At 47.4% G+C, this 71,933-nt stretch overlaps 1 protein-coding gene across 1 annotated transcript; it reads right to left on the reverse strand.

The window, feature by feature from the left end:
* Positions 1 to 13,725: 13,725 nt before the first annotated feature.
* Positions 13,726 to 15,789, reverse strand: LOC308504485 (alpha- and gamma-adaptin-binding protein p34). Its single transcript, XM_081065210.1, has one exon. It carries the CDS (start codon positions 15,782 to 15,784, stop codon positions 14,837 to 14,839), a length of 948 nt encoding a protein of 315 aa, XP_080921336.1. The 5' UTR covers positions 15,785 to 15,789; the 3' UTR covers positions 13,726 to 14,836.
* Between the last annotated feature and the right edge of the window lie 56,144 nt (positions 15,790 to 71,933).

Here is a 71,933-nt window from a genome sequence, read left to right on the forward strand (position 1 = left end):
GACGTTCTCAGACTGTGTGAAGGACGCCGTCAAGGCCACTGTAGGGTGACTCTGGTGACTGAATAATGCATGAAACCAGCAGTGGCCAAGGGGAAGACTCCTTAAGTGGGTGGTGGGTTGAGGACAGGGTCTGGTCTCCATCTGTGGGGACCTGACTTTTCCATTCATGGGGTCTCAGATTGATGGCTCAGTCCATAAGGATGAGGTGACTTTAGTAGGATTCCTGAAATGTTTCTTAGCTGGGCTAGAAGCAGGTATAAATTGACAAGTTAGACAAAGGTGCTTAACAGTTACCAAGGATGCTATGTCCCATTCGTCTCATCTGGGCCTCACAATACCTCTAGGAAGTAGAGGCGTCAGGCATTGTTATCTATCAGCCACTGACCAGGAAACTAAGACCCAAAGAAAGCATGATTTGCCCAAAGAAGATCAACCTTCTGGGGTGACTTAAAAAAAAAACAACTCCTAGATTAACTGCACTCACAAGATTTTCTGTTCTTAAGGCAAATAGGACGATCAGAATGATTTCTCTAGAAAGAGTGTGGTATCCTGGTTATCAAAGCTGTGTTTTAACCAGAATAAAGTAGGGAGATTTAAAAAAAACAAAAAACAAAGAATGCTGGGCTCCACTTCCACAGATTCTGATTTAGTCAGCCTGGGGCCGACTCTAGAATCTGTATTGCTAGAAATCTGCTGTTTCTGATGAGCAGCAAGATGTGGGGACCACTGGTAGGTTGAGGGAAGCAGGGTGTATGGGTCAGGCCCCCACGTTCTAGTCTTGGCTTCATCACTGGTTCCTTGGTGGCCTTGGACCTCACTTTCCCTGTCCATACAATAAAGGGATTGGCTTAGAATAGATGATCTCACTCAAAAGTCTCTTCCGGTCCTTACATTTTACATGTCCTTTTAAATATTGCCCACAAAGGGTGGTGCTTTGCAGAGTTCTGGCACCTGGGAGCTCTGGGATAAAGAAAAACTTGATAAAAGTGTTGGAGTAGGTGTTGTTGGTTGCATTCCTGACATTTGTTCTTTCTCCCTCTTGTCTAACAAACTTCCTGCCTAAATACATCCCTTCCTCCTCTTTTACAACACCCTAATTGCAATAAATTATTGGATATAATTATATATTGTCTATTTTGCCAGAGAGACTGTAAGCTCCCTGAGAGCAAGGATATGTCATGTTCACTTCTTTATCTCCAGTGCCTAGCACAGTGGCTAGCACATAGTAGGTGCTCAATACATATTTTTTGAGTGAATGAATGCCTCACGCATGGTGGACTATAGAGGCATTTCTGCAATGGACACCTTGTGTTTAGTTCCCCAGTACTAATCCCCCACATTTATTCACATAGCCCTTCTCCCTGAGATAGCCGCGTGCTTGCAGGGATATGGACTCACGTTGATTATATAAGCCAATCAGAATAACTCCATCCCTCAGTCGTGGTGATTGATCATGGGCATGTGACCCATTCCTGGCCTATGAAGGGAGGTTTGCTAAGAGCTTCTGGGAAAGGAGGGTACTCGCCGTATTTGGAGAGCTTCTGGAAGTGACCCTCATTTTGCCAATGAATATAAACAAGGCAGCAGACGGCCCTGATTCTTTTGGCAGCCATCTTGCAACCAGCCTTGGGATGAAGCTCACTACTGACTGCAGAGCAGACTAACGGTGGATTAATCAGGGTAATTATCCTTAGCTGTTTAACAAACAAACCTCCACATCTGAATGCCTTAACACAACAGAAGTGTATTTCTTGATCATGTAAACTCCTATAGGAGCCTGGAAAAGGTCTTTCATGTGGTGCTAAGGGCTGAATTGTGTCCCTCCCAAATTCACACGTTGGCCCTCCCCCCCCCCAATACCTCAGAATGTGACTGTATGTGGAGTAGGGCCTTTAAAGGGATGATTAAGTTAAAATGAGGCCGGGCCCTATCCGATCTGACTGGCAGCCTAAGAGGAGATTTGGACGCATAGAGACACAGGGCTGTGAGTGCACAGGTGAAAACCCATGTGAGCACACAGGGAGAAGGTGGCTATCTGCAAGACAGGAGGGAGGCCTCAGGAGAAACCAAACTTGCTGACACCTTGATGTTGGACTTACAGCTTCCAGACTGTGAGAAAATAAATTTCTGTCGTTTAAGCCCCTTACTTTGTGGTATCTTGTTATGTCAGCCCTTGCAAACTAATACATATGGTAATTCAAGGAATCATGTTCTTCCAGGTAGTTTTGCCATACTCTTGGACGTTGGGGTCCTCCAGATCTGGTTGGCAGATGAGGGAAGACATAATGGAGGATTGTGAGTGGCAGGTTTCTGTGCGCCTTGTTGGGAGGTGGTACACACCTGCATCCATATTCTGTTGGCTAGAGGTGAGTCATATGGCTACACCCAACTACAAGGGAGGCTGGGAAATGTGCTCTAGCTGTGTGTTCTGGAAAAATAGAAAATAGGTGAGTGAGCATCCAGCCTTCACTACATACAGAAAGGTCTTGGATATGTGATGGCAAGGATAATCCACTGAATCAACCAATCCAGGAACCAGCCCTGTCTCTGACTTCATTATGGGTACCAACCCATTTCCTTACTGGTTAGGCCAGTTTGTGCCAGTCTTCCTGTTCATTACAGTTGAAAACATCCCAACTGCTACATGTGCCAGTCTTTTCTGTATTTCTGCTCCCTGCTGACCAGAATTGGATTTATGGCCACACTGTAGGACTGGGGAGTGGAAGGGTAGGAGTAGGGGTAGACATAGGGCTTTCCCTTGGAGTGAAAAGCAGAAATTAGTGTTCAAGGTAAAGTGGTCCTGGGCCTTTCTTTCCCAATGGTGGTGTGGGACAGAATGTGGTATCCTAAAAGATGATTCTTAAATTTGATATAAAGCCAAGTACAGTGGCAATTACTGACAAATTAAATTTTTATTTTCTATACTTATATCTCTCTTCCCAGTTCCCAGTATCTAGCATATCATGATTAATTAACAAATATTTGTAGAATGAATAAGAACCAGATGAGTGAAGGCTATCCTTGACTACCTCCAACCTCATCTATCACTCCCCTTTACGTATCCTCTACTCCAGCAAAATGGGTAGGTGTGTCCTGCTGACCAGCGTCTTTTCCTTTGTCTACATTCTCTTCTCTGTCTGGAGAACCTTACCTCTGGGTCCTTCTGGTCAAATCTTGCCTGTCCTCTGCACCCCAGCTCAAGGGCTTTTTCATGACCAATGCCAGAGTCTCTCTATTGAGCCCCATCTCTCCTTCCTCAGGATGCTGAGAAGCCTTGCCCTTCTCTTACACCACTTCCCAAATTCTGCTGGATCTTTGCAGTTCTTTGTGCTGTTTGCACATGTATCTGTTTCCTTCAGTGGAATGAAAGCTCCCTGAAGGCAAGCACAGCCTGATTTATGTACATGCGATAGAGATTAGGACATTGTTCTATGCAGAGAAGGGCTCAGTGACTGCTTCTGGGACTTGAACGCATTAAGGACATTCAAAAGGTTGTACAATCATCACCTCTGTCTAATTCCAGAACTTTTCATCATCCCACACAGAAACTATACATTAAATAATAACTCCCCATCCTTCCCTCCTGCCAGCCCCTGGCAGCCACCATTCTACTTTCCGTCTCTGTGAATTTACCTATTCTAAGTACCTCATACAAAAGGAATTATACAGTATTTGTCCTTTTGTATCTAGCTTATTTTACTTAGCATAATGTCGTCAAGGTTCATCCATGTGTCAGAGTTTCCTTCCTTTTTAAGGCTGAGTAATATTCCATTGTATGTGTACACCACATTTTGTTTATCCATTCGTCCATGAATGGACACTTGGGTTGCGTCTATATTTTGGCTACTGTGAATAAAGCTGCTATAAACATTGGTGCACAAGTATCTGTTGGAACCCCTGCTTTCAATTCTTTTGGGTATCTACCTAGGAGTGGAATTGCTGGATCATGTGATAATTTTGTGTTTCACTGGAAGAACCGCCATACTGTTTTCCATAGTGCTGCACTATTTTATATTCCCACCATCCTTTCCTATTTTTAATCTGGAATTCATCCTCTGCCACAGCTCTCTAGCATCTCCTATTTATCTGCCCTCCCCAAACATCCACCCTGTGTACAAAGCGGATGTGCTTGTCTCACTTATTAGAGAGAAAAAAAAAGTTGCATTAATAGTTAAAAGTATGGTATTACTGCTGTGTCTGGCAGTAGGTGATTGATGGCCTCCATTACACCCCATTAGATATTTTATTCTTGTTAAATGAAGAGCAGCCAACTTTGTCAAGTATTTTTAGTTCCCTCTGGTCTTATTGGTCCGAGCTATTCTTCAGGACGGCCTGTAAATGGCCACATATGGCTGAGTGTCTGCAGGACGGATGGCCGTGCAGCTGGCGTTCATTGGCCACCAATTTACCTCGGCCCCCTTCATTGTGAGCCTGACAGCACCGGGGAGCCTTGTAGGTCTAACCAAATATATCTATTTTCTAATTGTCTATTTATCACCTTCTGGGGATTTGTGGGCCTCCTATCTGAAGGCAAAGGGGGGATGGCCTTGAACAATGATCCTTGTCAAGGCTCTCGCTCTCTCTAAATTAGGGCCTAGTTGCTAAATAACTAATTTAGTCCTGCTATCAAGCTGAAAAAGTGGGTATTCAGCGCAAAGTGCCAGCTGGGGAATTGATTATGTCTTCTCTCAGCGAGTGTGATAAACCTGCCGCCAAGCCACTGTGGAAGGCTGGGGACGGCTCCCCGGGGGCAGTGGCATTTCATCACGGAGAATTGGCAGAGGTGCCAGGTCCACTCCCCACGTGGCAGCTGAAGTCTGGGGCACCGGGCCTGCCCCACCATGGCGCCCACAGGGAGTCTGTCCTTTGTGGCACCCTCCTGATCTGTGACTTCTGCTTGGAACCGTGGGGATGTTTGCATCTGTCAGAGACAGGATCAAGTTGAGAATTGCGGAGAGGAGAGGAAGGTCAGTCTGACAGCCCCGATTTCCAATTAGAGTGAGATTATTGAAGGAAGCCAAGGCCTGTGGTGGGGGAGGTGGGAAGGAATAAATAAATGGGAATTGGAGGTTCTAAGGAAAATGTATTAATAACAACTACCAGATTTTGAGCAGAGAAGAGGGCCGGGTAGCTGAAAATAGAGTTATGGTTTACTGTTTAAGAAATCTAACAACAACAAAAACCACAACAGCAATCAATTATTCAGCCCCCCACACCCCAAGCCAGGCACTGTGTCAAGGGTCTTCAGATCCGTGATCTCCTTGAATATTCTCAACATCCAGGGAGATCAGGGTTCCCACCCCGATTGGTACTTGGAGAAAAAGAATTTCAGACATGTTACCTAATCAACTTGTCAAAGGCTGAGCTCTGCCCATAAATATCTCCCCCACCCAAATTTTTTACAGTGCCTGGAATGCCTCCATGATTCCTTTATTCAACTGGTCTTTATTGAATACTCTTCTGAGTACGGGGGGCTGGAGTGGGGACTCAGTCAGACCAGGCCCTGCCTTCATGGAGCTAATCTTCTGGTGGGGGCCATAGACCACGCCAGTGGTTCTCAACCCAGCAAGACCTAAGGGCCGCTTCGTAACTCAGATCTTTTGAGTGGCTCCTTTCTCATTCTGAAATTAAAGTTACACATAATACATTCTACTTGTTCACATAATTTAAACAATGATATAGCATTTTCACTGTCATATAATGGAGAAATAAAAGGAAAGCAATTTTAATAAAATGCTACCTATTTCAATATTCAAATGTTTGGTCATAAGTACACCAGAAAGTATCATGAAACATTCAGATGCTTATGCTTACTTATAATGAGTGTTTGAATGTAAGAAAGAAATAATGCTGATCACATTTTCTCTTTATCTTTGATAATTTGAAAGAAGGGCTAAAAAGAGATATCGGTAAATATACTTAGAATTACTTTGAATGCAACAGCTACAATGCAGACTTACATAAGAGTAGGGACAGTGAAGGAATGGTGTTACCACAGATGATGTCATTTTCTGAAAGGAGAAAACTTCAAATTGCAGAAAGTAAAATAATTGCTCGGTTTCCACAGGCTGACACATTCCTGGAAAAGTCAGTGTAACTTACACCAAGCATACTCTCCTTTGTGCTTGTGTGTAAGATGGAATTTGAGTCTAGATTTAGATAATTATAAATGGTTTTTGACCCACACGGATATCTGGTTATAATTCAGATGTTATAAGGATGTGAGACAACCCAGACCTTGCCTCCCAATCACAGAATGTTGGTTCTGCCCCACTGACAATCCCTGAACTACAAAAACGACAAGTCAATAAACAAGAAAATAATAAGTAGTGACAACTACGATGAACAAAATAAAACTGGGTGATGGGCTAGGGGATGTGTGAGGAGCTACTTTGGGTTGGGAGATGAGGGTTTCTGGTTTGGGTTAAGTGGTACCTCTAAGCCCAGATGCTCCTGGGAGGAAGAGGCAGAAGGGGCACAGCATCCTTTGGAGGGATTCACTACTCCATGGGTGGGGGGGAAGGAGGGTCAGGAAGTTGGCCAGCCTGGAGACTCAAAAGGCCAAGGTTGGGAGCTGCTCTACCAGTTGCTGAGTGACCTTGGGCCAGTCACTTTTTTCTTCGTGAGCCTCAGTTTTGTTAACTATGAAATGGAAAGAATGAGGATCACATTGCCTTCCTTCCAAGTTAATGAGAGGATCCAAAGGGATGGGAGCAAGTGCTTTATATACCATAAAATTATAACAGGCCTTGTTTATAATGGGAGAAATTAGAAACAAACAAAAGCCTCCAGAAAGGGGTTGGTTTAGAAAAAGAATGGTACAATCACTGAGTAGAAGTTTATGTAATCATTAAAATGATGGGAAATAATAGTTAATGGTATAGAAAGATGTTCACAGGGCATTAAGTGAGAAAAGTAAGTTACAAAATAATATGGAGGCTATGATCCTATGTTTGCAATTAAAAGAGGAAAAGCAAGCTAACAAACAAAACCTAACCAACAAACAAAAAAGAATTGGGGGGTGGCCGGATGGCTCAGTTGGTTGGAGTGTGAGCTCGAGCTCTCAACAACAGGGTTGCTGGTTCAATTCCCGCCTGGGATGGTGGGCTACACCCCTTGCAACTAAAGATTGAAAATGGCAACAGGATTTGGAGCTGGGCTGCGCCCTCCACAGCTGGATTGGGGTATGGCGATTTGGAGCTGATGGGCCCTAGAGAGGCACACTGTCCCCCAATATTCCCCAATAAAATTTTTTTGAAAAAAGGAAGGTTGTATACCAAAATAATAACTGATGTTATCCCTGGGAATTAGAGTTGATTGTCATTTTCTTTTTGCCACCCTGTATAATGAACAGTATCATTTTTGTAATAAGAGAAACAAGCCACAAACATGACTTTGAAGATGCTTCTCACACACCAAGACCCCTGCTAGAATTACTGGTACCATGTCTGGGTGGGTGGCCAGTGTTCTGTCTTCTTTCTTGCATTTTACATGTGCAAAGAGAAACTGTGGCCACTTGCTGTCCAGGGAAAGCTCTGTCGTCCCAAGGAGAAGCTGGTTCTCTTTTTTATATCATGTTCTGTGCCCTTAGAGCTTGAGATGGGTGGGTCCAGGTTCTTTCAGGCAGAGCTTACGATGTACTGGGTTCTGGGCTAGGTACCATTATTTTAATCCTCATGACAGCCCTAGGAAGTAGACATTATTACCCCCATTTTATAGGTAAGAAAAGTAAGGCTCAGGAAGATTAAGGGACTCACTGCTGGACATATGTCTTCTAAGTGGAAGAACAAAAATTTAAACCTTCGATGTCTAACTCCAAAGCTAGTGCTGAGATTCTGGGCATAAGTTTGTAACCACTTGGGAGATTAATTATTGGCCAGGTTTTCATGTCTCTATAAATGAAGCTGAAAAATGCCTAGAGTTTCAGTTTCCTCATGGATAAACATCCACCTGTCAGCCTGGCTGGGAGACAGCAGGGTAGAGAGGAGAAAGTGCTGTTTGTACCGAGGCAGCATGTGGGAAACACGGCTTCCTTTCCCTGCCTTTGGTCTGGGTCAGAATTACAACCCTGCCATTGGCCTCTCTCTGCTCGAACTGAAACCCATCATGCTGGTGGGTCAGTCTCAAGGGAGATTCCAATGAAGGACCTGCGGGCAGTCCTTGTGATGCCCCAGCCTGCACAAGGAGGGTCTTGAATTTAGCCAGACTCCAACACCCAACTGTTCATCTACCAGCCATTCACCCATTCTCTCTCAGAAAAGAGAGATTTACCTTCTATTCAAGTCTGTACTCTCCTGTTATAAGGCTCACTCTCCATCACTTAATTTTGACCCACAAAACGCTACTTGGGGATGACATATTGGCCCCCAATAACTTTAATCAATATTATGCTTCAAATGCTTATAAAGGTCACTTACTGGAGCAAAAATGGAGACAAAGACACCAAGCACAGATTTAGTCATTTTTCCTTCTAAGTGCAAGTGTTGGATGTTGTAAACAAGCCTGTTAAAGATCCCTTTAAAAAACAACACACTAAGTGGTTACTTTGAAGAGCTCATGAATAGAGAATGGGTACTTGGGGCTAGGAGTGTAATTTCCAGTGACAGCATCACCCCCGGATGCAGTGTCGTGTATCTTAAATGACTTAGATGGAAGTGAAGATGACGCACTCTGGAAAGCTGTGTTAGATGACTCGAGAAGTGGCTCTAGTGGTGACAAAGATACCATGTCAAACACGTGTGTGAAGAGAATGAATATAATTGTTTCATGAATTAAATGTGAGCGTGGAAAGAAAGCAATGTTTCTCAATATACTTGGGATTCATATAACATTACATTAATGTTAATTGAAAATTCATACATTAATTCAATTAACACGCAATACGTTAATTTCAACTAACATTAATTTATAATTACTACATTCGTATAGTGATATGTTTTATATAACTTACTTTAAATATATATGACACTAAACTTTCAAATTTATTGAATAGGGAGTCCTTTGACTTTCTCATCTATATTCCTAAATGTTTATACATGCAAGTTGGTCAAAAGCTTTATTTTGGAACTTTCTATTGGGAAAGGCAGATCTCTCTCTATTTCGGGTTGTCACCTGGGTAGACATATTGACTGACTGTAGGCCTACTATGTGCCAGGCACGGTTCAGGCACACAGTGAGCAGCCTTGATGGAGGAGACACCAGAGTCCCAAATGACTACCTGAGTGCCGATGATCAGTGTGGGAAGAGGTCTAACTGACCCTTCTCCTTTCTGACAGCCAGATTGCTGGGCCCAAAGGGACGTGGGCACTTGCCCAAGAAAGGACACCTAGAGGAAAATGCAAGTTCTGTGGCAAGGAGAGGAATGACAAGAGACAGCAAGGCAAACCCCGTCTGGTAGCCAAAGCCACCCTTCCCTATAGCACTGTCCCCACCCCTGAGCCTGAGCTCAGCCTAAAGAGAAGTAAAGAACACTCCCCATGGGGGACACTCTACTGTAGAGAGGATGCATTTACTTGCGGGGGCAGGATGGTGGCTCAGATGGAGTTGACTTCAGTAGGGTAAACCATGTTTGCTCAATGCTTCCTAAAATAATTTTGAAACTCTATGTCCCTTCTTGAACATTTTAAAGTTGACATCTAGAGTATCTTAAACAACATAAAATAATTAGAAAGGATGTCATGTCTGGTGTATTATAAATATGGAAGTTGTAAGATAAAACTCTCACATCACTGTTTTAAATGTGCCCAATAAAATACAAATATCATAGCAATTTGATACCTGACACCATCCTTTAAAACATACATGAATGAGCTCTTATTTAACAGTAGGAAATTGTATTTCCAATCCACTTCCCCCACAGAATTTTATTCTAATGTAATGTATTTTTATGCTTGAAAGTCTTTTATTGATTTTCCTATCATACTTCTCTGCAACAAAAAGATGTATATAAATTGAATTTTTTTATTTCCTGTGACCACAAGCCTCTAAGAATTAAAAAAAAAATTCTTCTGGATTGAATGATCATTTCAACTATTAGTAATACAAACTTGATGATATAACATTAATGTATTGCAAATGTTGATAAGCAATTATTAAGTAGTAATTTATTAGAAATGTTTCTTTCAATGTGATGGATGGGGCCAGGACCACCTTGGACAGTCGTGTAGTCTGTGCACTACCGTGTGTCCCCCCAAATAAGACCTAACCGGAAAATAAGCCCTAGCACGACTTTTTAGGAGGACATCCCCTGAACATAAGCCCTCATGTGTCTTTTGGAGCAAAAAGCAATATAAGACGCGATCTTATTTTCGGGGAAACACAGTACAAAACTCCAGGGAGAGCCATTCACATGGACTCTGGGGCAATGACCACTGCTGGAATTACGTAGTGGACAGCAGGTACAACTGTATGTGGTGGCCCTGGATTTGAGGAGTGGTGGTTATAGTGCCTTGATTCAAGGTGATGTTGAGAATGCCATTTGTTGAACTGTCCCTTTATTTGATGCCCCAGAAGTTTGACTCCACAGGACAATGTACCATACTGAGATTCAGAGTGAAAAGATACCCGAGTCTGTTTGTATAATACAGTACAAGGGAGATTATAGAAGGGAAGATGGGAATGCAAAACGCACGATGCTTCCGGCACGGGCAGATCAGTTTTAGGAAAGAATTCACATGGAAGCTGAGAACCAGGAAATAGATTCCCTTGAAGTTCTCTGTGCTTGGTATCCCCTGGAAAGTCTTTCCAGGGCAGCTCCACTGCCCAGCTGACCGTGCCCACAGAGCTGTTCGTGGAACTGACCAGCTTGGAGGCTTCTGCTGTTAGCCAGCTCCTCTGTCATTTGGGATTGGCAGATCCTCTCAGCCAGGACCCCCAAATCCACAGAGCCCACAAAAAGCCCATCCCTGAGAGTGGGCCTGGGAGATGCTTCATACCAGCCTAAGGAAGAGCAAAATAATAGCACCTACTTGTTTAGAACTGAGTAAGTTCCAGGCAAATTCTCAGCATTTTACTAATCTCATTTCATCTTTCCTCAAACCTAACGAAGTAGATACAATTATTCTCATTCTACAGATGAGAAAACAGAGGCTTACGTATATTAAATAACTTGCTCAAAGTCACTCAAATGCATGTGCAGAAGGGAGCTTTCAAACCTAGTTCGGGTCAGCCAATCTCTAACGCCTGACCCCTTTTCTATCCCAACATGTCTCTTTAAAACATGAAAGGAGAATGGAACTATTGTACTTATGGGTCTACTGTGAGCCTGGTGCTTTGCACTTGGTCACATTTAAATCTCACTACCATCCTGCAAGGTAAATACTATTATCTTCTTGTTATGGATGAGAAAATGAAGCCCAAAGGAGTAAGCAGTAGAGTTGCAGTTGGACCCTGAGTCCATCCATCACCAAAGAATAGCCCTCCTTCCCCTCCATTAGGCAACTCTCTGAGCCTTGATGCTAGTTCTCCAACCACTACCAAGGCCATGAACACAGAGTCCATTACCCTTTACTATATATGTCCTTTGGTATAAACTATCTTGGAATTACCTACAAAAAATATGGGCTATAAAAACAATAAAACCACTGTTGGAAAATTCGACGTGTGAGTCCATTTGGCCCAGCCTCACATTTTCCACAATTATTTTATTTAGTTTAATTCCAAGAATGCTTCTGAGCCCTGGCCAGGTGCCAGGTGCCAGACAGGTGCTACTAAAGGCATAGGGGATGAAGGCAAAGGTGGCTCCTGACCTCAGTTGCTGCCACATGACAGGAGGTCTTATCTAAATTCCAGAGAGACGGTGGTCAACATGGAGTCCTAGGAACAGGAGGAGGGAGTTGATTCTGATAGGAGGACCAGGAAGGCTTTGTGAACATGGCAGAATGAACTTGGATGTTATTGCTGTTGAGTTACTTCTGTTTAAATAGCCAGTTTAATCTGAAGGATTTAGAGAGCTGTGGCCTTATGGTCTTAGTTTGAAGTGCTTGAGTCTGTCTCATCTGCTGATTGGGAGTTCCTAGGTCAAGTCTGTGCAGAGCTCCTCATAGCATTATTTTGTGAAAATAATTCCAGCTAAATACACACTGGCTTCTCATTGGAGTACAACAAAAATTAGTTTTTCACCAGGCCACTCTCCTCTTTTCCCTCACAAGTAGGATTGATCAGGGCTCTGAAGATCTCAGGAATCTCCTGGGTATTTCTAAACTTGCCCTCCACAAAATTATTAGCCAGACGCCTACAGGACTGTTCCTGAGACAGCCCCAGGATAGTGCCTCCCTGGTGCCCCCCTGTGGTGAGAAGTGGAGCTTCCTCCCGGTTCATTCTTGCCCCTTTTCCCTGAACCACACCCAGACAAGTGAATGGGTGGGGGCCGGGGGACCCACAAAGAACGCCACTCCCCTGCAGAGTGAGCACCACCTGTTATGGGGGCAATGTTCTGTAGAGGGACCCTCATGGGTATGACCTCGCGTAGGACAGCCCTGATCCTCAAGAGTTATCTTGAGAACCAGGCTGGGAAAGAGAGTCAGTACTTTCCCAGGCAGCACTCAGTGTCTGAGTATATTTTCTCTGCAATCCTGGGCCATTTGGCTTCTCTGAGGAAAGATAACAAGTTTTGGGACCACACTCCGTTCCTAATTTCTTTTGGTCAAGCCTCTAACTCTATCGTGATGTTTTGTTTTCCTTTTATTGCCATTAATTTTTTTTTCTTTTTGAGTAATTTTAGTTATAAGGAAATGAGTTGTGGTCAATGCCTATAACATTAGTGTCATTTATCTAGTTCCTACCACGTACCAGGTGTTTTCTTGAGATGTCACATTTCATTCTGCAAAGTAGGCAACGTTGCCCCTGTTTTACTGATGAGGAGACTGAAGCTCAGAAAGGTGGAGTAACTTGCAAGGTCACAGCCCAGGTCTCCCTGACTCTAGAAAGTGTGTTATCTGCATGGAGACTCTTGAGCTAGCTCCTATAAGCCTGTCTTCTACCTGTCAGCACCCTCTAAAGTGTAGCATCTATTACTAAACACAGCTTAGGTAGATGGTAGCATGATTTCACTTAATCCACATGTAGGATTAATGTAGCAGAAAGACTGGTACCTACTTTGCTGTGTGACCTGGGGCAAGTCACTCACCCTCTCTGGACCTGAGGTTTCTCATCTGTAGAAAAAGAGCATGGAATGGATGATTTCTCAGGGACTTTGTACTTCCAAAGTCCTGTGCTTCAAATGCCACAGTAAATTTAGGGGCTTTCAGGAGCTGCAGCCCATCAGATATTCTCCCTAACTTGACCTTTTCTTAAATTCATTTCATTAATTCTCTTATTCATAAGAATGCATTTTCATTTCATGGTTCCTATGTTTAGTGCTTTCTCCTGATGATGCTTCTCTTCCCTGGTATAATTTTTTGTTCCATTAATTTCCAAGGACCATTTTGCCAGATCAGAGTGTTAAGAATCATTCACACCTCTTCCATTTGTCTAACCAACCGCTCATCCATTTCTCTCCAGAAATAATTGTATATGGTTCAATAAGTTTATTGTTCAAATCTGTTTACACTTTAGGCTGCATCTCATCAGGATTCACTGTAAGGGGTGGAAGCCAGTTTCCAATTAGCATTATTATTTCTGTTCCTCCAAGTTTTTCAAATATTCCTTTTCTTCACCTTTAGGAACTGCTTTTTTCAAATTTTTCAAATTTATTTATTTATTTATTTATTTTTTTTTTTTACAAAAACAGAAATGAGGATTTTTATTTGCTGCATTTCCCACTCTTCCTCTGGAAACTTTTCTTTTGGTGACCAGCTCCCCTGGGGCTGACCCACTCAGCCCTGGAAGTAATACAAGGTACTTAGGGATGCGTTACCTAACATTTCACATCCTTTCCCACCTCACCCACTATTTTGGCAGTGATCTCTGTTTGTCTTTCAGAGAGAAGGGGAGGAAACTTGCCTTGTTTTGAGGGTATAAAGAGTGACAACACAGCTCTCACATCTCAAGGAGCAAGGGAGAACTCTAAGGAAGAAGAGTTTCCTCACATTAATACCAAGGCAAATCTCAGTATATGATCACATATGGTTTCAATGGCCCATATAGGGAATTCCTGAATTTCTTTCTGTCTCTTACACACATGACAACAACTTAGTTAAGAGGTCTGTTTTATCCCTACCAGAGTAGGAAAGCTTTGCCTCATTTCTAATAGTCTAAAAATTCACACTGGCTTCTCAATACTATCTAGCATGAGCTCGGACTCTATATTTTAATTGAAATGCCCAAAAGCATCTTTTTTTAGCTAGAGACTAATGTGACGGTCACTGTCCTTGGTCCCACCTATATATACTACAGCACAAATTAAATCTGCAGATGCTTCCTTTCTTCCCTCCAAAAGCATCCAAGCTCAGACCGGCAACTTCCTTGGAAGCAGAAAATCCAAAACACCCAGGAAAGGTGGCACACGTTCCTGATCTGCAGTCATCATGTGCGAGCAGGGAATGCTACTTTAAAAAGGGTGACTAAGAGTGGCTTGGTGGTTTTCTTCTTAACTTCGGCAAATCACACTGACCTCTGAGCTTCTCTTTCCACTCCCATTCCTAGAACAAAAAGGGATACTGAAAAATTCTCACTCTTTACTATCATTATACTCCTCACCCCCTTACAGTATACTGAGGGAGAAAAACTGTCTCCTTAATCCTCTACTAAAAACCAGAATTAAGAGGATCCTATGCTATAAACAAGTCAGGAGGCCAACGTGATGATGGGAAGTTCAGCAAATGTAACTGGGTTGAGTAGGGAAGGATCTCAGGTAGAGTGTTAGCATCTTTGTTAGTCAAATTCTAGGGGGAATAATTTAGTGCTCTTCATCAGATGAAAGGCCTTCAATTTCATCTCTGTCTCCCCCAATTGCCATCCAGAATGCTTTGGCCACCTTTTCTGCATGCAACTTTCTTTGCTCGTGAGGAAGCGTCGCAGCCTTGTCTTTCATTTCCTTTAACTTGGAAAATAGTCTTTCAAAATTCTCCAAATCTCCTCCACCCGTAGTAAGACTGGCTAATTCTTGAATATCCAGATCTAACATGGGATCCACAATGCTATCAACCTGAGAGTCTGCTGTGTTGGACGCACCACCCCGCGGACCCAGCAGGGATTCAGTCCTATCTGCTGCTGGCAAATGGGGCTGCTCTGAGAGACAGGTCTCTGCCGACCCAATGCTATGGTTTGCTCCAGCCAATGAGCTGAGAAGGCTAAAGCCTTGGTTCCTGTCATTCTTCATCACTACATTGGACCAGACATTGGCATTCAAGGCTTGAACAATTCGCTTTACTCCTGTAGATTCTGGAAAGTCATCATCCTCTTCAGGTAACTCCTCTGGACTAAGTTCTACCAACTCAAAGCCATGTTTGATACACCATTCTTGAGCTTTTTGTCGGTTTACACCAGTTTCGGATACTCTATCACAGACCAGGATCATCACCTCAGGTAACCAGGCTTCTGCCAGTGCAAGCCATGAGGAGACACTGTCAAGACCAGATTTTTGTGTGCTGTCAAAGTAAACCACAAACGCTTGGACAGATTCTGCAATCTCTGCAGTGACAAGAAACTTGTTTGGCACCACACATAGATTGATATCCGCTGAATAGTATTTATTATCAATGGTCCAAGGATAAAATCTCACAGCATCACTAGCAGTCGCTTCCACAATAAGATCTTCTGTTCCAAGGATATGTTGGACCAGTCGATCTCCAGTGAAGGTGGAAGAGCAGCTGGTGATGAGAGCACAGGGGACTCCCGCAGCCATAACTGCGCTCCCTCAAATTTATTTTTTCTTCATATTGAAGATAAACTTTAAATGAAAAAAAACAACACTAATTCTTTTCAATATTTACTTGCCTGTTTTTCCTAACTCACGGGGGCTAGTGAATCACCTGGGCGCAATGCTGGCTGGGCTTGTTCTGTCTCCAGCACGACTCTGCCTTTATTTTGAGAAGTTCCCTTTAAGGGCTTATCGGATCTTTGTGACTCTACAGGCGGAAGACACAGTGGGCAGGGGGTTTTTGAGGAGGGAGAGAAGGGAGAGAAGAAAAAGAGAAGCAGAAACAGAAGTCTAGGAACAAGAACAGGAGAGAGAATTTACAAATGAAAACATTGCGGGTCTCAGAACCAGGTGCCAAACCAGACCCAGTTCTGCCTGACCCTGAACCCTCTCAAGGGTGGAAGTAGCACGGTGTATAAGAGCTTGGGGGTCTGGGGCCCACAGAGTGGCTTTCAATTCTGTTCTGCCAATTAGTGTCTGGGCAGTGTGAGTAACTTCTTTTACCTCTGTCTCAGTTCCTTAGCTATAAAAGTGGGTATAATGACAGCTCTTGCTTCATAAAGTCATGTGGGGATTGACCATGCAGCCACTTATTCAAGCATTTATTAGGTTCCTACAGTGTGTCAAGTTCTGTTCTGAGCACTGAGGATATAGTGGGGAGCAAAACCCAGACCCCATTCTTGTATTTATGGAGTGTGGTCAGGGTTGGATGACATGTATCACTATTCATTCTCATGTAAAATTTACCAGGACTACCAGATCATCCACGATACCCTGGAGGGAGTCCTGGGAGTCTACCAGGTGAGGAGAGGGGAGAGAGCATAGGCAGGGGCAGGTGTGGCTGCAACAGAGAGGGTGGAGCCCAATTCCTGGTGAAGCTGGTGGGAGAGAGCACCAAAGATGCCTGCTCCTTGTAAGTAAGGTAGCGCTCTGCTTTGCTCCAGGTAGCTGCTCCCCCGTATATGTACTTGAATTGTGACTGCAGGCGTCCTAGGGGCTGCAACCATCACCCTGAGTGGGAACCCAGCTGTTTAATGCCTCCTGTCCAACCGTGGGACAGCAGTGATAGGCCCAGGAGGAAGGAGCTGGGGTCAAGGGTCCCAGTGATTGGGGTGCTAGGATCCACCTGATTGGGAGCCCAGCTGCAGGAGCTTCTGAAGTGAGATGACACAAGGCAGGGGCCGTGAGATTTTCTGAAACTGTCTCCAGCTGTGGTTCATAATCTTCAGCAAGTATCAGAACTAGCGGGGTAGTTATTTCAGTCAAAGATGTCTGGGCTCCATCCATGCAGGTTGATTCATCAAGTTTGGGTGAGGGCCTAGAAATCGGCATGGTAGTAAGAGCCCCAAGTTGGGGTTCTCCCGAGAAGCACTGCCTGATGGCAATTCGGCCTTCTGAACAACGTTGGGCCTCGTCTGGATTCCAGCAACTTCAGTCGGGGGAACTGGGAAGCTTCTCACAGGAAAGGAGTCTTCCTGCTTGGGTCTGAATGTGCTAGTATTAGCAGCTCCCCAGAACCTAAAAGCATTGTGTTTCTTGTCAAATCCACGTAGCAGCATGAAACGGGATTTAAGGAGCCATAGCCTGGTACATCATTTCAATGAAGCTACGAGAACCCTGCCGAATGTGCCATCAGCTGTGGGAACAGCTCAGCGGGTCCAGTGAACATCTGGATCCAGTGCTCCTTGGTGGCAGACACTCAGGGAAGGTGGGACACGAAGATTGGGGTGTGCTGATTCAGAGAGGGACTCAGCCCTGGGAGTCCTGCCAGGCTTAGGGATCTGTTCAGGGGCAGGCCCTGGAAGAGGTGGAGGCCAGGTGGAGGGAGCAGAGAGGGGCAGGAGGAATGGAGGACTCAAACTTGGTGGCAGAGTGATCTCCTGTCCTGATTTGTCAGAGACTTTCCTACTTTTAGCCCTGAAAGTCCCATGTTCCAGGAGACCCCTCAACGAGGGCAAACAGGGAAGGCTGGTCACCAGACTTGTTAACAAGGGAATTGCATTCTCCTGGGAAGGCTGGATTTCTCAGTGGTTACTGCATAGACTCTACCCACCCGGAGCTGGATATCAATTCTGGTTCCACTATTACTGTGTGATCTTGGGAAAGTGTCTTAACTGCTCTAGGTTTTAGTTTTCTGATCTGTCAAATGGCAAGAATATTGCTTCCTTCCTGAGAGGATTTTGGAAAGGAGTAAGTGCAATGATGCACGTAGAACCTTAGCATAGAGCTTGGCACATTTATTCACTCATCGAATATGTTTTTGCCACTATTGTCATATTTCACCGTGTTTCACTGAATCTGAGACGCATCAATTGTATGATATGCACGATGATTGATCTATTACGGGAAAAAATGCTGCCCGTTAAACTTTGACCTGTGGTTAAGATGTGAAAACGTGAGAAAATGCTCACCTTAGAATCAGTGAACCAGGTAGCACGCTGGGAACTGCTGAGGCTACAGTGCTGAATCAGGCATTGCCCTCTCTACCTTTACTTAACTTACAGCCCAGGGCAAGCTTGTGGAGTGATAATTTTCTAAAAAACCCTGAAGTGTAAGTGTATCTCCTTGAAGAATATGTCAGGTATCCTGTGTTCAATATAAAAAAAAAAGTCGTGATGTGAGAGAAAGTTTCAGGTTGTGTGGTGCGCTGGAAGAAAACATTCTTGGGTTCCCATTGGGACACAACTGCTTGGTGACCCAGGGCGAGTGGTTGGTCGAACTCTCAACCTCATGTGTGAAAAGAGGGCTTGACTCAGCTCTGAGGCCCTCCTGGCTTTGCCCCTCAGGAACCCTGTAGGGTGGCAAAGTCCTCCTCCCCCAGTGCCAGGAAGCGCTTGCTACCAGTCAGAGGCCTGACAAGGCAATGCAGCCCTCACTCACTGCCTGACGGGAGGTCGCAGAGGGGGTTGGGGTGGGGTGGAGGAAGCTTCAGGGGTCCGAGAGCTCCACTGGGATTGGATGGGAACCCGTGAAAACATCCTCTCTTAACTTCTCCACCTCTCTGTTCTCTTCATTTTGGGTTCCTATATGAGGAAATTCCATTTGCTGAGCTCAAGACGTGATCCATAAACCATAACAGCACCTGCCCCCACTCCAATTGTGCTTGATTATCTTCCAGAGGAGCTTTCTGAAAGGTCAGGTGCGGGGTGTTTTGGCACTGTTGTCCGGGAGGGTGCCAATTTCTACCGAATGCCCAGCAGCGGCACTGAGTGGGGAAAACCCTAGGCTGAGAGGGTGGCCCCGGAGCTGTTCAGGGGCAGCTTTATGGATCTTGTTAATTGGCACCAATGCCGGCTAAGGGGGAAAGCACTCAGGGTGGGCTGAGGGGAGAGCCAACCTTCGGGTCTTTCCTGCTGGAGATCTGGGGTGCTTGTGGGAGCAGAGGGCCAGAATTAGACACCTGTCCCAGGGCCCTGGTTGAGGGTGGAAAGTCATTCCAGGTTGGGCTGGGATTGGAGAGCTGACCTGGTAAAGATGCAATACTTACTGTTTGTTTGTTTGTTTCCTGACTAGATGAGTAATATTTTTTTTCATGGTAGGAAATCTGGAAAAACACAAAGTAAAAATAAAAGAATAAATTTTAAAAAAATCATGGCAATCCCATAATCTAGTCAACTTCCTTAAAATTCTGGTGTATTTTCTTTCAGAATCTTTTTCTAAACCCAGGCCTAACCCTTCCATTTGAGAATCCCAGGGCAAGAGCTCCTGTGGCGTCCCACAGATCACTGCTTACGTATTTAACATCTAAATCATTTCTCTAAAATGGGTATCTTCTAAAATATTCAAAACCATGAAGATAAAAGGCAAAATTCAAATCACAATTAGAAAAATATTAAAAATTTAGAACAAAGTTATTCCAATAAAGTTGACATTTTAAATTTAATTTTAAACCCTTGATTAAATTAAATTTAATCTTTAAAATAATAAAACTTTATGCTATTTTAATGGCTAATGTACATCTATTAATAGTGATCAACTGCTATTGTGCTTCATGCATATTTTGTCTAGATCTTCACACATGCAAATTTAAGAGTAAAATGAATTATTTGCTATTGCAAGATATTCCTCAGCTGTTATGTGCAGCCGCTGCAAATATTTTGCTAATTAGTGAGTACCTCTGGAGCCAGGAATTAGAACACAAAGAAAAGCAAAGAAACGGACACTTGGCACTACTGGGAGATGGTATTTTGTTATGCAAGAAAAGACTGCATTTCATGCTATCTGAGAGGAAGTATTTGACAAATTAATTTTGTCTTTTCTCTTACTTAAACACGTCCATGGCTCAACTCTTCCCTGCCCTCTGAAGCAGTGTTTGTCTCTGGTGGCAGCAGCAGCACAGCCCACACGGTGTGGCATTGGGATTCAGTCCTGTTTTGTTTCATAGACAGAGGGCAAGAGACGGAGACACATTTCCTGGGGCTTGAATGATGTTATTTGCGAAGTGATGTTTAGGGTTATGCTATGCAGCACTGAGCACCAGATTCCAAGTAACAGAAGTGCCCATGTCTTCTGTAATAACTATGTGTATGTGTGGGTTGATGAAATGCGGACCACCCTAAATTGTGGGACCCAAGTATAAGGTCTAAGGAGAATATAAATGTTTATATGTATATATATATATATATATATATATATATATATATACACACACACACACACACACACACACACGCATATATTTTATAATTTAGGAACATATTATATGTATTATTTTTCCAGTTTTCAGTCATGAACATTTTCTTTATATTCTTCTAAAAACTTATTTTTAGTGATTGTACAATATACCGTAAATGAGATATGTCATCATGTATTAAACTAGCCCCCTACCATTGAAATTTTTGTTGTTTCCCATTTTTCTGTCTTATAAACAACACCACAGTGAACATCCTTATGCACATCTGAGGTCCATTTCCGGAAGTGGCATCACTAGGTGAAAGAGGACATATATTGTGTACATAGAATTAAGTCAGGGAGGGCCCCTTTAAGAGCCCCATGTTGAGCTGGTAAGCTCTTTTATGCTGGTTTGTTAAGGTTTGGTCCTAGGGAGAATGATGATGCAGGCAGCACTGGAATTGGTCCAGGGAGTAGAGTCTGGAGTTCTGGATCCCAGCTCTCTGGGTGAACCAGGACAAGCCTCTTCCTGCCTGGGCCTCAGTTCCTCCATCTGTACAAAGAGTTGAACTACATGGGGCGCCATCCATTGGACCACCCTGCCCCCTGCTGGCCAGTCTCGGTGGTGACTCCCGCCGGGAGAAACCAGACACTTGTTGAACTCACTGCAAACCAACTGCCCATTGGGAAACCAGCAAGCTAGGAGAGGTGGAGAGGTGGCTGCTGTGTCGTTTCCAGGAATTGCATTCTTTGAGCTATGCTTTCAAATGTCTCATTTGGTTCATTTGTTCAGCAAATGCTCCCTAGTTCCTTCTTTGTGCCAGGGCTGTGTGAGGGGGTTGGGAACTTGGTTTTTGCTCTTGATGAACGCACAGCTTAGAAAGGGCAGAACTTGCCACATACAGGACAGAAAGAGAGGTACAGAAAAAATGCTTCGGACATTTCATTATTTGGCTACTGCTGGGCTCTCAAGCCCCTGATATCCATTGGTTTGGATAAGGAGCCCCAATAGATGGTTTTACTGGGTTAACAGTACCCTTCAAAAACTCATGTCTGTCTGGAACCTGCAAATGTGATATAGGGTCTTCGCAGATGTAATCAGGTTAAGATGGGATCATGCTAATGGGCCCTAATCCCCGACTGGTGTCCTTATAAGAGAAATCAGAGACACAGAGAGACAGAGTGGAGAAGGCCCTGTGACAACAAAGGCAGAGATTGGAATGATACATCTTCAAGCCAAAAAACACCAAGGATTGCCAGGAGCCACCAGAAGCTAGAAGTGGCAAAGAAGAATTCTTCTATAGCCTTCAGAGAGAGCAGGGCCCTGCCTGCACCGTGATTTTGTACTTGTAACCTCCAAATCTTTCAGAGAACAAATTACTGTTGTTTTAAGCCACCCAGTTTGTAGTAATTGTTACAATAGCCCTAGAAAACTAATACAATAGTGACTGTCTGAGAATGAAAGTTGGCAAACAGAGGAGTACTAGGAATCTAATTGTGTGTGCGTGTGAGAGAGAGAAATGAGTGTGTGTGGTATGTGTGAGTAGGAGGAGCTGGAAGGCCCGAGTTGTAGCCTCAGTCCGGCTGCTGACTGGCTGGTTGTGTGACCCTGGGTGAATCTTATTCCCTCTCTGGGCATTGGCTTGTTGATCTGTATAGGAAGGATTGGATTAGACCAGTGGTTTTTGTAATTCATTCTGCTGCTGTTTTGTTTCCTAAAATTACATTCTTTGAGATTAAGCCAAAACTTTTTTCTTTCCTTTCCTTTTCTTTTCTTTTTGAGAATCAGAACTCTTTTTTTCTCAGACAAAAATAAACCTAGAGCCCTATATATAAAAGAGTATATACCATGTTTCCCTGAAAATAAGTCCTAATGTGATTTTTCAGGATGACATCCCCTGAACATAAGCCCTAATGTGTCTTTTGGAGCAAATTGCAATGTAAGACCCTGTCCTATTTTCAGGGAAACGTGGTATATGGCACATGCATATACATGCAATAGGGCCCTAAGGCTCGGTGGAGCACTTTTGAGGAGTCCTAACCCAGCTCCCAGGGCATGGACATGTGCTCGATCCTGCACTGGCCCCCTGGTGTTGAGAAGAGTATATTTGGTGTCAAATAATTGCTGCCAACAACCTAGAAGTGAGTCACTTTCTTCATTATTTAACAGGAAGATTTGTTCAGTCTTCTGGGTTTACAAGCATGGGGTCACAAAACTTTCCTGTGGGGTCAGAGAGGGTTAAAGGTATTAGTTTCTTGTGGATGCTATCACAAATTACCACAAACAAAATTTTATTCTCTTGCAGTTCTTGAAGCCAGAAGTCTGAAATCCGCTGGGCCAAAATGAAGGTGTTGGCAGGGCCACGCTCTGTTGGGAGGCTCTAAAGGAGAATCCATTCTTTGCTTCTTCCAGTTGTTGGTGGCTGCCAGGCTTCCTTAGCTTATGGCTGTATCATTCCATTCTCTGCCTCTGTGATCATATTGCCTTTTCTTCTGTCTGTGTCAAATCTCCCTTTGGCTTGCTGTTATAAGGACACTTGTGACTTAGGACCATGTAATCGCTAATCTCTCCGTCTCAAGATCCCTAAGTTAACCACATCTGCAGTCTATTTTGCTGTGTATGGTAAGATTTACAGTCTAATCCACGGGTAAGGACCTGACGTTTGGGAGAGCCATTATTCAGCCCACTACAGAAGTGATGTATCTACAATGAGTCAGTGGCAGAGATACATTCTGTCAGTTTCCTCCTCTATTTTTCCTTTTTTAAAAAATTTTAAGTGTGTTTTTCCAGGACCCATCAGCTCCAAGTCAAGTAGTTGTTTCAATCTAGTTCTGGAGGGTGCAGCTCACAGTGGCCCATGCGGGGATCAAACTGGCAACCTTGTTGTTAGGAGCACCATGCTCTAACCAACTGAGCTAACTGGCCACCCCCACTCCTGCATTATTCTCATTATACCTACCCTCCCTCTCTGCCCAGTAAAGAAGCTACAGAAGGAACTTGGAGCCCTGTTTGGGGTGAGGGGTGGAGGAGGAGGCACTGTCTGCCACGGCCCTCCCGTGGAAGGTAGAGCCATTTCCATGGAGAAGCACAGAGGAGACCCAGCCGGGCAGCCAGCTCTGAAGCCGGGTCTGGAGGCAGTCCTTTGTCAAAGGTTCATCTGACCAGGGAGGAAACTTGCATATGCTGAGCTAGTTCCTATGCAAGGAGCTTCCCCCTCTGATGTAATCCCCTCAACAACCCTCTGAGCCAGAGATTGTTAGGACCACTTTACAGATGAGAAAACTGAGGTTCTGAGAGGGCAGGTGACTTGTGCAAGGGGACACAGCTAGTGAATGGTACTGTGGGGACCCCAACTCACCACTGTCTGAAGGCTCCAGAATATCTATTTGGGTCTGGGTTTCTGCTGCCCTGTGCCAAGGAGCATGCTCTGAGCACTGGACTCAAGTCTGGGAGCACAGGCTCCCCTTATAAGTAGTTCTACGGGCAACTCATTCGAAATCTCAGAGCCTCTGTTTCCTCATTTGTAAAATAGGGCTGAGACCCCTTGACCTACCCCCTGGGAAAGACTTGCCCGGCACTCCCCACAGAGAAGAAGCTGTAGGTAAGGTTTTGCCAGACCAACAAGCTATGGGCAGCCTTCCAGGAAGAATAGTGGTGAGAACCAGGTCTGTACATGGGGCTTTGCAAGGCCTGGCACAGACAAGGGCAACTGACCCCTCCAGAAGGTGCCCAGCAGGCAGGGTGGTGCAGCAAAGCAATTTAGCTGTAGCTGATGGGCATTTAATTTAATTTATCAGGCATTCACTAGGGAGCAATTCTAGGACACGCTGACCAGGTGATGAATGCATGGTGGCCCCCATCAGTGACCTCACAGGTCAAAAGGAGAGATGGGTATGTAAATAACACAGGCTAAGGCAGTGCATAGTCAGGACCAGGAGAGAGACACAAACAGATGAATGTGGATACTGAGAAGGGAGTGATCACTACTGACTCAAGGAAAGGGACAGTGGAACCACAATCTTCTTTGTGGCCCAGTTTCCTTACTGTCTCCAGTTTGATCCTCACTCCCACCTCAGGGACACAGAGTAAGATTGGTTGCTTGTATACCATAAATAAATTTTGTTCTTTTGAAATTAAGAATGGAATGGCCACTGTCGAACGTGTAGGAGATGCAAATAAACAAAAATAAGAAAATAAAACTCACTCATGAGCCCATTGCCCAGTGACTCCCCATAGCCAAATATTTTGGTGTATTTCCTTCTAGTATTTTTTTCTCTTTATAGATTTTACTCTGCAACCTGTTGTGTAGTGCGTTTTTTAAAAAAATGAATAATTTTGTGAATGGTTTTGTACAACTGAATGTTAAATTGCATACCTAATATTTGTCAGATGACTATATCATCCTTTAACCAACCCCTAGAATGTAATTCTTAAAATTCTTACATCTTTATTCACACAGTCAATTATTTCGTCAGGATAATTCCTGGGTTTGGAGTTGCAATGTCAAAGGGTAAGCTCATTTGAACAGCCAAATTTGCCCTCCTCAAAGGTCATTCTGATTTATATTCTCAGCAACAGTGTTTGAAAGTGCCGGTATCTCCCCACGTTCATCAATGCTGGCTTTTATTACCTTTTAATCTTTTGTTAGTTTGATCATCAAAAAATGTCCTCTAGCTGGTTTAACCTGTATTTCTAAGGTGATCAGGGATTTTGAACATTTTTCCTGTGTTTACAGGCCATGGATATTGTGTATGTGTCTTTCCTGGTAAAATGTCGAGTTTGTGTTTTCCTGATGTATTTGTAAGATCACCTGAGGTACCAAGATGGGAGATAGTGGCCCCCGATTGATGAGACAGCTGAGGTTCAGTGAGGGTAAGTGACTTGTCCAAGGTTACTTGGGCAAATCAGTACTGGAACTGAGACTTCTGCTCTGGGCTTTGCAGTCACTCTCCAGTACTTTGTCTACAGCGTTACACTGATAAACGACCCTCTCCTATGGTTCTGGGGGTGGGGGGAATCAAGCCTGCCTTGTTGCAATTTAGTCTTGATTCTTAAAATAATCTATCCTGTAACATACAGTAGTGTTAGCAGAGAAAATATGTTCCGCCACTTACTGCGAAAGGAGCTGGAGATGTGCCGTGGGCTGTGACCCTTTAAGAGCGTGCCCTCCATTCTGATAAATCAGGTCCTGTGTGGGAGATTAGTGCTGACGTGTGTGGGGACAGGTAGCACGATTATTAACAGGACACCATGGCTGGGGACAGCTGGCTCAGAGTACACGAGTGCTCCTAGAGACCCCAAGTCAGGGCTGGACTCTTGAGAGTAGCGTGGACTGGGGGATTGTCTACCCACCCAGCCACACCCCCAGGGATGGCTCTGCAGCTGGATTTGTCTTGTGTCCCTTAGGGGCCTCTTATGCAGCCAAGATCGCACCACTTCTGGAGAGGTCTACCTTGGGAGGAAGGGACCCTGAGGGCTGGGGTGTCTCCAGGACTGTTTCCCAGAACATAGGCTGCCCCATCTCATTTTGCCAAGGCACTAAGTGAGCTCTCACTCAAAATCTAGGCACAACCTGGCGGATTAAGAGGAGAGAGAGAGACAGTATAGCAATGAGACACTTGGAATTCACTGAATGACAGCTCAAATGACAAAGCAAACCCGACACTTTATTTATTAATTAAATTATTCTTGGGGAATGTTGGGGAACAGTGTGTTTTTCCAGGGCCCATCAGTTCCAAGTCAAGTCGTTGTTTTTTTTTTTTCAATCTAGTTGTGGAGGGCGCAGCTCAGCTTCAAGTCAAATCGTTTTCAATCTAGTTATGGAGGGCTCAGTGCGTCGAATTGAACTGGCGACCTGGGTATTACGAGCACTGAGCTCTAACACTGAGCCAAACGGCCGCCCCAAACCCTACACTTTAATACATTGACCTCCGGGTGGTGTCCAAAGCAGACCAAGAGACACAACCGACAAGGGTAAGGAACAGATTCAGGAGCTGGCTGTTGGATGTCCTGGAAAGGGGCCTGGCTTGGCCTCAGATGATGGGGCAGAAATCCCGGCTGCTTCCCTCACTAAGGTGTGGCCCTGGATCAGTAACAGCACAGAAATGGGACTTATGGAGGACAATTAGCAGGGTTTTCACAGTAGAACAACTGGTGCTTTGTTTCAAAGATATTGGTGGTGTGGCCAAGCCTTGGGCATTCTGAACCTTTTCCAACATGTATCACCCTTCGAAAATCTTTACCTGAACTTAGGATCCCCTGAGAAACTCCCTTCCCTTGGGAGTTTCTTTTTAAATGACTCACAATTGCCTCTGTGGTTTTGACTTTTAAGAATGAGACTTGGCGTTGAGGATGGACCCAGGCCTGGCTGTGAAGGGAGGTTCTGATGGATTCTGTGGCGTCAGACCTCCCAAACCGTTGAAACGTGCAGACTGAATTTTAAAAATAATTATCCTTTTTAATGATGTAAAACATGTCATCCAGATTAAAAAATAAACACACTTTATTACTTTCCCAGTCCTTTCTTCCTCCCTCCCCGGGCCAGAAGGGGATGATTGCTTGACTATTTCCAGCGTATTTCACATATTTAATAACGCCCTTGGAGGTTCTTCCAGATCTGATGAAAATGTGGGCTTGAACTCTGCCCATAGACTGTTCACAGAAAGGAAAGCTGCTGGTGTCTGTGTGTGTTGGGGGTGGGGAAACATCCTATTTTGGAAGCAGCTGGGTCTTCAAGTCAAGAGGCCTGTACTTTTTATCTTGAGCCAACAAAGGAAATTATTTCTCTGCACCCCCCCCACCCCACCCCCCCATACACACACCATGCCTTTTGGGGGTGGGAAAAAGAAGAGAAAAAAGAAATCACCGCAGCTAAGCCAACGACAGCAGCTTCTGGAGAAGGCCTTCCCCGAGACCGCTTTCCACCAACTCTCTCGAGTTGCAGCCGATCCAAGAAAATAATTAAAGCTTTAAGTTCTTGACACGTCTTCTCTATGGATAGTACAGATCCAACAATTGCGGCCTCCTAACGTGTGCGGCGGGGCCCCCGCGGCTGCCAGCCCCGCGGCCGCACCTGGGTGCTGGGCCCCTCCCGGGGCTGCGCGCGTGTTCTCGGAAGAAGTCTGCCGCGGTCCCCGAGGAGAGATCATCAGGCAGAGCGGTCCCCGGAGCAGGATTTATTAGCAGACAGGATGGGGAAGTTGATTAGGCTCCGCGGCTGAGCGGACGTCCTGTCAGGCAGCCTCTTAATCCAATCACTTACCTGTCGGGGGGAGCCTCCCGCCGCCCACCCAACCCGAGGCTGCAGGCCTGGGCCCACCCGGCACAGTCCACGCTTGTGTCTGGGACCAGGCGACAAATGCACAGGTTTCTCCATCTCTCCTTGCCAGGTCAGCTCTCTGATTCCGTTTTGCTGCTGAGGTCACCCCCAGGTCGCTCTTCTGGACTCGTGATGGTGACCCTTCCCCCCCCCTCCCCCACAACCTTACCTTCTGTGGCTCCCTATTCCCCACTTAGGAAAATATCCGTTCTTGTCTCATTTGACCCTGAACCACCTGTCCACCTGCTGGTCCCTCGCCCCAGCCGCTGATCTATGCAAACCCAGCTGCTCTGCCCATGTCTCGGAACCGGTCCTGCCTGCCTGCTTTCTGTGCCCTTGCTCCAGTAATGGGGTCTGGCTAGAATGCTGTCCCTCTTTTCCACCCCAAATCCAACTTGTCCTTGGAGGTCTTGCTCACAAGCCCGTCTGCCCTGATTACCTCCCTCCTTCCTCCATGCCCAGTCAATCTCTCCCTCCCATGAAACCTTATCTGTGCCAGAGTAAGGCCTCTGGCCTCCAATCCTGCCTCCACCACTTTGTGGCTCTGTGACCTTGGCCAAATGACCTCACCTGAGCCTCCCCTGCTGTATAACAACAAGTTCCTCACAAGGTTGTCGTGGGGGAACAAATGAGAGGATGTTGGGCGTGATGCCTGAGCAGAGCTCAGTGCTCAGCATTTCTCTTGCCCTGGAACAGGTAGTGCTGGGTGGTAGTACCTCCTTTACTGTGTCAAATGCCATTAGGACGGGGCCAGGCATTTCCCATCACCCCCCACACATGCTGTCTCTGCCCCCTTCCAGCATCAAGTACATAGAATCTTTTACAGATGAGATGGCTAAGTGTTTGTTGAGTGAATGAAGGAACTGCTGCCATACTGCAATTCAAGTATGATGTGCCATCTCTCTGAGGGACCCCACGAGGCCCCATTTCTGGTTGATCTGATGATGGAAGAAGCAGGAGGGTGAAGGACAAGGCCCCCATCTGCTTTTGTGTGGCAGGCATTGAGATGTGTGTTCTCTCCAGCTCTTGTCAAGAGTTTAGGAAATCAGCCTCTATTGATCTGCTGGATCTTCAAAGCCATCAATCATCATTAAGAAACAGGACCTGAGCCCCTAGATGGGGCGGCTGGTACTGGGTAATTTAGAGGATTTCACACACACACACACACACACACACACACACACACACACACACACAATGGCCTAAAAGACGTCAGCTAAGACAAGCACTGAGCACTTAGCAGGCAGGGAGGGAAAGAACCCAGGGAACGTAGAGACCAAAGGTAAACTGACCAGGAACTACATCAAATCCCACGTCCTGGTGGGATCACAGGTTTCTGTGGTTGGTGGTAATTGGCTAATGAGCATTTTACTTTGGTCAGTGTGGATTCTGAGATCTCACCCAGGCCCTGCCGCCTGCCGCCTCCTACTGATGTCTGCCTCTTTTGGCTGTTCACAACCATCAGTCTTGCCTAGATCCACATCAAGGCCACTGCTGTCTGGTTTGGGCTCTCTCTCTTATTTCCCTTTCAAAAAACCAGAATAGCGTTTTCTGGGCCACAGTCATCAGATTAGATTCCCATGCCGTGGTGTTTTTCAAAGATTTCTAACCATGTCTGGGTAATCTTGGTGTGGTGGGACACACCATTTGCCTGGCTTCAGGGCATCTAGGGCTTGGTCAGGCCCTGCCACTGACTAGTCATGTGACCTTGGGGGGGCATTTAACCTCATTGAGCTTCAGTTTCTTCCTCCATCTTATGGGGATAATATTTGATTACTATCATGAGGAGAAATTTAAGGACAAAATGAGGCAATTGATAGGAACGTGCTTTTAAAAATACAGTACTTTACAAACTAAGGTAGAATTCCTATCATGAAATTGTTCCTAAATATTGATGTGGGGACAGAGCCAGGAGTGCAGTTTCCAGGCTCTCGGTCTCATGTGGAAAGGTGCTGGCTTGGGTAGTAAATGGCCATCAGCTGTGGCTAGTTGGCCGTCAGCTGTAACCACTTAGCCACTGGCCACTAATATAACTGCCGTGGCTAAACTAGCAAGCGCAGATTGCAGAGAGGCGCGGATTGCAGTTAGCAAGTGAGGTTGGTTGACAGAGAAGCGGACGGCGGGTTGCGGATCGTGTGGCTCCTGCTTCCTGTGTCTCCATCCCAGCCACCAGCGGGAATATAGTGGTTTGACTCACCTATTTATGGCTCCGTGGATGTGCCTTTTTGGTCTCACCATGTCCTGCATAACACCCTGCATGACACATGGAGCAGCGAGCAGGGTACGGTGCCGGCCAGAATTTTCAAGGGGTAATGGCCAGTTCATATGTATGAAAGCTCAGTTTCATAAGCAGGGTATGGTGCCAGCCAGACCTTTCCGAAGGATGGTGGAACAGTTTATACATATGAACACTCAGTCTCAGGAAGACCAGGAGGAGCAGCTGCTGGAGGGGTGGGTTGACGTGGACGGTTCTCCAACCAGCATAGGCCGGAGAAAGCGAAGGTCGTTGCAGCCATGTGGGCTGGGCAGTGCTTGCTGGGGCAGCCCAAGTGCGGGACTTGTAGTCCCAGCAGGAAACGCTTGCTGAGTCCTCGGTGGAGGATGTGGGTGAGGTCGAGGTCGTCCCGCACCCCCAGGTTGGGGAGGACTTGGAGCCCTCGCCCTGTGGAGAGGACACACATTGTGAGGCCAATGCACAGCCCTGGCAAATGACTGTGGACTATGGGGAATTGGCTTCCATCCCTGATTTGATGGACCGCTTGACTGTTTGCTTGGGAACGTACTACCATGTAGTGGAACCGCGGATGTTTGCTTCCTGTATCTTCATCAGCCACCATCGAGAATATGTAAGTTCCTTGGCTGTGAGCCATTATTGTTCCAGCATGGTGCCCTGAGAAACCCAGGTTGTGCCCAGGAAGACTGGCGGTACCCTGAGAAACCCTGGCTGTGCCCAGGAAGTCTGGCTGTTGCCCAGAAAGACTGGCTGAGCCTGAGGAGACTATTGGCACCCTAAGAAGCCCAGGAAGTTTGGCTGTGCCCAGAAGGACTGGTAGTGCCCTGAGAAACCCTGGCTGTGCCTAGAAAGACTGGCGGTACCCTGAGAAACCCTGGCTGTTCCCAGGAAGCTTGGCTGTGCCCAGAGAGAGTGGTGGTGCCCTGAGAGGCCCTGGCTGTGCCCGGGGAGACTGCTTGGTACCCTAAGAAGCCCAGGAAGTCTGGCTGTGCCTACAAAGACTGGTGGTACCCTGAGAGCCCTGGCTGTGCCCGGGGAGACTGGTGGTATCCTAAGAAGCCCAGGAAGTCTGGCTGTGACCAGAAGGACTGGTGGTGCCCTGAGAAACCCTGGCTGTGCCCAGGATATTGCATTCACCTCCAGGTTCCTCGCACAGGGCCCCTTGCGGAAGATACTTGTCGCGTAGATTGTGAGGCGAGACCCTGGAGGGTTGGAACGTGGGGACAGAGCCAGGAGTGCAGTTTCCAGGCTCTCGGCCTCACGTGGAAAGGTGCTGGCTCGGGTAGTAAATGGCCATCAGCTGTGATTGGATGGCCATCAGCTGTAACTAGTTGGCTGTCAGCTGTAACCAGTGAGCCATTGGCCACTAATATAACTGCTATGGCTAAACTAGCAAGCGCGGACTGCAGAGGGGCGCGGGTTGCAGTTAGCCAATGAGGTTGGTTGACAGAGAAGCAGACAGCAGGTTGCGGATTGTGTGGCTCCTGCTTCCTGTATCTCCAACCCGGCCACCAGCGGGAATATAGTGGTATGACTCCCCTAGCTATGGCTCCGTGGGTGTTCCCTTTTGGCCTTACCATGTCCTGCGTTCTTATGTGGGGAGCAGGACTAAAGACCCTGCATAACACCCTGCATGACAATTAATTACCTTCAATGCTGAGTGCTGGGGAAATCGAGGTGGCCGAGCCTCAGCCTTCCCTCAGAGGGATCAGAAGAGGGAGAGAGAAAGCTGTGGCAACACTGGCTAAGGCACCAGGCAGGAGGAAATCAGTGCTGGGAAAAGTCACAAATAATGTGGGAGGAGAGGGCAATGAAAGCTCCCCCTCCCCAGCCCTGGGACTGGCAAGGCTTCAAGGGGGAAGGAGACAGAGCAGAAGGTAGATTGTGTGGTGGAGAGGGGGAGATCAAATGGGAGAAACAGTGGGAACCAGATAGGTAGGGCCTCATGGCCGATGAGGGCAGCCCGCATGGAAGGGTTCTCAGTAGTGACGTGACAAGGTCAGGGGCATTCCAGAACTTTGGAGAGATGGCAGGCTGTGTGTGGAGCATGGCCTGGTGGGGAGGCAGGAGGCAGGGAGAAAGTTACTGCAGTGCTGAGGCACCTACCTTCTAAACCCCTGGGCTGAGGTGGAGGGTAAGAGGGAGCAGGGGAGGGGTGAGGTGATTGGGGAAGCCCCATGGTACAGAGCTGAGGAAACCCTGCTCTGTAATCCACATGGTTAGCAGTCTATTTGCAGAGAGGCCTCTCTGTCTATTCAGAGGCCGTAGATACTACCCTGATGTCACAGTGAATGTTCCCAAATGCCTGTGCACTTGGAAAGAGGACTTTTCCTAACACCAAGGTCTCAGTCGTTCCCCCCCCCCGCTCCCCCCCCCATCACAGCGCTGAGGTAGGGACTAACCACAGAAAGCACTTGTACCCTGAGAACCATCAGTAGAGCCTAGGGGTTGGGCTTAGAGTCAGATCTGGCTCAAGTTGTGGTTCCTCCACCTCCCAGCTGTGCAGCCCCAGATATGGGATGTAACTTTCATGTCCCCATTTTTAAAATGGGGTAATAATAAGAACTAACATTGTATTCAGTACTTATATGAATCAGGCACTGTGCGGTTCTCACGGAGGCTGGGAGGAGGGGAGGGGCCGCTTGGCCAAGTCCTCCTGCTCTGAGCCGCCCTCTGCCCAGCCTGCTGGCGCCTCCGTGGGACTCTAGAGCCCTTCTTGAGTAGGCAGGATGTGACACGGATGAAGAGAACGAATCTGCTCAGGTGAAAATCCCATTGTTGAGGGAAACCCCACAGATTTTAAAGCTAGGGTCACATGCGCAGTGTCGGTGGGGGGGCTTATGGGGCACACGGTCCCAATTCTTCTGCCTGTTGGGGTTGACCTCTCCAGAGAAGGCAAGGGGCTGCGACCCAGATCCGAGGAGAACAAACTGGGTTGCCGGAGTCACTGAACCACTGATTGAGACCAGGGGCCTGGCTCCTGAATGTGCTGAAAGAAAAGTCTGGGAGTGGCCCAGTGTGAACCTGGGACTATGGGCCTCCTTAGTTCCCTGTGCAGAGCCCACCTGAATGGCTACTGCTGCCCTATGCTGCTCCCCCCCCCCTCCCCGTACCTCTCCCCAGGGGCTCTGGGCAAGGGACAGGCAGAATCCCTGTTCCTGCTCACAGACTGGGTGATGGGAGAAGAGGAGCCAGTGTTGTGAAGGGGAGGGAGTGGGGAGAATGAGCAGCATTCTGGTCTCCCCAGTTGTGTGATGTTGGCTGGCTGTGCTCAGCAGCCCCTCGGGTGGGAGGAGGGAGAGAGCTGTTTGGCGTTTTGGAGGCAGGAACAATGTTTTAGTTACCTCTGTACAGAGTAGGTGCTCAGCAGAAGTGTTATCGAGTCCAAGAATAGCTGAGTAGGGGTTCTGCTGGTAGCAGAGAAGGAGAAGGTAGCAGACTGAAGAAACTTCATGAGTGAAGGCCTGGCGGTGGTCACAATGGGAGATGAGGCTGGAGAGCGCGTGTCAGACAACTCAGGGTTGGGCACACATACAGAGCCACCCCATTCAAATCCCTTCCCCATTTTGAACCCATTCTAGAGCCCCAGGAGCAGCATTCCAGAAGATATTCTGGCTACACTTGACTGCCTCTGGAGGGAGCTCATTCTTCCATTGGCATTCCTTTGTATTTTAGAGCATCTCTATGAGAAAAAGGAAGTTCTTAAACTAAGTGAGCGTTGATTCTCTTAGGTTAAACTAAGCATTGATTCTTTTAGGGGCTCCTGCTGCCCTTCCAGCTTCTTTGGTGCTGCATTGCCAAGGGCCTTAAGTGCCCTTGGAGGTTGGTCTTTATTCTGCTTGCAGAGGGAGCCCTGGGAGGCCTCTGGGTAGAGGGCTGTGAACAGGCAGAACCCCGCTAAGGAAGGTGGTTCCACTGCGGGGCTGGAGGCCTAGAGGCAGGGCAACCTGATGCCTGTCTCTCTGCACCTGTTTGCACCCACTGTGTTAATTAATGGACTTGAGGGCAGGTAACCAGTGATAACCATTTCTTTTCCCAGACAAACAGATCAGTGTCCATGGGTATAGACTGAGAGAAGGCCGTGGGAATAGACTGCAAAGGTTCTACCTTAGGGTAATTCCAAGTTTGGGTACCATGGAAGCCCGTGCCTCCTAAACCCCATTGGCACTCTGGAGTCTTTCTACAGAACCAAAGATCACAAGCGGATGCAGGGCTCTGGGGTCTTGGGTGAAGGGAGTCTCTAGTTCTCCTCTGGAGATGATGGAGAGAGGCAGCTGGAGGGCTGTGGCAGATGGCCATGGTGAGGACTGGTGCTCAGCGGGAGAGACGGTCAGCTCTCCACCCTGAGATCAGGGCTTCACCCACCCCAGGATCCCTTCTGACCTTTGCATTCTCCAAAAAAAGTCAAGGTGATGACAAGACACATCTATTGCATCTCAGCCATCATTGCAGTTGAAAGATGGGCCCGGAGCAGGTGGACTGCCTCAATTATGATGGATGAGGATGGTGACAGCTCTCGGGAGAGCTGCGGGGACCTGGCAAGTGCTTGCTCACTCAGCTATGACTCCTCTGGTAACAATTTGACAAGATCAGAGCACTTTATGGAAGTGGAAAGTTTGGGGACCTCGCAGTTTGCTTGGCCCGGAGACTCTGTCTGCTGAAGCCCTCTGCCAGCAACGCTGGGTGAGCAGCTCTCCTAGGAGGCCTGATGTGGGGAGACAGGAGCAGCCGTGGGAAGGGGTTCTGCCTCAGGGGGCCTCCTGGTGCCTAGGCCCCCTGCCTGGGACTTGCCTGCTTCAGTCTCCTCCAGCTGCTGACCTGGGGACATCAACATGGCTACAGCCACAAGCTCACAGGCCCATTGGGCATCTCCTCTGAGCTAAGCCCTGTGCTGGGCACTGGGAGACCATGGTAGACAGGAGATTCCCATCCTGCCTCATGGTACTTCATGTGTAGACTCTGAGTGAAGGGAGGGCCTGGGACCAGACAGTCCCCTCTGTTGCTGGCTGTGAAGTGCCTCTTTGAATTTGGGTTGGATCATCTCTTTGTGGGAATGGTAGCTGGGGCTAAGTGAGATAACCTAAGAGGAGCACCCAGCTTGTCACATGTGTTCCATCAATGCTGGTTTTCTGAACTCACTGTTTCTGTTGTCCTTTGGTACATTTCTTTATTCATTCAGCAAACTTGGTGATTACTTCCTGTAGTCAGACACTGGCTTGGCCCCTGGGAATTAGATGTGGTCCAGTAGGGGAGGGGCTCACAGCTTTATTCACTCCAGGAATGAGGATGCGGTTGGATCAGGCAGTCCCTTGGCCTCGTCACCCCTAGGTGGTTGCTGGGTGGAGACGTCCACCTTACAGAATGATGGCCCTGACTGCAGTGCTTCTGGACCCCGGCGCCTTCTAGGCACCTATGGGTTTCTCTGCATTAGTTCTGCTCTGAAGCCAGGATTCAGGGGGTTCCTCACTCCATGTTCTTAGAGCTGGAGGGAACCCCCAGTGTGGGCAGCTCAGCTCAGAGATGATTCAGTTTCTCCAATTCTTATTAAGTAACTGGGGGGGGAGGGCAGAGAGAGAAGAGAGAGAGAGAGAAAAGAGAGAGAGAGACCTGATTGCACTTGAATCCTTAGTCGTGCGTTATCCCTATCCTTCCTGTGGTTTCAGTATTTGAGTAAATGCCTGTAACATTTCCATTTTGGAGTAAGCTGGTTGGAGCCGGGTTTCTGTCACTTGGAACCAAAGGCCCTCAATGCATATAAATTATACTTAGCATAGTTTCTGGCTCACTAAACGGTAGCTTCAGAATGAACTCAAGTCAGGCTCTCTGTGTCTTAACAATGGTGCTGAATTTCCTTCTCCATTTCCCTCCGGCCACCTTGTCATGAGGACTTACATATCCTTCCTGCCACCCAGCCCAGACTCGAGGGCTGCCTGCATGAGGCACGAAGCTGGTGGGTGGCTTGAGGTCTGAGAGGCCTGCGCCTGCCTGGCGATGACAGCCGCAGAGCTGACCCATGGGAAACAGCACCATGGACAGCGGCAGCTCAGCATGCACACGCCTGCCACAGGACACAGACACAATCAAGCTGCCGACATCCTTCCCCATGTCGGGGCCTGATAATGAACAAGTAATTTATGTTTAGGAGTCAGTGGAGCCTGTCACAGGCCGGGGCTGAAATGTTACTACGAGGGATTCCTATGAAGGTCATTGCCCTGCTCTTGTCGCTGTTAAGGTTTGTCTGTAAATGGCGTCCTCTTGGAGGTATCCCCTTATTCTCCTGGCTTCTTTAGGGGGAGAAAAGTACACCTTTGGGAAGCTGGGTGGGGAGAGCACTAGGTTTCTTCTGAGCCATGTCCTTGCGGTGGTCCTGGAATCTTTGCCATGTCTGACCTCAGGTTGCTCATGGATGAGAAGGGGCGGACTGGTGTATGAATGGCTGTGCGGAATCTGTGAGTGGGGAGGGCAGGAACTGGACATCCCTCTGGGACAGAAAACAAAACAAAACTCCAAAGACCTTCTGTTCTGTGAGAATTAATTTGAATCAAATGCCAGATATGATAGGAAAGTGTTCTGGAGACAAAGTAACAGAGTACCTCTTTTAAGTGCCTGAAAAGAGGAGAAGAGATAAAAGAGAAGGCGCTGGGCTAGTGAGTAGGTGAATGCCTCAAACCTTTCCTATGGGCCTTAGTTTCCCTACCTCTTAGGGGACCACAGAGCGTTCACCATTCTGGGATGTAAACAGAGCATGTTTTAACAGTTGCATTTCATGGATGAGGAAACTGAGGCTCAGAGGTATGTCATGCAGTTTCTGTGTTCCAGAGTTGGGGCTTTGGATAACCCAGTACTGCATCCATTGCCCAGCTTTTCCTGCTGTTCATAGAAATGACAAGATAAACAATTTTCTGGGGTCCTCCCCTGCAGAGACCCAGAAGCCCCCTCTCTGTTCCTCCATCATTTCAGAGCAAAGGTTCCTTGGGAAGTTGTCAGGCTGACTTCTGCTCCAAGGGGAGAAAGCACCCCTGGAGAAAGGGTCTGTTTCCCCAAGGAGGTTTGGCTGCTTGTGTGTGCGTTGCAGCAGCTCAGCTGCTGCAGGTTCCATGGAGGGTCTGCAAGTGGGATCATCCCCCTTTTCCTGCACTACCAGGTCCCTTGTCAATGGCCTCTTTGCAGCTCCATGTCCCCTTTCCACATTGGTTGCTGGGGTGTCTGGCCTGAAACATGATTCATACACCTTGAGCTAAGTGCTGCATTTTTCTTTTCCTCCCAGGAGAGGATCATATTTAAACTTACTTGAGGGTCCTATGAGGGCAATGAACAATAAAGAATGGAGTGGGAACCTTGCTACTAAAAAGAGAACTTGCCAACCCAAGCCAATGACTTCTGCTTGCTGCTTACCTCACAGCTGTGAGCTAAGCCTGCTCTGGGCATGGGCACCCCGGGTGGCCATATCAAAGTGCAGTGGGCAGTGTCCATTGGGTAGAGGAATGCTGACAGCTTGGCTGGCCCCTGTGGCCTGGGCTTCTAGACAATATCCCTAAGGCCAGATTTTCCTCTCAGGTCCCATTGGCAGAACTCTGGGAGGCAGGTAGGACCTGGATTATCATGCCCATTTCACAGATTAGGAGATGTGACTCAGAGGGAGAGTGGAGGGGACCAGAAGCTGGGCTGCAGGGCCCTCGTGCAGGCCTTTCCTGCTGTGTCTCTGCCCAAACTGCCCCGATCAGCAGGTGCAGAAGGTGCTGCCCAGATGCACAGGGCTCGGGGGTACCCCACCAGGTCCTCCCTGAGCAGGGCTGGGGGAGGAGTGTCTCTCTAATCAGCACTCTCTTGTCTGCAAGAACATCTCTCTCACAAAGTGTATTGGGTGGTATTTTTATGGGAAGATCTGTAAAATATTTACGTGTTTATTTTAAAGTACTGGGAGAATAAAGCTGGAAGTAGGGGTGGAGGTGATCCCAGCCCTGCTTCTGCTGGCAATCCTTTCCCTGCCTGTTTTCCCTGACCAGGCCCTTCTCTCTTCCTCACTAACAACCTACACCCTCCAGAGGCAGGCAGACCAGGTCCAACTCTCAGCCCCCCACATTCTAGCTGTGTGACCTGGGGGAAGGTATCTAACTTCGCTGAGGCTCCATCCCTTTATCTATAAAAAGGGGATAATAATTAGGGTGACTGTTGAGGTCATCCAGACTGGGACACTAAGTCAGGACAGCAGGCATTAAACCAGGACTGTCCTGGCAAACCAGGATGTGCAGGTACTTAGTGGTAAGAGGAGTATCTATTCTGGGTTGTCGTAAGGATGAGATGGTAAAATGCACAGAGTAACTAGCACAGAGCTTAGAGTCCAAGTTCTCAATATAAAACAGATTTACTCTTATTACAGTGCATTCTCGTCATCTCAGGACACTTTGTGACCTTCTCTTGAGACCAAGGGGGAATCAAATGGTCTGAGCTAAGATTCCTTACCTTCAGCACATGTATAATTCTACACAATGTTGGTGTTTGACTTCTCTTCTAAGGCTGGGCCTCGGACATGACCCTGATGGCTCTGAAGTGTTTCTGCCTGGAGGCCTCTGATCATGATAGAACTACATTCTATGTGGTCACACGAGGTCACCGACCAAGACCTTGGAGGGCAAACATCTCTGAACTGGGGATGAAGATCACATCTGTAGGTTGATTCCTCTGGCTTCTCCTGCTAATACTTCCCATTGCTTATTATAGGGTGTAGGTTGTTAGGGTGAGGGGTAAGTGCTGGGAAAGATGGCACTGCTCAGACAGAGGTTAAGCCTACACAGCCCTTCTGGAAAGATCACTCCTGGAAGGTGGCCTTGAGGGTGACCACACCTACTCCTGGGGGCTGGGATTGGACAGTCAGACTGGTCTGTGCTGATGTCATATCCTGGAGAATTCCAGAGAAGCTACTGAGGAGTCTTGGCAATTCTGAAAAAGCCACAGAAAAACATCACATCAATTAGGAATCCTGCTTTCCCTTGGGTATGGTTAACCACAGTTACCATTTAGGCCAGGTCTTCCAGTTTGGTGTGAGTGTGTGTGTGTGTGTGCTCCAGGGGAAGGAATTTCATGCCCCCAGATGTAAATGTGTTGTATCTGTAAGCAAACGTTTCTTCTATCTTGTGCCCCTGATCTGCCTGGTACAGAAAAATCAATCTAGTGATATCTTACTGACATCATTATTATTCAGGGACTTCTCAGTGACTTCAGGTTTTAGAGCTCTGGCACACTCAGAATTGCTCCACTGTCGGGCTTGACTCTGTGGCTTGACTCTAAGTGGTGGGGAAGGTGCTACTACTCTGCCTTCATCGCCCTGGTCCAGATGCCACTGTCGTCTCTGGCCAGAGTGTGTGGGCCCTTTGAGGCTGGAAACCAGCTGAGCATGGCTGCACCTGGCCGCAGGGGCCATCCTGGCTGTGAAACTCTGACTGGCCATCGCCTTCTCTTCTAGCCTACCTCAGGGCCCCAATGGGGAGCCATGAGAATTTTCTGAATGACCTACCATCCAGTCTGGGGCTGCAGGAAACTATGGAGGGGGTGGGCAGCACTGGCCCTCTCGTGGCTAGACCTACCATTTCACCTATTCTGTTGTCTAGCAGCCATCTTCTCGACAGCACTGGACATAGGCATTGTGACTTTCTGCTCTGGGGTCTCTGCACTTATCTGGAGGCGTCTAGCATCTTCTCCCCTCCCGTGGGATTTGGCCCAAAGTGGGTAGGTGCCAGAGTTCAGGTCTGTCCCACACCACCAACTGGTCTAGAGCTTCATGTGCAGACTCTGTTTGCCATCCAGACCCGAGTGCCTTTTCTCTAGTCTAAGTGCGCACCGCAGCGGGTAACTGGTGGAGCGTGCCTTCCTCCTAACTTGTCTATCCCACACCTGGGCTGTGGCGCCTGAACTTAAAACCGAAGAAGGTGAGAATTTTATTCTTGGTCCTATGCTGACACCCACCCTCTGGGGTAATGATGGGAGTGCAATGTGGTGTGCCCTGCCCTCGTGGGGGGTGATGGTCGTGGGGTAAAAGGGATGCAGGGGTGACAACAAGGGCAAATTAATCAGTATCTCAAATTCATGTCCTATCACAGAGATTTAAAAAATAGAGCGCTATCGCATATACGGTTTTATTAACTTTTTAAATACATCATGAATGTTTACTACTAAAAGAATTATATGTTTACCACTAAAAGAATTATATATTCTTTTATACTATTATTGTAATGATTATACCGCATTATATACAAGTTTCCTCATCAAACCCTTTCCCTATTGTTGGATGTTCAGGTTGTTTTTATTTTTTGCTCTCAGAAAAGAATGCTGGGATGAGTTTCCTTGGACAGAATCCTCATGCGGATCTCTATTTCCTCAGAATACACAAGGCTGTTTAACATTTGAGGATATTTCCCGCCTCTAGATAGTATGCTCTTGTGCACATCCCCCCCCCGCACACACATACATGTGCAGAAACACACACATCTGCCGAAACACACGGAGCCACATACGGACTTAAGAGTGTTTCTGTTACAGACCTTGGCACAGAGCAGCTGCTCCAATGAAAGTATTCATTGTCCTAAGAGAGTGGCAGACCCCAGGAAGTGGAAGGGCAGAGGAAAGAGGAATCAATTGGCTGGGAAGCTTGGCATGTTTTGGAGAAGGTGGCCCGGGAATTTGGCTTTGAAGGAACAGGAAGGTAGGAAATACACAGAGACAGAGAAACCGAGAGCCCAGGCTGAGGATATGGTGTGGGCAAAGGTCCGCAGGTAGGAAAGTGAGTGTGTATTTAGGGGAAAGCAAGGAGTCTTGTGGAAAGGTAGAGTGGGTGTAGATGTCAGAGAAAGGCAGGTTAGAATCTGGCCAAGGAGAGAGATGCCCCAAATCCCCAGTTCTTGCCTGACTGAAAATTCTCTAGCTGGGAATTTTCTCTCTAGTTGCACCAGAAGGACAGGTGAGTAGAGTGGTCTGTCAGATAAAATACAGGACCCTGTGTAAAACTTGATTTTTTAGACAAAAATGAATAATTTTTTTAGTATAAGTATGTCCCATGCTTATTTGGGACATACTTATACTAAAAAAAAAAATGTGTTGTATATCTGTAATTCACACTTAACTGGGAGTCCTGTGTTTTTGTTTGCTAAATCAGGCAACCCTGTATATGTAAAGAATGCAGTAATGCTGCAGCGTCAGAGGCCTCATTACCATTTTTTGGGCCATTGCTTCATGAGCAAAGACAGATTGAAGTGTGTGAATCCCCACCGCACCAAAGTACAGATAAACATGACAAACGGTAATGGCTCCAGAGGAGCCAACGGGAGTATTTCCAGGAGCAGGTGAGTGATGGGCGTGCTGGAAATAAGCAGCTGGGCGCTGGAGCTCAGGCCTCACCTGCCATCCCTGGAGTGTGAGGTTCACAAGGGCATCTCTTCTGAAGGAGTGAGGCTCAGGTCTGGAGCAACAAGGCTTGAAGTAGTGATTGGGTTTGTAGGCTAGCCCACTTAAAGTCCATTCTGCTAATAAGGGTCTGAGTCTTAGCAATATTATGACAGAGGCTGGTGTTGGGGGCTGGCCTGGAGCCCAACTTTTATTTGGAACCCTATTTCTGTGGTGATGGGACCTCTGTGAGCCTTGACTGGAAGGAAAGATGGAGGCATCAGAAACATACTTTCAACCTTGGCCGCAGTTGTCTCTGGTCCATGGTCCATGGGCCACAGGAGGTAGAGGGGTAGGGAGGAGGGAAGGAAGGACATACATATTAATGGGAACAGGGGAGTGATAAAGAAGGTGAGCTACCCTTCACCTCTTCTCTCCAGCTGCCAGATCCTCAGGGGAGGAAGTATGTAGCAGGCCTAGTTAAATTTGAATGTCAGATAAACAACAAATAATTTTTCAGTATAAATAGGTCCCAAATGATAACTACCCAGTGATCCCAAGGGCCCAGAGCTGATCCAGAAACATAACTGGGGTTGCCTCTGTCCCCATTTTGTCCCCAGTATATTATACTGAAAAATGATTCATTGCTTATTTGAAATTCACATTTAATTGGGAGTCCTGTTTTAGTTTTTGCTAATTCTGGCAACTCTAAGTAGGTGGGTGGTCTTCCTTCCATACTAGTTCAGGGACTCAGGCTCCGTCATCTTCTGGATGAACTACCTTCAACCTGTGGTTTCCAAGGTCATGATGTTTATTGGCATCAAACTGATGGAAAGGAAATGAACACGGAGGATCATACGGGGAGGTTTTTGTGGGTCAGAGCTGTAACTAGAACACGTCTCCACTCTCATTCCATTGTCCAGAACCGAGGACATGGCCACGCCCATCTGCAAGGAAGACTGGGAAATGTAGTCTAGCTCAGTGCTCAGGTGAAGTTGAAAGAGGTTTCATGAACAGCTGGCCAGTCTCTACAATTAAAAAAAAAAAAAAGCTGGTAAAAGAAGACATGATGCCTTTTCTAGGGTCATCTTTTTAAGACTACAATTTACTTCAGCAAACATGTACTCCAGGAAGGAAACCTCTGCCTCTGTTTCCTGATGATAGTCCTTTCCTCTGCTTCCCTTGCAGAAAACAAACAAACAAAACATTTATTCTTCTATGTTGAAAATAGTTTTTTCTAGACAAAGGCCTGGTAATGGAGTGTCAAGTTTTATGTTCTTAAACAGGCAGCAGGAGAGAGAATCATAACTTTGAATCTTGGCATCCAACAGAACTTGATGGATCCTGGAATAGCCTAGTGTACTGTTAGCTACAGGACCTTGGGCAAGTCCCTTAACTGCTCTGAACTGCGGTTTCATTATCTGTGAAATGGGGTTAATGGCATTTACCTAATGAGTTTCTGTGAGGACGCAGGCTGGTCCCACACTTCGCATGTAACTGAAGCTCAACAAATAGCAGTGGCCTCTCTGGACCTGTCCCCTCTCTGTACCAGGGACCCAACTTGATCCTGAGCTGATCTTCTCTGCGGGACTGATTAGAGGGGTCCTCCAGGAGTCTGCCTGTGGCACAGAGGAGAGCCAGACCCAAAAACTCAGATTGGCAACAAGCCTAGAGTTATTAGCAAGAAGGAGTATTTGAGAATTTTCTCCTGGTCCAAGTTCGTCATGGACTCATGTCTGGGGCCTGCGAGGAGGGGGTTGCAGTGTGTAAACTTGGAAAGGCGGTCCCTAATCAAACCTCTGCAAATCGTTGGATCACAAACCTCTCTACAACACCAAAGCGAGGGAGAAACAGTCTCGACAGGGATAAAGACTGGCTGTGGACCACCCAGGCTCTGGCACATTTCTGGTCAAGATGGCACTGCCCAGTGGGAGGTGGCTTAAAGGTGGCCCCACGGCTGCACTGGATATGCTCCCATGACTTGGCAGGAGCTGAAGGAGAAGAATTGCTGGCTGATAGGACTTGCTGGGGAAAATATATGAGTTCTCTAGAATTAGTTAAGGAGGTGCTGGAAGCAGCTAGAAATTCAGAGTTTTCAGGTGGCGGGAACACAATGAAAGCAAAACATTGGTTATCAGTAACTATGTGACCCCATTTTAAACCCAGAGTTGGTGTGGCTGGGGTAACCCAGGTTAAATTATTTGCTTCACAGAATAGCTCCCCCAACTCCATTTGACTGCTTTTTGCGTGGGCGTGTCCTCCTGACTCCTGTCCCTCAGGTGACTTGCCTTTCTTTTGGGGGTCTGTGCCCAGCAGTAGAAAATAGTTTGCCATCCTTGAGCCAGACTCAACTTCTCTGTTCTTTCCCTGCCTGTATCCCACACCCCTCTGATTATGGAAAGATTGTCTTCTAGTCTCTGAATCATTAATTTTGGTTGTGTAGCTCTTGCCTGGAAGAGCTTTTTCTGCTCTGAAAAACTCTGATTATAAATAGTTCAATAATACATGTCCTCCTGAGTTTAAGACTCTGGCTTATGTAATTGGAAATCTGGATGTGAAGCAAGTTAAAGCTGATGCCATAAAGACAGTAAAATAATTAATCACTTTGCTCTGTGTAATAGATTCAAGGGCACAGGAACAGCCTTGCAGCCAGGGTGAGTCCTCAGGAGTGGCACTTGCTGTCATGGTGATCTGGGCAGGCATGGGGAGGGGAGAGGAGTGGGGGGGAGGGCCCCAGACATCAGCATTGGGGGTAGAATGGGACCTCCCCAGAGTGCACCCCCAAAGCTCACTGAGGCCCTGCTTCAGGTGTCTATCACCCTCTGTTCATCCCCTGTCGTCCCCCCCCCACCAGTGGCTTCCTGTCCCTGGGGGTAGTATGTACACACACACACACACACACACACACACGTCTGGTCCAGCCCAGCCAGCTACCCTCCTGGATGTGGTGCTCTGATTAGAATAATCCCTCTGCAGCCCATAAAGGACTTTCATATCCGCTATCTTGTTCTATCCTCACAACACTCAGTGAAGCAGGCAGAGCAGTTACTCTTTCCCTTTCTACTTGTCCTAAGGGAAAACAGAGGCTTGGCTGAGTTCTGGGGGGAAATGGTCCATTTCACATGGATCTTTCTCAATGTCACACAGCTAGTTGGCGGAACCAGGTCTTGCATTCCCATCTGGGTGACTCTTCAGCCTGTGCTCCCTTGCTTTTGCCTCACTGGCTCCCTGAGGGGCCAGGAGCACACGGCTGTGGGTGTCCACCTCAGGGAGGCTGCCCCAAGGGCAGGGACCAGCAGTGAGCTGGGAGACCTAACATTATTTGCTCATTTACAATGGGCCAGACGTAACCACTTTCACACATGACTTCATTTATTCTTCAAATTGGAGGTAGCTGCTGTTATTGTCCCCATTTTACAGATAAAGAAACTGAGGCACAGAAAGAGTGGGAAACTCAGGTAAGGTCACAGAGCTAGTAAGTGGTAGAGATGGGATTTTAACCTGTGTTTTTAACCACTGTGGCCTGTGGGCTCCTCAGAAGCCTGCAAACAACCTTGAAGCAGAGTTGTTCTCTTGAGTTAGTGCCTTATCGTTGAGCCCAGGGCTTGGCACAGAGAGGTGGTTCACGAGGTGTTTGTTGAAGGTGGAAAACCCAACTGGCTGGGGTCCTGCTGCCAGTGGACTGGCCAGGTCCTCACTGTTTTCATTCATTTGTTTCTATCACACATGTTTCCTGGTCTGGGTTAGCCCCATCCTAGCACTGAGAAAACAGTGGTGGATGAGCCAGTCTCTTCTTCTGTGGAGGCAGGTAGAGTGTGGTGGGGCAGATACTAATAAAGGATCTACTCTGACTTTGTGTGTAGAATGCATTGGGGAAGAGCAAGAAGATTCTCATTGCAGTGTTCTAATTTTTCTCTTCATGGTAACTGGTCACTAAAGAGAGTTTGAGATCAGGCAAGGTCAGAACCTTCAGCTGAAGGGCAGTGCATCAGAGGAAACAGAGATTAGCTCTATGCCTCTCCAAAAATATATGAACTCGCCATGTGGCCTGGGGCAAGCCACTTTCAGAACAGCTCCGGAGTGAAGGGAGGAGAGAAAGGACATGGCATGTGTCAGAAGCCACAGGCCTTCTGCCCATGTGCCCCGCCATCCAATGCATTCCTTAGCTCCTGTCTGAGGCTGGTTTTCCTTTTCTATTACAACCCTGCCACCCCGTTTTCCCAGCTGTGTTCTTCTCCAGTCCTGGGCATCTGTGAGGCAGAATTCAAATTCCTAGGTTCTCCCCTTCCTTTGCTGTAAGCCCCTGGCCTCTGGCTTCGATATTCTGGTTTCTGAGAAGCATGTGCCTGCCAGAAATCTGGCTACCTGGACCCATAGTTGAAATAGGATCCAAATAATCCATAGCAAGTGAGAAATGTCCTGTCCAGCTGGCTGGCGTGATTGGACAGGAGGCTGAGTTGATGATGACCCTCCCCATTGTGGAGACCACGAGAGCAGGGACGGGTCCCTTCCCACTCAGCATCATTGTATTCCCAGCACCTTGCCTGGAGTGTAGTAGGTCTTCAATATTTGTTGTATGCATGATGCTTCTACAACGTTTCTTCAATTCTAAGGTACCATCGACTATAAGAAACACTGTCAATTCATTCATAACTCTTCAAGAAAGACAAAAGGTAGACATGACATTAAATATGCACATCAACTATAAGATACATCCTGATAATAGGAATGCTAAAATGGGAACAAACAATACATGCATTTGAGAATCAAGAACTTGTGTGATAACAATCATCCTTCCATGAACCAGACAGTTTGCAAATCGGCTCATGTGGCCAATTCAGCTGTGAAGGGCCCCTTGTTTTTCATTTTCCTGTTGGTGCTGCTTTTATGTAGACATCCCCAGGCCCATGGATCTCTCGAGCCCCGTTTTCCTTCCCTCCAGAAAGTAGCCAAAGGCTCTGTCAGCAGTTGTGTACACATGAGCTCCCTGTGCCACCTCTCCATGACTTTGTAAATGACCAGCTCCACAACATATTTTCTTTGGAGTTTATAGAAAGAATAGAAGTGACATAAAACGGTGCAGCCAGATTCAAATGAAAGGACAAATGTAGTTGGCCAAAATGAACAATTATAGGAAACAAAGGGAAAATAACGATTAAAGATCTTTCATTACAGCCGGCTAATTATCATGAGTTCTGGACTTAACTGTTCAGGCATAGAATTAAAAACCTTAATTATATTGTCACCTTTGTCTCTCAGCTCCCATTGCCACAAATGAATCCATTTACTGTAAGTGCCGCTGATGAGCAGAAATTGATGGCAGTCCCAGCGAGGTGGGAGAGGGGGCCCAGGAGTTGGGGGAGGTGTGCACCAGGCAGCACGACCAGGCCCGCACAGCTGGGCGGCATCTTCATTCCAGGACATTATAAATTAGAAACACTTTTAATGAGACAAATACAGGTTTGATGGATTTTATGATTTCTTCTCCCCTTCAAACCACTAACAATACTCCGCCTCTTTCTTCCTTTCTATTAGAGCTGGCCTCTTGTTAAGTGATTGCGTTAATGGTCTTTGGAGACAGGCTGAGTGTGGGAGGAGAACGGGGACTTCCCTTGCAGGGCCCCGGAAGGCTCTTCTCTCTAAAGGAAGATATTCCCAGCTGTTGTTCCAAACAGGAGCCTTTTAAAGCCCAGAGCAATGAGTGGAAATGTGAGATTACCTTAAGATTGAGGGAAATTGGAAAAGAAAGCTGCAGGATGGTTGGCGAGATAAAATCCTCAAAAGTAGCCAGTTGCTGGGTTTGAGAGGCCAGTTAGTTCAGTGAGGGAAGCCAGGAGTGGCCATCGGAGGTGGTCAGGTGGTCCATTTCTTGACTTCCGTGTGGGGTGAGGTGCAACTGGGAGTGAAGAGCCCTAAAATTAACATCAAACATAGTGCAGTGGTTATGGACACAAACTCAGGAACCAGACTGCTTGGGCCTGAATCCAGGCTCCATCTCTTTCTGTGTGACTCTGGGCAAGTTACCTAACCTTTCTGTGGCTTAATATCCATCTATAAGGTAGAGGGAGCTATTGATTGATAGTACCTACTTCATAGGGTTGTTATGAGGATTAAAAGGTTGTTATGAGGATTAAAAGACACAGGACCGTGTCTGGCATATTGTTAGAACTACGTAATTGTCAAATATACTAGGTTAAAAATAGCCCTGAATTAAAAATGTTGTATCCCACTTAATGGCATTGTGACCTTGGGTTTGTTACTTAACCTCTCTGAGCTTCAATTTCTTCTATGAAATGGGAGGAACCACTATACATATTTCAGAGGTTTCTACTGGGGAGTCAATGAGGAAACGGACATGTACAACTGGGGCATACTATGACTGTGTCAGCTCCAGCTCTGCTTTGAGTCAACTTGGATTTCAGTGCTGTGGGGAGAAAAGGCAGATACCTAGTCGTGGAGAAATGTAACCTTAAACAAGACAACAGCCATCTGCTAACACGCTGTGGCTGCGGCTGTTCTGGGCGGGGAGTGTTTGGAGGGAGGTGCTGGGCACATAGTAGGAGCTGAGGCACTGTGGCTATCCTGACTCGCCTGCCTACATGTCTGGGGAGGGCGTTCAGGCACCTCTGGCATCTGTACTCCTATCTCCTATCTTTAAGAGAGTCGGCAGCTTGTGTTGCCATGGTGATGTGGAGGAGTTAATGGGATGGAACTCCTCACAGGGCTGGTGATGCGATGGCAGCAGTGGCTGCACAGTGTTAAGATGCCCAAAACAAAAGGGTGAGCACCTTGGCCTCACAGGGTCACAACCAAACCCAGCTCGTAGGGATTTCCAGCTGTGTTGCCCAGAGGGCAGGAATGAGATTCGATGCTGAGGGCGTGCCCTCTGCCTCTGCTGTCCCCAGGACAAAGGCAAGGACAGGGAGATGCCACACAAGCTGGGCAGAGAAGTAAAAAGGGGACCGATTAGGAAACTAGGGGCAAGAGAGAAAAATGCCCACCTTGGGGTGTGTGGGAGAGCCCCCTCCACCCCCCATTCCTCAAGTGATAACCCCAGGCAGCTGGGTCTCATGGGTGACCAGGGGCTCTTATATCCCTTAGCACATTTGTTTCTCTAAAAGCCCTGGGGGTAACCAAGGCGAGGTTTATTATCCCCATTTTACTGATGAACAAGCTGAGACTCAGTGAGGTGATGAGCCTTCCCCTGGGTTAGTGATAGAGCTGGGATCGGACTGGGATCAGGTCCTGTGTCTTTTTTCCTTCACACCATGAGAACCAGCAGGACTTTGGGGGGGGGCAGGCTGAGCCCCATGCTGTCCTCACTCTGGGCCTTTCTGTCTTTGTGGCCCTGGCTTTCAATGCAGAAGCCCAGGACCCTTCTTTAGCCCTGAAATCAGGTCTCTGCCAACCAGGTGAAAGTAGCAGTTTGCAGTTACTCCATCAGCAGCTCTGAGCTGGGCCCTGCAGAACTGACAGGATTGTGGCGGAGAAGAGCTGGACTGGAGGCAGCTCCTTGCTGAGCTCCCTGTGTGACCGTGGGTCGGCTGCTTGGCTCTGAGCCTCAGTCTCCTCATCCATCAAATGGGACTCACACGACTTGCCTCCCATTTCACAGGTTGGCTGTGCATCTCAAAACACTTCGTAGGTTGTGAAGAGGCAGGAGCTGGGATGGTGGCAGGTGTGGAGGGTGACCAGGTGCCACCAGGGCCCCAGCAGATCTGGGTCTGCCCTCCTGAAGACTCTTCCCCATCCAGCTCTCCTCCTCTCCGCCCTACTCTTTACTGCTTCCCATTTTTCTCCACTCTTTCAGACATTGGAGTCTCTGCTTAAATGGTTCTTCCATGTATAACTGCCCCTTCCCTGTCCCCAGTCTGTCAGGGCTGCCTCCCTCTGTGGGGGTTCCCCTGATCCCTCCAGCACTGGCCCTCCTCTGTGCTCCACTCGACTACAGAAGCATCAGTCAAGACAGCCGAGACACTGTGCAGCCCCGTTTTCCCTATTAAGAGCCCCTCTGCTTGGCTGGACTAAGCTTCTGAAGGGCCAGTGAGTATTTGCTTGAAGCCCGTTGGGTGTGGGCTGCACTGCTGTCCTCACTTTGTAGATGTGGAGACTGAGGCTCAAATTAGGCAAGTGTTTCTCTCAAGTGCCCTCTGTGGGCTGGAGCCAGAGGGCTCCATCTCCGGCCCCTGGTTCACTGCAATGCTGTCTCCCCCTTATTCATGTGGAGCCCACTTTTGAGGCCAGGTAAGTTGGTGGGAATGTACCTGTATGAATTAACGTTCATTTGATTGCAGATAATAGAAGTAACTTTAGCTGTTTAAGAAGAAAGGGATTTATGACAGGGAGCTGGGTGCTAACAGTATCACTGGAAAGATGAGAAGAATAGACCCTTGGCCGGGTCTCCAGAAATGACTCCCATAACAACGGAGCAGAACTGGCCTGCCAGAGGGACCCCATGCTCTGCCACAATCAGGAGAGTGGGGAATGCTAGAGCAGCTAGATCCAAGGTGATGAGGCCTGGGCTCCTTGAAACACAGGGTCTCCTGCAAATACTGCTCTACAAGCTGAAGGAGCAGAAGCAGAAGAAGTGCAGTCCCTGCCTCATCTTTACCTGCCACATGCACTTACCCAAGTGCGTCTGATCGGCCGAACCCAAATCACATGTGGACCCTTCACTGCAAGGGCATCTGGGAAATGTCACTTTGGGCCTTCTTGGCTCGGTAGCACAGGAAGGTGGGGTGGAATGGAAGGTCAGCACCAAGCCACTGCAGCCACCATGCAACCATAAGGCCGAGGCAAGGCCAAGAGTCTAGACCCCTTTAGCTCTTGCCGGCACCAAGGGTTTGGACTGTCTCACAGGGGCCCGGCTGCCTGTCCTGCCTCTCTCTATCCCAGCCATCCCTTGTTTCTTGCTGCAGAGGAGGTGGAAAGGGCCCTGCCTTTCTTCGATGTAGCCTTCAGCTTGTCCAGCCCAGGTAGACAAGCCTGGCATGGAGAGGAAAGAAATCCACTTAGAAACAAATACAGTTCCTTCCAGGGGACCCATCTGTGTGGTGGCTTCTTGAACTTACCATGCCCTGAGAATAGATCGTCACATTGTCTTGGCCTAAGATAGGACGCTCAATCCTCCCAGTGAGGATTTCACCGCTCACCCCTTAACTGGGGCACATTCATCACACTGAATGTCTCAAACATTGAAAGAGATGGGATTACGGATGGCACCAGGAGAAAAATGGAGATCGAGCTCCTGAGTAAATGAATTTATCTATTCCCAGACCCAAGTCGGACATCGCCGGCTGGAGGAAGTCATTTATCTCTTTGAGAGATGATTTTAAAAATACAGTCATAGATGTGTCAGTTCTGTGCTTTCCAACTTCAGGGCGAGACAGGAAGAGCCGAAGTGTCTTCTGCTATTGGAAGACAGCAGGAGGCCCCAGGGTGACCAACTGCTCTGTCTGACAGCGGGTCCAGGCGTTGGGTGCTAATTACCACATCCTCTTCTGAATTGGAGTCTGTGTTGTTCCTCTTCACTTCCTTTTGATTATCTCAGGGCAATTTTGAGCGAGCTGGGGATGAATTTAAGCAGAGCTAGTGTGCAATGCACATTATTACGGCCTCTCTCTGGGCTCAAATGGCTCTCTAGAAAATAAGCCTTTTTATTTATCTTCTCCTCTCTTTAAATAGTGGCCCAGCCCTACAGGCATGGATTGATTGTGCATTTCCTTTGCCTTGGAAAGAAGAGGCTGTTGATCACCTCTGTGGGGCTGGAAATAGGAGAGGAGGTGGGGATGGATGATGGGGATAGTTCCTCCCACCGGCCTCCCCTGCTTGCTCTGACCAAAGGCAGCTCGGCCTCCAACTTTGATTTTTTAAATTTTTTTCCCAACTTTGATTTTGAAAGAAGCCACTTACAGTTTGTTTGCATTGGGAACTGGTGGGTGCAGAGCGTGTGTGGCAGGTGACTGGAATTTTTGTGTCTTTCCTTAGGAATGGATGGACCTTGGCCTTAGGACAGGGGCTGTGAAAGGTTGGTTTAGATGAGGGAAACTATACCCATTAGGGCTGATGGTGCAGTCAGAAGAAGCGAGTCCTGGGCCCAGGAGAGGAGGCTGTGCTCAGGGCCACTATTATCAGCTGGGAACCTAGGAATTTTGTTGCAGCACAGCCATCTTCCCCCTGACTTCTGATCTGGGCGTTAACAGCAAAGCTAGGCTGAGAGGCTGCTCACTGCCATTTCCTACAACGTACTTCTCATCTCTCCTTGCACTTCACTTTGTCAACATTTTAACTCTTTTGCAGCTTTTTGAAGGAGACCCTTCTAGACACAGAGCCCACACTGTGCCTTGGCTTGTGCTTCTCGCTGCGGGCAACATACCCAGTTCAGGGCACTGTGGGGAGACTTCGGGTCAGAGGGATGAATGCCAGCTGGGTCTTGGGGGAGGGACGTTTGCCAGACGGCCCCACTGCCATTGCCCTGGTCTTGGCCAACTCATTTCTCATTTGGCCACATTTTAGCCTCTCCACCGAATACCCTGCCTGTGGTGTGGCCCATCCAACCACTCTCCACTCCAGCTTGCAGGGACCATTCTAAAATAGACAGCTTTCCAACACACCATGGCCCTCCCTCGTGTCCCTCCCCAGCCCCCTTTTATGGCTCCCAGTTAGTTGCCTGGTTCTGGGTTCTCCTGACCCTTCTAGCCTGGTCTCCTACCACACCTTTCACAGGTCCGAACCAACCAAACAGAGGGATTCGCTACCTTTTCCATTTGGTGTGTTGTCCCACCTTCAAGTCTTTAAGCCTTCCCCCTGCCTGGAATGCCTGTTCTCGCTCCTTATCTGGCTCTTCCCTCTATGCACCTTCTCGGGTTCCACACATGGCAGATGCTTACCAACTGGGCGCTGTGTGTAAATGGTGCTTTCTTTGTATAGGAAGGGTTTTTTGGCTTTTTTTTAAATCTTAAAAAGGATTCAAGTTTATTTTAGAAAATTTGGAAAATATAGGCAATCTCTCAGCACAAGATAAAAACTAGCTTGGAATCCTAAAACCACTGTCAACATTTTGGTGTATATCTTTTCAATCTTTTCTTTCATTAATTTTTATTGTGAAATATTTCCAAAACAGGTAGAATAGAGAATAATTCAACATTGCCCTGTGCACCCAACCCCCCTTGTATGAATCTGGTAGTTTTTCTATGTATACTATATGCAAATTTAAATGCTTTGGGATGATGTACAAATTGTCCACACTGTTTTGAAAGCTGCTCCCCACAACTCCCCCCAACTTAATAAATCACAAATATTTTTCCCTGGCTGAAAAGTATTCTTTGAAACGATGTACAATAGTTGATTCAGTTAACCAATCCCTTTTTTTGGACATTTATAATTATTATAAGCAATACTACGCTTCCATGTCTATCTGCTAGGAACAAACTCAGAGAAGTGGAATTATAGGGTCAAAGAATATGGACGTTTTGATATATTCTGTCAAATTGGCTTTTCAAATGATTACCCTCATTCACATTTCCATAAGCAGCATAAGAATCTCAATTTTAATGCACCTTAGTGAGCACTGAGTATTATCATTTTTATAAGACGTTGTCAGTTATGAATGAATGAAGGAATGAATGATAAGAACCTTCCATGGGAATGATAAGGTCTCCTTGAGATACTGCTGTCACACTGCCACTCTCCTGTGGCTGGCTCAGATGCCACTGCCTGTGCGAATATGTGTTGGGGGTGGGGGAGGAGGGAAAGGCAAAGGGCTTAATTCCAGACCATGTCCGTGTGGCTTTTAGACTTCATCCAAGTCTATGAAGTGACCGTGCAGCCGAGGAAATCACCCTTCTGTGGGCCAGGCTAATGTGCTCTTCCCTTGCTGCTTGGATCAATACCACACTTACTGCAGATTAGCTAAATGAGCCAGCGCAGCTGGGAATGAGCTTCTGGAGACAATTACTCTGGAAAATGCAGCCATATTTTAGTGGGCACCACGTGCATGAAGCTCTTTGCAAATATCAATATATAGTTGTTTGCCTGACAAAAACAGATCAAACCCAAGTCAAGAGATTAATCCAAATGATTGGACTGTAAATGATCCTTGTTGTGCAAAGTGGAGCGAAGCCTTGACCTTTTCGACGGTTGCTATTGTTCAAATTGTGCAGGAATAACCAGCCTGGCAAAACTGGCTGGTGGTTGGCTCATGTTCTCTTCGGCAAGTTTATTGCGCATAGAGATAGTTGATGCTGTTGATAACCATTCATATTTGCACAGTGTTATCTCGCTTGATCTTTACCACAATCTTGCAATAATCAATAAATGCTTATTTAATCAATCAGTTCATTCATGTAACAAATAAGTATTGAGTAGCCTTTATGTACTGGCATTGTTCTAGAACTTGCAGCCTGGTGGAGCAAGACTGACAATAAACAAGAAAATAATCAAATGGCTAAATAATCATGCATGGAGGGAAATGCTATAAAGAGGAGGAAAGATGGTGCTGTGTAAAGAAAATATATGGAATGGTAGTATTTCATTTCGATGGGTGGTTGGAGAAGGCTTCCCTGAGGAGGTGACATTTAAGTTGAAATTTGGAGGATGAGAAGAATTGAGCCAGGAGCGAGCCAAGGCAAGAGGAGAGGGTGTTCTAGGCTGAGGGACTGGCTTGTGCAAAGGACATGCCCTGGGAATGAGACTGGCAGTTCCAAGGAATGGAAAGGCTGCTGTGCAGGACTAGAAAGGGTGCAAAAGGGAAGACTAGCACATCATCAGATGGGAGAAGCAGCCAGCAGCCAGACCACACAGGGTCCTGTGGGGCATGGCAAGGAACTTGGATTTTATTTTCAGGGGGACCAGGAGCCATCAAATGGCTTTATAAAGGGAAGGATATGATCAAATTTACATTCTTAAAAAAAATCACTCTAGATCCTGGGTAAGGAACGAAAAATATTTTATTCATTTTGATAGCCGGTTCCAGAAGAATAACAAATGTGAATAGACAAGCTGTCAAGATGGGGGAGCCTGGGTAGATCCTCTGAAGGGCTTTCTGGAACGGGAGGGCCTGCTGAGGCTGGAGACTCTAGTTCTGAATTTTTTTCTGATTTCATATCTCCCAGTTTCTTTTTCTCTTGAGAGGGTTTGTCCCTGGCATGATTTGTGGCTGATTAAAATGCAAGGCAAAGAATGGCAGGGCAAGAAAGAGCCAGGAAATTTTAAGCAGGTGAAACAGGGATATCAATCGTGCCATCCCAGTCTGGGGTGCTCACTGTGCTAGTTTTCACCCCAAAGAACAGCGTGGGAGCCCCTCCTCACTATGTGCTCCTGTCCCTGGGGTGCGGTAGGGAGGTGCCCTCAAGGGGAGCTTTGAGGTGAGTTGGGCAAAGGCTGCCCCTTACTCAGCCACCGGGCTGTTGGTGCAGGTGGCCTGAAGTTCCTCCTCCCCTGTCTTCTCTCTCCTCCTCCTTATTTTCCTCTTTCTCTCCCTCCCCTTCCTCCTCCTGCTCCTCCTCCTCCTTCTCTTGAGTTTTAGTTAGCAGGTTTGCATGACTAAATAAAGCAGTCCCCTGAAAGGCACATGTGAATTTCCCCTTGGGAGTATAAGAAAGCTTGAGGGCTTCTGTTAAATTCTCTCGGGTCCCAGAGCACGGGGCACCATGTGAGACCTGTGCCGCCCCAGAGCTGTGGTGCCCGTGGTAACGTCCCTCACTCTCAGGCGCCTGCAGTATGAGGCATCACAGAGCTGGCTCCCACCCACACTAGTGACCTCCAACAGAGACACACCAGGAAGGCAGGATGGGGCCTTGCGGCTGGATCATGTTCTGGGCTAGAAAGTACGTCTGCTCATTACCCGACCTTTGCTAACTACACCAACTAATGGAGCGAGAGACATGAAAGATCTTCCCAGGCCATGTGGAAATGTAATTCAAACCCAGCCTGAGGAGGTCACAGTAAGTTAGATTAATTCCCATCCTGCCTTTCTTTATAAAGCTAACCTTTGCCTTACAAAAAAAGTTCTTTAAGAGAAGTCAGTGTGTGGCATGTGAAGAGGTTTTCATGCTAGCAATCCTTTTGGAAGAGTCCTCACTTCCTTGAGATTCAGCCCAGGAAACTGTTTATTGATCCTTTATATCAGAAATGATTGTTCTGGGTTGGAAATTTATCAAGTATTGGAAATTCAAATGAAGCCATTTGTGAAGTTCCGTTTAATGAAGGTTATCAACTGAGAGAGTCCTTTGTTAGCCAGGCTTCTCGCTGCCCCCCCGCCCCGCCCCACCACTTCTACAGCGGGACAAGGCCTCTCTCCATGGACTGGCCATTTCTTTCCTCTGGGCATCTCTGCCCATATAAATTGTGGTACATGCCGCTCTGCCAGGCCCCCCAGTTCTCTTTCCATCCCGACCCTTCTGTTTCTTATTATTCCCTTCCATTTTCTGTGCTGTCTCTCCTGTCCTTTCTTTCTACTTCCTATCCCATCTCTTCTGTTTCCTCCTCCCTTCCAGTTTCCTGCCTCAGTACCTATCCCTGTCTGGCGTCAACATGAAGACCAACAAACGTTAACAAGTTTTCTCCCATCAGAGGCCTCTGAAACTCTCTAAATTCTTCAATATATTGTTATTTGACAGCATAAAATCCTGAGTCCTTAAAGTTTGTCACCCATTTTTTTACTCATAGAGCCCCCACATTTTTGGCCTGAAACTGTCTTTCACCCACAAAGGGCTGCCTCCTAGATGCTGGCTTGGGAGTTGATGATGAGTTCACTGTGTCTCTTCTCTGGCCCTCTGTGTTTTCTAGAATGTGATCTTGTGTTCGCTCAGCTCCAAACTAGAGAGTTCTCCTGCTCATCAGGAAGCCTCCCTGAGACATTGTTAGCTGTGGGGATTCTTGTAGGAGATGAAGGGCCAGACTGGAAAGGTGCTTGGAGAGAAATGGTTGACAGGATCTGGAGAGCGACCTCCCCCTCCTTCCCTCCTCTCCCTTTCCTTTTCCTCCCTCCTCCTCCTCTCTACGTCCCATCTCTCCAGTTAACCCCAAACCTGATGTCCAGTTCCCTAAAGTCCCACATGAATTTCTTGTGTGTTTGTTTTCATTCCTCTTGTCTAATTCTCTCTGCTTCAAACTGAGGAGGGAGAATTTCCTTGATAAATTTTTCAGAAAACTACCTTCAGCCCTCTTGCTGCTCCTTGCTAGACACTCTCTGTCTTTTGGTCCACGAAGACCATCCAGAGAGCCTGTTAGTTTGGGGCCGGCCCGGGTGGCTCAGGTGGTTAGAGCGCCATGCTCCTAACTCCGAAGGCTGCCAGTTCGATTTCCACATGGGCCAGTGGGCTCTCAACCACAAGGTTGCTGGTTCAATTCCTTGAGTCCTGCAAGGGATGGTGGGCAGCACCCCTGCAACTAAGATTGAACACGGCACCTTGAGCTGAGCTGCTGCTGCGCTCCCGGATGGCTCAGTTGGTTGGAGCGCATCCTCTCAACCACAAGGTTGCCAGTTCGACTCCTGCAAGGGATAGTGGGCTGCGCCCCCTGCAACTAGCATTGGCAACTGGACCTGGAGCTGAGCTGTGCCCTCCACAACTAAGACTGAAAGGACAACAACTTCACTTGGAAAAAAGTTCTGTTCCCCAATAAAGTCCTGTTCTCACTCCCCAATAAAATCTTTAAAAAAAGAAAAAAAAAAAGAATTCAGGACATCCCCCAGTGGTAGTGTATGGGAGTGGGGGACACAGAGAGAGCCAGATGATGGAGCATCTGGGAACCACCCTGAAGAGCAAGGCGCTAGAGCTGAATGCCTACAGTATGGGCTGGTTAGTAACAGAAACCCAAATCAAAGGAATGTAAGCAAAAACATGGGTATTTATTGGCTCCTGTAACTGGCCTCTGGCCATTGGATCCAGAGTCTCGATGGCATCATCAGGACACCACCTCTCCTGACAGGCAGGATGGCTGAATGGTCAGACACTACCTGCATTTGAATCCTGGCCTCACCTCTGATGAGCTGTGTGACCTTGGGCAAATTACTTACCATCGTTGTACTTCAATTTCCTCTTTTGTAAAATGGGGATTAAAACAGTACTACCTTAAGGGCTACTGTGAATGTCAAATGAATTAATGTATGTAAAGTACTTAGATCGGTGTGGAACACAAAGTAAATGCTATGTAAGTATAAGCAGCTGTATTCATTTTCTAAGGCTGCTGTAACAAAACATCACACACTTGGGGGCTGAAAACAACAGTAAACAACAATTTACTGTCTCACAGTCTGGAGGCTAGAAGTCCAAAGTCAAGGTGCCGGCAGGGCCAGGTGCCCTCTGAAGCCTGTAGGGGAGCCCTTCCTTGCCTCTTCCTAGCTTCTGGTACTTTGCCAGGACGCGGCCCAGTTCCTTGGCTTCTAGATGCGTCCCTGTAGGCCTCCATCTCCACAGGGCGTTCAGTTCTCCCCGTGTCTCCACGGCGTTTTTCTCTCTGTGAGTGCCTGTCTCTGTGTCAAGTTTTCCATTTTTATAAGGGTAACTGTCATATTGGATTAGGGCCCACCCTAATGATCTCATTTTAACTTGATTACCTCTGTAAAGACACTATTTCCAAATAAGTGATTATTCTAAGGCACTGGGGATTAGGATTTCAATATACAGTTTTTTTGGGCGGGGGGGGGGGGCAGACACAATTCAGCCCATAATGTCAGGTGTTTCTCTCTCTCTCTCTCTCTCTCTCTCTCTCTCTCTCTCTCTCTCCCTCTCTCTCTCCCTCCCTCCCTCTCTCCCTCCCTCCTTCCCTCCCTCCCTCCCTCCCTCCCTCCCTCCCTCTCCCCTGACTCCCCCCCACCCCTCCACCTTTTCCACCTTTGTTCCCTCTGTGTTAGCTTCATTCAATGACAGATTTTCCATGGGCTTTGGCCCAGACTGTCATTGCAGTTCTGGGTTTATAGTCCACCAACTCAGCATCACACTATCTTTTCTAATAGTTTCAGCGAAGTCCCTGATTGTCTCAGCTGGCACCATGTGCCCAGCCCAGAGCCGATACCTGTGACTAAGGGCACGTGGTGCTCACATAGGCATCTCTGGAGCCAGGGGCTGGGGTCAGACCCACTTAGACCACGTAGATTGTGAGTTGGGCAGAGGTCATTGCCCAGAATGAAGACGCAGTCATGCTTCCTAGAGAAGGGGTGCTGGCCAGGCAAGAGAAACAGATGAGCCTAAAGCCTCAAAATAACATGGCAAGAGGCCTGAAGCTGCCTCCAACCCTTTTAATGCTGTTATCTCAAGTGGGGTTGGGTTTATTTAGGGGAGGATGGTCAGAGAACTAGGGAAGACCAGTGGTCAGGAGAACAGGTGAATTTGAGCTCAGCATGAGGAAGTGTTGCCAAAGCACAGAACAGTCAACACCAGAAAGGGCTTTTGCCTTGGGAGAGGTCAGCATCCTATTCCCAGAGGTGAGCAAGAGTGGCCATGCATTTTATGGAGACTGCTGCAAAGGCAATTCACACAGTGCAGCAGGAGGGGACTAAACCATTGGCTTTCAAACATTTATTTCTGTGACTCATGGAAATAGATTTATATTTTGAACACACACACACACACACACAGGCACACTTCGAAACAAAAGTTTTGCAAAGCAATTTTACCTTTACTACAAAGTGATGCACTCTGACATCGTACCTTGTCTTCGATTTCATTTTTAAAACCCTCTCAGCTCAGTAAATTGATTTCCCAGCCTGGAGTTTGGAAACCTGGACAAAATGACCTCTGAGGTCCCTGGCAGCGCAGTGACTCAGGGATTCAATGACAGGTACCTTTGGGCCAAGAGGGAGGAAATGTGCTTTGGTATTCTAAACATCACCTGCCTAATTAGTGGTGACACTGGGACTGGAGCCCCGCTCTCTGGACACCCAAATTACCGTTCCCTTCACACACCTGCAGCCCTGCTTCTGATGTTCCATCTTCTCTATCTTTGGATGACTGCTTTGTCGGCCTGTGAAATGATGCATTTGTGACCACATCTGTCCTTTGCCCAGACACCTTTAGGGGTCTCCCCATTGTCCACAGAGCAGGGGTCCAGTATCTTCATCTGCTCACCCCACTCACTTTCCCAGGAGTCTCTCCCACTGTTCCCGAAAACTGCAGCCCCTTTGAGCTGCCCTTTCCCCACACCCAGACCCATGCCTTCGGCCCCACCCTCCCCTCAGCCTGAGAGGCCTCCCTCCATTTCCCTTTCTCCAGTTTCTTCCTGTCTTCTCAGTGGCAGTGCCTTGCCCTTCTGGAAGTCCCCCCTCGCCCCCCAGTCTACTCCCAGCTGGCAGGGATCTCCCACTCCTCTGAGCCCACTCAGCCTTGTGTTATTCCTGTTCCTCCTGGACCAAGAAATCATTGGCAGAGAGGATCGTGGTGTCTATGAGTTTCCCACAATAGCTAGACTGGTGTGTCCAGAAGAGAGGCTTAGAAAATACTTACGAAATGGATGGATGGATGGATATATGGCCGAATGGATTTCACGATGCTGAGTCTAATCCATTCACTACACATTATTGTGTGCCAGGCACTGTTCTAGGCTTTGGGACAGCACACTGAACAAAACAGACAAAGATCTCCGCCCTCATGGAGCTTCTCCTCTCGTTGGAGGAGACCAGGAACAAAATACAGTATTTGGTGCATTGGATAGTACCAAGGGCCAAGGAGAAAACAAAACAGGGAAGGAGGCAGAAGTGTTAGAGCTATTGCAGCTGTAGATGGGAGGGCCGGGGCCGGCCTTTCTGAGAGTAAACACATGAAGGAGAGGAGAGGTAAGCTGTGTGCACAGATGGGGGCGGAGCCTCCCAGGCCGAGGGAAGAGCAAGCGCAAAGGCCCTGAGGAAGGAGAGTACCTGTCATGTTCAAGGGAGAGCAAGGAGGGCAGTGTGGCTGGAGTGGAGGGGATGAGGGGCGAGGATGAGCCGAGGGAGAGGGCAAAGGGAAACAACTCCTTCGGGTGTTTGTTGCAGGCTGGGGTCCCCAGGAAGCAGACTCTGAGATGGAGGTTGGGGTGCAGAAGGTTTATTAGGGGTGCTCTTAGAATCAACACTGGTGGAAAAGAAGGGAATGGAGAGAGGAGAGGAAGCAGGACGAGAGGGAGGCAGCAGCTGAGCAGCAATGCATCTCAGTGGAGGTCTCAGCCGCGCCTGCAGGGACATGGGCTACTCTTCATAGGTATGCTGGGTTGGGATGAGACGTCTGGACCTTACGTTCCCATGATCAGGCATTGGGTGCAGGCCACCCTGGGAAGACCGTAGGTGAGGAGACTTTCATCAGCGGAGGCAGTCCCTGAGGAGGTGATAGCTGTGGGCTTGGGCGGTCAGCCTGTGCCGCTCCCAGCATCTGGAGGGAGGAGCCCCACCTTCCTGCAGGGCGTTTGGGGGCCATGCCTTGTAGACCCACATAAGGACCCCGCTGTTACTCTGAGGTCCACAGGGAGACACTGGAGGATTTTGAGAATGGGAGTGACATCACTGGACCTATGCACTTAAAGGGCCCTGCAGGCTGCTGTGTGGAGAAGAAACTGTAGGCCAGTGAGGAATCAGGGCGGGGAGCAGGGAGCCCATCATTCAGGGAAGAGATGGAGGTGGCTGGGACAGGGTGGCAGCAGAGGAGGGGGGACAGGTGGTGAGGTGCTGGACAGATTTTGAAAGCATAGCTGATAGATAGGCTTTGCTGACAGATTCTATGTGGGGCTTGAGAGAAATAGAGGAAACAAAGATGATTCAGAGGATTTCATGTCAACAACTCCAAGGGTAGAGTAGCGATGGCCTGAGATGAAGAAATTGAGGTGCAGAGGCGCCTGGGGCGGTGGGGGTGGGGGAAGGTCTGCTCAGCTCTGTTCCCTGTGAAGTCTGAGATCCCCTTGTCCTCCAGCAGGCAATGCCAGTTGATTTGGAAACCCAGGTCTGGAGGGCAGGGCCGAAGCACAGGCTGGATAGGTCAGTTTGGGGCTCATTAGCACGTAGATTCTCCATTTGTGGGTGTGCACGTGCGAGCACACACATGTGAAGGATATGGAAGAGTGGTTGGGATAACTACCGTGTTTCCCCAAAAATAAGACCTAGTCAGACCATCAGCGCTAATGAGTCTTTTGGAGCAAAAATTAATATAAGACTTGGTCTTATATTACATTAAAATAAGGTTGGGTCTTATGTTAATTTTTGCTCCAAAAAGACGCATTATAGTTGATGGTCTGGCTTGGTCTTATTTTTTGGGAAACACAGTATGTGTGGCTATCCCAGACCCAGGGCTGCCCTTTCCTGGACTTTGCCAGGCCAGGTGCTGAGAGAACATTACAGGGGTTGCCCACAGCCCCTAGATTGCCACAGTGATCTGAACTATGATGGGTCCCTGTCCCTGAATAGGGGGTTGAAAATGGGTTCTTGGTATTGGGGAGAGGGGCTGAACAAGTTGACTCTAAGGTCCCTTCTCACGGCAATTTGGGGATTTTCTGTGGCACAGGGGGACTCGTCTCCCCTCACTCCTCTGGGCTCATATACCTTACCCATGCCTGCTTAGTGCCAGTTTATTCTAATTGTGAGCTGCTCCTGATACTTCCCTCATTGTATTCTCAGTCTCCTCAAACTTTCCAAAGATATTAGTGGCGTGCAACCTGAAGAGGAGACGGGCACTGACAGGATGAATTCTGACAAAGATAATTGTGTGAATCCTTTGTTGCTCAGCCCTGAATATGGCTCCACACTGTCAGTTTTTATTTTATTCAAATCCTGGAGTCGCATCTCTGCCTGCAGGTGAGGGAGTGGTGGGAGATGAGGAGAGCAGGAGTGGGGCTGCAGGCCAAAGGCAAGATTTAACCCCCTGCTGTGGGAGGCTTCTGGGGTTAGGGGCATGGTGGTGCCAAGTCCCAGGGCTTCCTTTGGCCTGGGGACTGAGACAGTATCCGGGATGGGCTGGTAAACAGACGGGTGAAAGGCTTAGGGGACCACCACATTGGCACTGGCTGCCAGGATGGGAATTGTAGCCTTAATGAACATTGAGTTCCTTGATGAGGCAGGCACGGGTTTTTGCCCCCTGGGTGAGAAGAGAAAGCCACTGGAAGGAGGGGGAGTCACAGTGACCTTGCAGAATTGCACTGCAGCAGGCTCTCCTCAGGGTTTCCTGCTGTCATAGCTGACAGGGGCCTTTGGGCCTCTACTGCCTTCAAAGCGTGCCACTCATGTCCAAATGTTCTCACTCCAAATTTCCCAGCTCTTGTTCATTGGACTCCCAGGGTGCGTGGTGTGGAGGTTCCCGTGTGGCTGAGCCTTTGCCTGTCCTGGTCCCTTTGCTTGCACTGACCTTCCTCAGTGTTGCAGTTTTCACTCTGTGAAATTTGGGTCATCCATCAGCACCTTTCTTTGGACCTCAGAATCCCTCTCAACACAGGCTCTAAGCAACTATCACCAAACGATCATCACTGGCAAGTGAGATGAAATGAAACATGTTTACCATCCCTGCTCTTGAAAAGGGAACCGAAATTTAACCAGCATTAGTGTTTTAGTGATATTGGAATTTAGTGAACATGTCATCTATGCCATAGATATCAGAAGTTGGTGATCCCTGTTATGACAAAGATTTTCATAATTGTGATGAACATTTGATCATTGTGTGCCATGTTCTTAATTAGGACAGCTTAGACTTAAATGGCCAACGGAGAACCCTTCCCGTTGGAGGTCATGCTGAACCACCCCTTAGCCTTTTAACACCATGAGAAAATGCATATGGACAAATACCTGAATTCCTCACATTCGAGGTCCATACATGTAGGTAATTTCGTCCTATCAATCACATCAGTGAGCAAATCAGTCACACCAGTGAAAATGGCCAAACTTGCCTGACTCAGGCAATCTCCATGGGACCTGTCATCCAGAGCTAACTGGGGGCTTCTTCTTACTTCTATTTGGGATGCCCCCCCACCCATGGCCACCATTGCTCAGAACAACATCTCAAAGACAAGAGATGTGTTGGGACGAGCCCTGTGGTGGCTTTCTGGAGAAGTGAGATTTAGTCGGACTGGGAATGCAGAATGTCAAGGTGCATCTGTTATTTCTCTGAGCTGCAGAGTCCTTTTTTATAAAATGAGGAATTGGGCCCAATCACACTCCAGAATATTCTGGAGACGTGGTTTTTGACTCCATTTTGCTTTAGATGAGCAGCTATGAGAGGTTAGACATGTTGACGACCAAAAGCATGGTCTAAACGATTATCTAGTAATCCAGCCCAAACTGGTAATCACCTGCTGGGTCCTGGGCGCTGCCCAGGTGAGCTAGGTGAGCAGGAGATAGCTTCTGCCCCTAGGAACCACACATACTAGTAAGAAATGGGCCCAGGATGTAGAGAACTGTAATACAGGCAATAAACAGGACTGCCCAAATGGAGGTGCAGGGACTGTCCCACAGGAGTCTGGGAAAGGGGGTGTGTGTGTGTGCAGATCTCAGAAGGCTTCAAGGAAGTGGTGGCACTGAGCAGGGCCCTGAAGTCTGGTTAGGATTTGGAAATGAAAGGGGAAGGACACCCTTCTGTCCTTTACTCATGGCTTGGCACTCTGGAGAAACCCAGGAAATGCTTGACAACCAGCTGTGGAGCCCCTGCACATCCAGTTTCCTCCTGATCCTCAGGGCCCCTCAGGCCATCAGACAGTGTTTACAGAAATCATACTGGGAGCAGGATGGCGAAGACAAGCACAATCCATCACTCTGTCAGAGCTCTGCTTTGAGACACTGAGAGCCTGGTCAGGAATCATTTCAAGGCAAGGTACAGAAACCAACTTGGAGCTCAGGTCAAAAGGAGTTTGAAGACACTGGAGAATGTCATGGCACCCTGTTACAAAAAGTACAGCTGGGTCTCCCCAGATGGGAACTGGAAAGACCTTAGGTAGCTACTTTTTCCACTTTGCCACCCGTCCCCTTACCCCTTACCACAGAGTACTTGATTTCTTTTAATTTAAAAAATTTTATCTTTCAATTGCCATTGACACACAGTATTATATTAGTTTCAGATGTACAGAATAACGTAGTGATTAGACATTCATATGCGTCACAATGTGATAACCCCATAAGTCTAGTACCCCTCTGACACTGTACATAGTTATTACAATATTATTGACTATATTCCCTGTGCTGTACTTGATTTTTTATTTTATGTCCCTGGCACTTCTATTTCATACTGCTGGCTCTGCAGACTGGTTTTTCTGCTCATTCGTTGCTAATACATGCCCATCAAGGCCTCCAGGAAATGGTAGCTTCAACCCTCACGCCTCTAAGGCCTTCCTACTCCGTTCCCTGTGGTGTTGGCCAGAGTCAGAGGGTCCTGATTCTAAAGTCTCAGGGGAGAGAATCTGCTACGTCAGCTTACTTAAGATTTGCCCCCAGCCTCATCAGCTGGAAGCAGGGGCAGGGTGGGTCTTCACACACTTTAACTCTCCCCTTCCTAGCTGTTCTTTTAAGAAAAAGGTGGAGAGGAAATGATAGGCTTCTCCGGCAGGAAGCGCATCCATCTGCTGGGCTGTTGCCTAATGTGGGCACCCACACCAGCCTTTTAAGGACTTGAACTACACAGAGATTGGGCGCTATTCCTGCCATTATCTGTGTGATAATAATAACATGCCATGAATAGCTTAACAAATGCAGGAACAGTTGTTTTTGAGAATCTGGCAACTTTTCTCTCTACAGTTAATCAGGCAATTTTAAAAGAATGTATTATGACAGTGTTGAAAGAAGGAATAATGGGAGGCATTTTTCGCACCTTCCTCCCTGCTAGGCCAAGACTTTACTGGTCGTTAGCAGCTCTCTTAGGTTCCAGGAGTGAGAGCTGGTCTCTAGGCACTGACAGCCCCAATGAGATATGGCCAGAGTTTGGACCTCAGAGTGCAGCTTCCTGTATAATACAGAGGGTGCCAAAAAAATGTATACACATTTTAAGAAGGAAAAAGCTATTAAAATTGTAATAATATATACCAATAACAAAAGAGGAATACAAGTCACGTCTGACTTCTGCTATTATAAGAGGTGATCAAAGTGGTTACCATCAGTGTCCAGACACTTCTGATTATGGCGAACTACGGCTTGAGCAACGCTGACCAAAGTGTCCACTTGTATACCCCCTCTCTCCTCTGCTTTGGTCCCTGTCCCAAAACAGCCCACCGTACCCTGTGTAGCAGGCATTTCCACCCATTTCCTATCTCTCGTGCCGAGCTCTAAGGCCCCCAGGGCAGGCTCCTTTGATTCTTTGTATTCCCAGCCTCAGCTCGTAGTATCCATGTTTACTTATTAAACACGTGAATGCATACATGAATGAAAAGTGTCTGTAGGCAAAAACAGTAAAAAGGATACAATATTTCATGTAAATCTTCCTAAGACCTTACTACTAAGAGATGAATGAAGATAACTGAGTTTAGTGGCAAAATATTTATACATTCTAGACAGGGCTCTAGAACCATGTGGAGGCAGGCTCGCAAGGGAGCAGCAGACGTGATAGTTCACCCAAACTCTGGGGCCAGACTGTTTAGTGTATTTCCTAACTATGAACTTAACATCGTTCAAGGGTCAACTATATATATATATATATATATATATATATATATATATATATATCTCAATTATTTTATATATATATATACATATTATATATAAAATTATGTTAGATGCAGGTATCTATCTAATTTGTATATATGTTATATAATATTTATAGAGAGAGGGAGAGGTTCATGTATCATAACCTTGACCACTTTTAAAGGTATTTGGTATTTGGAAGCCCTTTAGAACTTCATGAAAGTATTTGCCAGTCATCTATTATCTAATTCACCTTGCCTTTTCCCAAGCATCAATATTCAAGATAAGCAACAATCTCTTTCTTACTGAGGTCTGTGCACTTGGAATTTTGTTTACTTACCAGTAGTTACATTGTTAGATCAGTGCAATCCAGCCACTGAATAGCTGTGCGACTTTGCATATATTCCTTACGCTCTGGGGCCTCCCATCTGAGGCAGGATTGCAGGAGATTACTAAGAGTCTCCTCGCTTCAAGGAAAGTTTTGCTTCTAGATTTGTTTTTCCATCACATGACTGTAGAGAATCTTGTATTAGATGGCCATTAGGGTCCACAAAAGACCCTAACTTTTGTGGGCTGGCCTGGGAGCAAAGGACCATTTAATATCTACCGGGGGTGCCAAAAAAATGTATACAAGAGGGGGTCCTGACCAGCTGGGATGTCCCAGAAAGTTTCTTGGAGGAGGGGGCCCTGGAGCTGAACCTTGAGGACCAGGCAGCATTTGAACACACCCACATTAAGAAAATCATAAGGAAGAGAAAGCACATTTACAGTATTTATTGAAAAAAATCTGCTTATAAGTGGACCTGCACAGTTCAAACTGTTGCTCAAGGGTCAACTGTATATATATGTATATATATGTATATGTATATATGTGTATATATGTATATATATATATGTATATATACGTATATACACGTATATATATACACGTTGGATTTCAACACACTCCTGCCACATGCTGACATGGTACGTCGCTACTGGGAAGATGACCTTTTACGGAACTCAAATCGTCTGATGTCCAACTACCCTCTCGGTGCTGAGTCTGTTGGTGGTCATGACCTGGCGTGCTGGTGAGAAGCAGACTATTCACCTCCTCCTGCCTCCTCCACACACTGACCTCCTTCAGACGTACAACAACAGTGCCAACATTCAGCACAGGCCTTGCCCACACTCCGGGTGCCTGGATTCCTGGGAAGCCAGCTCCCGGGGCCTGTCCAGCAAGTCTTGGAAGCCCAGGTCCCCACAGACCCGGTAGTTAATGAGTTCTGCAAAAACTAGGTCTGTCTGTAATCGAAATGGGAGTACAAGGCTCGCGAGGTCTCAGAATTAATTCAGTACTGTTAGTAAAGGAGCAAGGCAGAATGTGTGCTGCTGCCTGCAGGACCCATGGAGAGGGGCTCTGTGCACCCTTACTTCCATTTTGGGGACCCATTGTTTTTCATCACTTCAGCACAATCTGGAAAACATTCTCCGAGTCTATTATTCCTGTCTCCTGCTGCCACACTGAGGCAGTTGTGAACAATATCCTCTGCCCACCCTAGACCCCTCCTCCATTTAAATACCAGTCTGAGAGGCAAAGAGAGCATTTAATGACTGCTCCAGACTAAAAAGTCCCTATTATTTTATTCCCTTCTTACTCTCACTCAATTTCCTTCCAGATGGGGACAGGTGGGTGTAAAATAAATGAAACTGGAATTACAATTGCATGAAGACAGATTTGGATGCAGTGGGGAAATTGAATGTGGCTGGAAAATCTGTCCAGGGCTCTATGTGTGTGTCCCCTGAGAGTTCACAGGCCACTGCTACTACCATTTCCAGCCTGGCGGTCCTCCTGGTGGTCTGGGAATAGGGAATTAGAGTGACCAAAACTTCCCCTCTCAAGGGAGTGGTCTGAGTATCCTGACTTAGGAGAGGAGAAATGCATCAAGAGGATCTTATCATGGCAGCCTTCAGGAGGTGCGGGATATGCCAGCCTCAGGCTACCTTGCTCACTGTACCTTGCACCCCCAGTATAATAGCACATGGCCTTTGCACCATTCTTCTGGGGTTTTCTTCTCACCTATCTTTACTCAAATGCCATCGTCTCTGGGAAGCCTTCCTTGATTAGCCCTCCTCCGTGCTCCACCTCTGTCTTCCTCTGCTTACGTGCTCATTAAATGTGTTATTGGTCTGTGGTGCTTTTCTACATTACGAACCTGTTCCCACTTTCCATGGTTCGCGAGTTCCTGTATAGAGAAGGCTTTGGCGACATGCATACTTGAGAATGACTCTTCTTTCCCGACTTGTTTGCTTGTGTAATTTTCCTTGCATTCCTCACATATCTGGTCCTTAGCAAATCCATCTGCAACACGGGATGATAAGACCTACCTTACAAGGCTGTCGTGAGGGGTAAATGAGATCCCAGCTCCGTTCTCTCTGCCTTGCAATCCAATTCACTGCTATTGGGGTACTGGGGTTCTGAAGCCAGACTGAACTGACTTTGAATTCTGGCTCCACCATTTTCTAGCTGTGTCTTCAGTCCTGTTACAATCTTTCCATGCCTCAGTTTCTTCACCTGTAAAATGGTGGTGATAACTCTAGCCCCCAGCTCACACACCTGTTTGAAGGATAAAATGAGATAATTCATATAAAGTGCTTAGCATAGGCCTGACACAGAATAAACATTCCAAAGGTTAGCTGGTATTATTGCTGTTGTTACTAAAGCTGTGAGTTGGTGGAGGCAGCAATATCAACCTAGTATAGTGGCCAGAGAGTGTTGGGTATACAAAGAGTGGGAGAATGTTTTCATTTTAAACTGGAGAGCACTGTACAAATGTAATGGTTGATAATGTCACCCTTTGTCAATCAGGAAAGATTAGGACATGATGCAGGTGATTAGAGAGTCTGGGTCTGGGAAGGTGCCCAGGGGTACCTGCCCCATCCTGGCTGTCACAGCCCCCCTCAGCTTCCCAGCTCCCAGGCTCTGCCAGACCCAGGTAAGCTGGAGGTGACAGATATGCACCCACTGATAGCCAGAAACTTAACCCAGAAAGAAAGAAAATCCATGGCTGCCAGCTCACAGACATCCAGGAGCAATTGCTAGTGAGTCAAGGTCGATGACCAGACAGGCAGGAAGAACCGAGGGAAGACCTGGCATTTGTTGAGGTTGCTAATTTCCAAGTTCTGGCCAGTGGTGGAGCAGCAGAAATGAGCTTGTGGAGGCCTTGGCCTCCCTTTCAGGCTGTGATGGCCGGGGGCTGCCCTGATCCATACTCTGGAAAGACTCACTGACCCAGAGCCATGGCCCTGTTTGTACCTATGCCTCTGTCTGCGTGTCTCAGAGCCAGCATCTAATGAGGGCTTACCATGTGCCAGTTTACGTGCACCAGCCTGTGTAACATTCAGTCTTCTCCATGACATAGGTACTATGGTTTCCTCAAGACGAAATGAGGACAATACAGGCCCCACGGGCATCAGTCAGGATCAGCTAAGTTATGCCGCGGTGATGAGCACCTCCCAGATCTCAGTGGCCTAAAGTGGCACCAGTCACAATGCAAAGTCCTTCTTGGATCAGCCACTGTCACTCTGGGGCTCAGACTGACAGAACAGCCATTATGTGGACAATCCTGATCTCTTAATAGACTTAAAGACAGGATGGCAAATCGTGCACTGACTCCTGGGAGTGACTCGCAGCTCAGCTGCTCACATCTCATTGGCCAAAGCAAGTCATGGGGCTACATCTAACTCCAAGGGGGTGGGCAGTGGTACCCCAACTAAGTGACCGAGGGGAAAACTGGAAATATTTGGTGAACAGCAAAAGGCTGACACGTCGCCTACTGGTGTGGTTTTGGGGATTGAATGAATTCATGTACATTATGCACTGACAACAGTAAGCCCTGCGTGGATATTAGAACCACCACTACTATTTCTATTATTTGTTTGAAAGATGAGTAAACAGAGCACAGAGAAGCTAAATAACTCATCCACGGTCACACAGGTAGGGATCAAGAATTCCCTAGAGGTTGGTTGTACTCCTAACCAGTGTCCTATATGACCCCACCCTCGGAGCTCCAGGCCCGCTCTGAGAGCTGAGGCTGGGTGAGGATGGACACGATGTGCCCTGGAGGGACACCCAGTTTATTGGGGGATAAAAGGGAAGCTGTCATTTAGTAAGTGCCTCGTCCATGGTCACGTTGAATTCTCACAACAACCCTGAGGTAGGGATTATTATTCCCATGGCTACGATGGGGAGACTGAGGCTCAGCAATGTGAGGCTAGTTAGGGATGAAGCCAGAAATTACATTCCACCTGTTGGACTCTAAAGCCTGTGGGCTCCCTCCACTGCCCTGCTGTGGCCCATGATGGCTAATTGCTTCTCAGATGTTATCATGGGGTGTGTGTGTGTGTGTGTGTGTGTGTGTGTGTGTGTGTGTGAGAGAGAGAGAGAGAGAGAGAGAGAGAGAGAGAGAGAGAGAGAGAGAGAGAGAACAGAGAGGGCTCGCTCATGAATCACCATGGTATTGACTTGCTGAGAAAGAAGTACAGGGGAGGTTCTGTGAGGATGGGTGAGGAAGCAGACATGGCTTCCTGTTAGTGGAATCAGGCAGGCTTCAGGGAGGAAGCAGCATCTCTGTGTGTGTGTGTGTGTGTGTGTGTGTGTGCTTTCGATGGTACACAACTGATGATGGGGAAGAAGTTGCAGAGGAGGGAGCCATGTGGGAAGATGCTGGGGAGTTAGGACTTCTGTTCAGGATGCTTGGGAAGCCAGAATCTGAGCTGTGTGGGGAAGAGTGAGACCTGGGATCCAGTCTGATTACAGTAGGACCCACTGAGTCGCACAAATCAAAGTGGGGGCCGCGCATCCATATTGTAAACATAGATTAGACTGTTTATCGTGGCATTTTGGCAGACCACAGCAAATGTCTGGAAGAAGGGGTACTGTGCTGGCTATCTCTGCTTGCCCCCAAGTCTTCTCTCTACCCTTCTCTGTGCCCTGGAAGGCTGACTTCCATGGCCTGCATCCACCAGGCTTCCTGCTGTTTGGCTTCCTGTTTAGCCAATGGGAGGCACCAGCAGGAGACACCCGGCTGGCAGAGAGAGAGGCAGGGGTGTTTATTCTCTCAGCTCCATCCTTGTTGGCTTGGCAGTGGCTGTGTCCCTCTAGCAAGGATCCCCACTCCTGGTATGTCCCCCTTACTGTAGATGTGGCTCAGGTGGGGTTTTCATAACTGCTTTCTCCTGATGTCCCTTCTGGTCCAAGGGTGGTAACGGCTCCCTTTGTGGCTAGGGTGTTTCACCTTCTTTCGGTGGTTTTTCTTACCCTTGGCCACACCTCAGTAAACAATCTCTTCACTGAACTCTCCAGTCACCCCTTTTGAGTGAGCCATCTGTCTCCTGCCAATACAGGGCTCTTTCCTAATTGACACAAAGATGCCATTTGACTAGCAGCAGCTTCAAAAGCCTTCTGACCTCAGTCTATGGCATTTGGTGGAGCTGTTCTCAGCAGGGGCATCAGAGAGGAATCCAGACTCCATCACTCATGAGACAAAAGTGCAGGGACAGAGCAAGGGGCAGCGTGGTGACATCTGCTTTTCCCCCCAGACTCCTTGTACTAGCAGCACCGCCGTGAATGGCTTGTGCTGAGATGGGTTGAGTTCTGCAAACTGGGGCTTGGGAACTCCCAGGGATTCTGGGAGTCAGTAAAGGTGACCTGCAGGTGCTTGTCCCTCACTGCTCTCCCCTGCAGGTGCCCCTTAGATTGTGATTAGATCGTGTGCTCCTCAGAGGCCAGCTGTGCCTATAACATCTCTTCTCGGTCAGCACAGCCCAGTGGGAGTGGGCAGGGAGTGGCTGCTGGTTATCCTAGCTGTGTTGAGCTGACTTGAGCTGACCCAGGTACTTCGTTTGGGGCAGACCCCTGGTTTCCACTGGAAGGTGCACCTGCCCATATCAGAGAGAAGTCTGACTTAAAAGGATTTTAGAAGACACCATTTTATTCTTTTTCAAAACGTGCAGCAAGTAATCGAGAACATGCCTCCTGAGTTCAGTGCTATTTCCTCTCCA

Source organism: Rhinolophus hipposideros (assembly GCF_964194185.1).
Source record: "Rhinolophus hipposideros genome assembly, chromosome: 11".
Classification (NCBI taxonomy): domain Eukaryota; kingdom Metazoa; phylum Chordata; class Mammalia; order Chiroptera; family Rhinolophidae; genus Rhinolophus; species Rhinolophus hipposideros.

Coding starts and splice junctions, on each gene's coding strand:
- LOC308504485 (XM_081065210.1), bottom strand. CDS start 15,784: ATGGCTGCGGGAGTCCCCTGTGCTCTCATCACCAGCTGCTCTTCCACC.